Source organism: Aythya marila (assembly GCF_965140915.1).
Source record: "Aythya marila genome assembly, chromosome: 3".
NCBI classification, from domain to species: Eukaryota; Metazoa; Chordata; class Aves; order Anseriformes; family Anatidae; genus Aythya; species Aythya marila.
Genome location: NC_139044.1, coordinates 14279470 through 14351558, shown reverse-complemented (window position 1 = coordinate 14351558; position 72089 = coordinate 14279470).

Sequence of the window (72089 nt, the reverse complement as noted above, 5' to 3'; positions counted from 1 at the left end):
TCCCACACATACTGGATACATCAGATACCACATAATACTCATGAAACAAAGAAAATTCAAAGATCATAAAATACAGTTCTTGAGTTTGCAAGATAGCTGTGTTTATACAACCAAAGTACTGAGATTCAGCAGTATGATGTGAAAACGTAGCAAGATCCAGCTATTAGAGTATCACAAGTTCACTTCCTTAGCCAAAACGATAATACCAATGTGACCCACAACAGGAAGCATGCTGCTAGCAGAAGGAATATACTATGGCTTCTATATATAGAAGTCTTTGCAGTAAGTTCTTCTTGCTATTATGAAACAGAGGCTTATAGCTACTGAAATATGATGATACCTCTATGTTCACCATTGAGAAATGGGAGATAGTCAAATTCTTTGAGTAAGCACAGAATTATTTTGGTTGGCATAGAAGTTACTTCAGACCTTATGCTCTTGCAAGGAGTAGCTTACTGTCAAAAGTCAACAGCAGCCCAGCAATGACAGCAGCTCTCTACATTATGAGTCAATCATCTTTAATTCATTCACTGCAACCTCTGATCCCTGTATAACAGGGTTCTAGCTAACAGTCACCATATATACCTGCACCTGTAGGTAATATATCACACAAACACAGCAGTTTATCAGCTGATCCTTTGAAAGCCTTGTTTGTCAACACCAGAGTATTTCTGTTCATCCAGCACTACATACCTACTAAAGAAACCTAAATGAATTGCATGCTATCATTTCCACCTTCTAAACAGTTTGTCTTCCTTCAGTAATAGCAATAGAAATTAAAAGGCATTTTCTTATCATTCTCAATGCATTAATTTTGCAATGTTTTTGAAGACAGCAGCCAAACCTGACTGTCTGAGCAAGAAAAGATCATTTGCCTAAAGTATACTGCAAAGACTGAAAAATAGAAAAGGAATGATGTGACTTGACTGCCAATTAATTGTAAAGCTTCTGAAGAGTTAACGAATCTGAAGTACAACAAAAGTAATCAAACTAAGTACAGATGAGTGCTGCACACCTCAGTGGAGACCAACAGCTGGTGTTCTAGCACACAGTCAGATATTCTATAAAACTGTCCTCACATGAATAAGTGTGTGCAATGGCTGTCTTTCACGCAGAGAAAGCACCGTCTGGGGATTGGGCAATTAACCGCAGCGGGAAGCCATGAAATCCTAGAATACCACATTTACAAAATATAAACACAGGAGCTCAGGGTCTTTCAGGAATAAACTCCACTTGCCTTGCTGTTTGTACACATCTTCACTGGGGGTCATTATGGTCGTCAGCTTTTTTTCCTTTAAATAATCAGCATTGCTGTTCTTGGTCTATACTATACTGGAGTCTCAGGGAGAAATAAGAGTGATTTGGATTCGGGTTCAATTCTGCCTGCATGTTTTGGCAAGTCTGGCCATGAATATGAGTCAAAGTTATCAAAATGCTTTGTTCAAGGGTCAAGGATGTGACTGGATAATTTAATCACAAGTTCTTATAAGAAAACAAACACCTCTTCCTATCACAGAGGCAGCATGTTGAAGCATGAACATGAACAATCCTTGTCTTCTAAAAAGGCCATGAGTTTCCCTGAACTGGAGGAATAACCTAGCAACAACACACTCATCACATAAATAATTTTAAGGTAGTTGAAGATTTTTAATCAGAGCTGCATTCCAAAAATAACTTTTTTTCCCCTCCATTTCTAGACCTTCCTGCCCCCCACACTTTTCCTGCTAGCACTACTCTTTTCCCACTGTTGTTGTTGCTATTTATAATTAAACACTGTAAACCAAAATCTTTTCACACTTGTAAGTGTTGCTACATTGAGTTTTGGGATTTAAAGTTAAGCAGTTGTCTCTTGATTTTATTTCCTGAGGTTATAAACCCACTTCCATATGCGGCAGTCCATGGTGATCAGGTACTCCCTGAAGATGTTAGAGTAAGTCAGCATAAGGGGAGACAGGAGAAATTTTTGGCTAATAGTTGTCATTTCCTCTGAGAAACAGTACATGTGGGTATCAAATGTTCAGAATAGGGTTTCCAAAATATTATTCAGTTTCATATTTCTCAACATTGATAATCCAAGACAGTTTACACCCCAGCTTAAATGCTTTTGCCCAGATTATTAGAGGTGAGTCAGCTTTGCAACTTCAGAATACTGGGAAATTATTTTCACTGGCTATTATCACGTAATACTACATGTTTAAAGGAAGTTAATTGCATACCATAGGCTTCCATAGATCTCAGTTAGCAGTTTTCTCCTTTCTCCTCAGACAGTACTTCACCCAGTCAAAATTAAAGCAGAGGTACAAAAGAAAGGATATATCCTAAAATTTTATGCATGAGTGGTGAAAGATAAAGACAAAAAAGGTCTCTAGGAGTGTTCATAGCTCCAGACAGTAAAAGGCACACACATTGGTATTGCATGATTCTGATACAAAGAAAGGTGGCATCAAAGTAGACAAAGTCTTTCACTCCAAACTGACCAGCTTACAGAAAATGAACTTTCTTTTGTAGAGAAGTAGTAAACCACAAAACCAGTGAACATTTTTCTAATGTGTACCCATGAATAGCAACATTTTGGTTTATCTCAGCAAAACAGCATTTGTAATTTACAGCAACAACTGTACTCTGGATAAAATCCTTACAACTTGAACAGGATTTTGCCAAAGACTTCAGAAGCTGGCTGCTAGTGCCATGAATATACCACCTTTTTATCGCAATCAGCCTGAAGTTATGCCACATATAGGTGACCACAGAGGTGCAAGGAAAACATTCCTGAAAACTAATAGCTCAGAAATGTAGATTTGTGAACTCTTTTTTACAGAAAGAAATCATATATATTACATACACACACATATATATAAAGCATCAGAAAAGTCATAAACACTATGAAAGTTAACAACATGGCTTTTGCAAAAACACTTTCTCTAGTTGGAGCATAATGATGGCTGGAATGCTTTGTATGTGCTTAGAGTAAAACCTACGCACAGACACTGACACACAGAACCTAAAACAATGTCATTAGAGTGTGTTTTATAAGCATTTAGCATTATTGCATTATTTAAAAAAAAATTTTAAAAACATATTTATAAAAGCCTCCACTGAACTAACTAGAAAAAAAAACAGCCAATGATTTCTAGAGGAAAAATTAACAATGTCAACTTTCAAGCATATCAACAATGGTCTGCAGTGCCTGGAGATGGCTCTGTATGTGTTCCACTCACCTCTCCTGCTGCATGAGCATGGATTTATTACTTTTCCATCCTTTGCACATATCTGAAAAGTGTTTGGAGGAAGAAGCAGCAGAGAGGAACTCTTATGGGCTGACTGCAACACCTGCTCCCCATCTCCTGTGCCACATGGAAGGGAGGAGGCAGTAGAGGAAGCAAAGGAGGGAAAGCAAGCCAAGAAAGATGGGAGAATTAGGGAAAGGTGGGTTTAGTTGTGTTTTTATTTCTCACCATCCTACTCTATTTTCAATTAGTAAAAGCTAATTAATCCTAACCAAGTCAAGTCTGTTTTGCCTTTGGTGATAATTGGTAATTCATCTCCCTGTCCTTATCTACACCCAGAAATTTCTCTTAGTTTCTCCCCTTGTTCTGTTGAGAAGGGGAACAAGAGAGAAGCTGACTGAATCAGGCAGCCAGACAAGGTCACACCAACACAAAAATGAAAAGATTGTCCACGACACTTCAAAATCTTTACTAACTAAAGATTGGAAGCAGATTTTATCTTGAAGTTATAACTGCTATTATTCTCCGTATGCATAATCATTTTCTAATACTGCCACATAACTTAAGAGTAGAAATATGATTACACAGACTACCCTTACACATTGCAGACTGATAGAGTCAAAAGAAATCATCATGAAGAGGTTGCAGAGATTATTTCTTCAGGCATAAAATACTTTCTGGTTGTGATTTAGGCTGTGAGACAGATCATCAGATGGGTGACTACTTCCTGCTCACATGAATATAAACTCTCAAAGTGAATTGCTGGAGTGAAAACTGAATGCAGGTTCTGAACATTTAATTTATGTCAGTTATGGCAAGTAATTTAGCTTGAAAAAGTCATAAAAAGGAAATACTACATAAAGTAAATACTACGGCTGCAGATATATATATCCGTGTATGAACCATTAACTCTGTACACATAGATTTAAATCATATCTAAAGACTACAAGAATCCAGCAGTTGTGTGTACAAAGAAGTCTTAAACCAGCTTGTTCTTAATCAATTTGAAGTCTGGCTCAGGTAAAACCTCATCTTTGGGACAAAACCCATACCTTGAGGGATAGATGATTCTTATGGATTTCACAGGCTATGGTAATGAAGCACTCAGACTCGAAACACACATAACAACAACAATGGATCCCTACCAGCTCCTTCTCAGATATTAAAGAAAAAAGAAAAAAAAAATCCACTAAGCTTATCTTCTCTCAAAACATGATTCATAAACAGAACAAAAGAAGTGGTGGGTATGTGACAGATTCAAAAACTGAGGCCAACCAAATTGTAAAAGCATTGTTAAAAGGAATTATAGGAGCAAATTATGATCAGGCAGCTTTAGAGAATCAGGTTTCATCCTGATCTAACCAGGATGGAGGAGCTGCAACAGTAGAGCTCCCAACTAAGTACTCATTTTCAAGGAAAACACAGCATTTGAGTGGAGGCTCCAAATGTAAAATAATTAAATTATAGACAACTGAGAGTATTATATAAAATTCTTCTGAGATTAAATAGCAAACCAAGAAACAAAAAACAACCTTAAGGCATAATACTGAATTTTCTTTCTGACATCAGATACCAGGGCAGAATTCCAACAGCCTCTTTAGTCAGTTATTGCAATGAGCAAAATTAGTTTCCACTATCTTCCCTTCTAGAGCGGCTCTCAATTCAGTTACTTAAATTACACAAAACAATTGACTATATACTGTGTATATACAGTTTTACGTACTTCATATTGTATCTATGTAAGAGATTCTGCCCCTACAGGATGGTTACTGTGCTTGCTATTTTTTGGACAACTTTTCATTTTTATAAGAAATGAGAATATATTCATCTAAGAGAACAATTAACATTTTCATTACATGCAGAACAGGTGACAGATCAGGGCTTCATGCATTTACTTACTGAGTGAAGAGCCTTTGAGAAATGCTCCTTCACTGGAACGCTGGCTGCTAAACCACTACATGAAGTATTGGCCCTCTAAATATAGTCCTGTTGACAGTTGTCAAATGTGTAGTACTTTAGCAAAGTCAAGATAATCTCAAATGTTGCAGTCCCTGCTGAAAAGAAGATGAAGCACTTTAAAATGTGCACAGTACAAGCAACTAGTGTTTTATCAAAAAAAAAAAAAAAAAGTTTGACTTACTTTAAATCTACTTCCTTAACATTCTAACTGCCATATAATTGCATTTTCTCCATTAAATTAAATTCAACCTTTGTGCATACCTCAGAGAAAGAATGAAGTGAGGAAAACTTGCATTCCGTCACCAGCCAAATAATGAACAACTACATTAGAAATATGACTACCAAGATCACGGGTATAGTCTGAATCTATATTCATATTAAAAAAAAAAAAAAAGGCGTTTTAATTTTCCTCATAATAACTGAAGTAATTTAGTGCATTTTAATTCTATTTGAAATCCAAATACCTGTGAAAGCTTTTGTAATATCATTTAAAGGATTGTATAACCTACATTTTCTTTTCTTCTCTTTATTCTCTCCTCCTTTTCACCCTTTTGTGTTGTCTGCCTGCTTAAGTCATTCATAGTAACTGGAGCCCTACAGTCTACTATGTTTTTATTTTTTTTTGTCTTAAAAGAATCCTCTTTCATTTCTCCCACACATTTTCCTTTCTAATTTTGCTTTCCATTTTTGACTTTTTAATAACATGTCTTGGTTATTAGCAAATACATATCTCACGCTGAGGTGACCATTTCCTGTGCTGGCTCGGAGCAAGGGATCGCGGTCTAGTGTTCTTTTCTCACCACACTGGGGAAACCCTGGGGCAGCAAAGACCCACCACGAACTGGCAGCTCTCTTGAGGAGGCATGGGAGCCAGGAGCAGCAGTGGCCATCCCGACACCTCTGGAAGGCAGCCTTAGGGAGCATGGTGGGCATCACCCCTTCTGAGGGGAACAGAGGGCCTAGTATGCCAACCAGACCTGCCTCACAGGGAGGTCTGCTGCCTCCCTGGGGAGAGGTTAAAGATATTGCTAGAAAACTCACTAGACTTGTATGGCCCTCAGACTATTCATGTTTTTTCATGTAGGAGGCAATGAAGTTGCAAAGAAAGTCCAAGAGCAATCCAAAAGGTCTTCCAGGCCTTGAGACTATTGGTTAAAGGAGCAGGCACACAGGTAGTTTTCTTCTACCCTTCCAGTAACAGGGAACGATATTGGTAGAAACAGGCAGACCCAGCTTATCAATGTGTGGCTCTGAGGCTGGTGTCACTGGCAAAATTTTCTTTTTCTTTGATCATGGGGTGGTCTACACGATACCAGGCCTGCTGGCACCTGACGGGATACACCTTTCTCAGAGATGGAAAGGGTTGGTGGACCAAGGGAAACCAGCTGATGTGATTTTTTTGGACTTCAGCAAGGCTTTTGACACGGTTTCCCATAGGATCCTACTGGACAAAATGTCCACCATACAGCTAAATAAAAACATCATACGATGGGTGAGCAATTGGCTAACGGGCAGGGCCCAAAGGGTTATGGTAAATGGAGCTGTGTCAGGCTGGCGGGCGGTCACCAGTGGGGTCCCTCAAGGCTCCATTTTAGGGCCGGTACTTTTCAATATTTTTATAAACGATCTGGATGTAGGAATAGAAGGTATTTTGAGCAAGTTTGCTGATGACACCAAACTTGGAGGAGTTGTGGACTCCAATGAGGGTGGAAAGGCCTTGCAGAGGGATCTGGATAGGTTGGAGAGCTGGGCGATCACCAACCGCATGAAGTTCAATAAGAGCAAGTGCCAGGTCCTGCACCTGGGATGGGGAAACCCTGGCTGCACGTACAGACTGGGCGATGAGACGCTGGAGAGCAGCCCAGAAGAGAGGGATCTGGGGGTCGTGGTAGACAGCAAATTGAATATGAGCCAGCAGTGTGCCCTGGCAGCCAGGAGGGCCAACCGTGTCCTGGGGTGCATCAAGCACGGCATCGCTAGTAGGTCAAGGGAGGTGATTGTCCCGCTCTACTCTGCGCTGGTGCGGCCTCACCTCGAGTACTGTGTGCAGTTCTGGGCACCACAGTATAAAAAGGACATGAAACTGTTGGAGAGTGTCCAGAGGAGGGCTACGAAGATGGTGAAAGGCCTGGAGGGGAAGATGTACGAAGAACGGCTGAGGTCACTGGGCCTGTTCAGCCTGGAGAAGAGGAGGCTGAGGGGAGACCTCATCACAGTCTACAACTTCCTCGTAAGGGGGTGTCGAGAGGCAGGAGATCTTTTCTCCATTAACACCAGTGACAGAACCCGCGGGAATGGGGTTAAGCTGAGGCAGGGGAAATTTAGGTTTGACATCAGGAGGGGGTTCTTCACAGAGAGGGTGGTTGCACACTGGAACAGGCTCCCCAGGGAAGTGGTCACTGCACCGAGCCTGTCTGAATTTAAGAAGAGATTGGACTGTGCACTTAGTCACATGGTCTGAACTTTTGGGTAGACCTGTGCGGTGTCAAGAGTTGGACTTGATGATCCTTAAGGGTCCCTTCCAACTCAGGATATTCTATCATTCTATGATTTTTGTTCACAAGTTAGAAGGACTGATTGAAAGAGCATTGAACTAGATTTGGAGGGGAAAGGGATAAAATCAGTCTCACCGCTGATAAGCTACGGCTAAGTTTGAGGGACTGCGTGCTAGTGAGGTCCTTCAGTCTTCTCCATGAGATGCTGAGTCCACTGGAGCACATGTGAAATGTTTCTATACTGATGCACGAAGCAAGAGGAATAAGCAAGAGAAGCTTTGGTTCAGTCCTAGACCTATGACATCATTGGTATAATCAAAACTTGGTGGGAAGAGTCCTGTGACATGTGTACTGTGGTGATGATGGTGTATTTCACCAATGAGTTATTCTTCAAGGATCTGAGAAAGATCTCTAGATCTATCCTTGTCCTTCTGGACTTCAACTTACCAGATGCTAACTGGGAATACCACACAGCTGAAACAGAGGTCTGGGAGATTCTTTACTCCCTAGACCCTGAGTTGGAGGACCATGACTGCGAGAACAACAAACTCCCAGCCAGCTCTGAATTTGTGTGAGATTTACTGCTTCAGCCAGATGCACGTAAATCTATAGGGCCTGATGGAATTAATCCCAGGGTATTCAAAGAGCTGGTGGATGTTTTTCCAGGTTACGGGAAGCTGAAAAATGTTGCCCCAGTTTTCACTAAGGTTAAGAAAGAAGACCCTAGTAATTAGAGGTCTGTCAATCTCACTTCAGTGCCTGGTAAAATTATGAAGAAAATTATTCTGGAAGTTACTGAAAATCATCTGAAAGACAACAGACACATTGGTGATTGTCAGCACAAGTTCTCAAAGGGAAAGTCCTCTTTAACGTATTTAATTTCCTTGTATGACAAGATTACCCATCTAGTTGACCAAGGAAAGACATGGGATGTGACCTTTTTGGATTTCAGCAAAGTTTTCAATACTGTTTCTCACAGTATCCTCCTAAACAGAATGTCCAGCTTACAGCTAGACAAATAAGATGATGTGTGAACAACTGGCTGACAGGTCAGGCTGTAAGGGTTATGTAGTAAGTGGGTTTACATCAGGCTGGTGGCCAGTCACTGGTGGGGATCCCCAGGCCTCCATTTTACGGACAGTTTTCTTTCATGTTTTTATAAACGATCTGGATGCAGGACTCAAATGTATACTAAGTAAGTTTGCAGATAATACTAAATTATGAGGAGCTGTTGACCCTCTCTGCTGAATCCTTGCTCATCTTTTCATTCCCTCTCATTCATTTTCTCCACTGGTCAAGTGCACCACCAACTACCATCAGTCTAAGTAGACAAGAGGGTCCTGGAGGAGACAGTTGTTAGGGACGCTTTAGCCTGCACAACTGTTCAGTGTTTGATATCAGGTTTAAAGGGCATGAGACCAGCTGTCTCTACAGACAGCACTAGTACAAGGGCTACAAGGGACAGCTGTTGCATTATGCAGGGAATCGGTACTGTTTAGGACACTGGAATATTAATAAAGGTCCAAGTGAGTTTAAGAAATGCAGATGAACTCAGTTCAACTCTCAGGTAGATGTGTCTTGAAAGAACAAGCCAAGAAAATTCTTAATTTATTTCTAAAACATGCTGAATCAAGGACACTAGTCAATCTGGTCGGACCTCTTACAGTCTCCACATTTGTAAACAGTACTGCCATCACATTGCTGGACCACAAGATTTGTCATTTTCCACAGAGACCCCTATGCAACATGCATCTGAGAGCTATTTGTTTGAATCATGTTCTCTTCAGGCTTCCTAGGCGAAATATCACTTAAGAATTCAAGTGGTTCTTCAGAAGCCACAAAGAAAAACAGTATTTTTAATTTCAAAAAAATCATCTGGGTGTCTATGACAGGTGACACAAACGTGGGATGAGAAGAGAAAATGAGAAGAATAGTCTTCTTGGATTTCTTACTCTAAATTAATATTTTTTTTTCTGCTTTATTTCTTCTTCAAAAGAGCTGTCCAGGTTAGATGGCAATGGTTCTCACAAAAACTAGTGAACAAACCACCATTAATCTCATTACTTCTCATTTGTTATTAAAATGATGCTGAAGTTACTGAAAATGGCATATTATGTCATAGTGTAAGCTGGACAGTTTGCCTATGAAAGTCCTGAGCACATTGGTATCACAATTGTGCTGGCTTTTTGTGTGTGTGTTGTGTTGTGTTTTTTTTTTTTTAACCTAATTCGGGTTGAAAATAAAGTTTATGAATATTTTCTTCTGAGTCATAAGCCTGTGAAATGGTTAGAAGGAGGAACAAGTATTTACCTAGCATTCACAAGCCTACAGTTTGTCAGAAACGGTGCTGGTCTTTATTACAAAACTCTTCTTTGTAGCAAAGAAAAATGTTAGATGTCTATATATTTATAGTTATCAGATTTCTATCTTAAGAGCCTTATAGGAAATAGACTAGCTTCCATGTAGTTTGTGCTATCACATTGTATTAACATGCATAGGGAAAAATGTAGTCCGAAACCTGACCAAGGGTGCTCTGCTGTCACATTTGCTTCACTTTTGTGTGTGTGTGTATGTTCCTTAAAAAGCTTTCCTGCTTTACTTAAAAGCAAATGGAAAAATAAAACCCAAGATGAGCAGCGGTCTTGAAATCCAGATGTTCAAGGAATTGCTTCAGTAGATCATCAATAGGCAATGCATTAAAAAAAAAAAAAAAAAAATCAAACTCAGCACAATAGGCAAGGAACCGGACAGTTCGAAGAGAAAATGGAATAAATGAACATCTAAACTTCCTCAGTGGCAGGGACTGATCCCAGCAACTCAACAAATTCTCAAGGCATCAACCATTTACTGTGCCAAAGGACACTGGTCATTAACTCAGGGGTGCATTCAGACTCCTACAGACAGACAACAGGCAGCTTTAACAGATGGACAACAAGCTACAGTCTGTGACTGGAGAGCAATGAAATGTTCATTCACTGCATTAATCACATATATGTGAGAATCACAGAAAGACTGAGGTTAGAACGGATCTCTGGAGATCATCTAGTCCACCCCTGCCCCCAGCTCAAGCAGGGTCACATAGAGCACATTGTACAAGATCATGTCTGGGTGGGTTTTGAATATATTTAGAGAAGGAAATTCTACAACCTCTTTGGGCAACCTGTTCCACTGCTCTGTCACCCTTACAATAAAGTTTTTCCTCATATTCAGATGGAACCTCATGTTCATTTCATTTTGTTCCCATTGCTTCTTATTCTTTTGCTGGGCATCACTGAAGAATCTGGCCCCATCACCTTGACATCCTTCCTTAAAATATTGATAAACATTGATCAGATGCCCTCTCAGCCTTTTCTAATCCAAGTTAAATAGGCCTCTCTCCTCAACTTTCCTTCATAAGTGAAGTCCCCTAATCATCTTCATAGCCCTCTGCTGGACAGGGGAGACCAGAACTGGACACAGTGCTCCAGAGGTGGCCTCACCAGTGCTGAGTAGAGAGGTGGGATCACCTCCCTCGACCTGCTGGCAACACTATTCCTAATGCACACCAGGATACCACTGGCCTTCTTGGCCACAAAGGCACATTGCTGGTTCATGGGGCTCATGTCCTTTAACTGTGCACATGCATATACCAAATAACTCACTTGCTCTTCAAAGCTGCTCTGTGTCTTATTTCTCCTGTTCTACAAATCATGAATATACACAGGATAGAAAGATAGTGATTGCTGCCAGTACAGAAGTAATGTCAAATCTGGGGTCTAAACACACGTTGAAGCTCTTCTAAACTACTAGAGTATTATAGCTGAGCATTTGGAAATGTTTTCAATTGTCTTTGAGCAAAATCTTTTCAATGCCACAGGGCTAATCTGGGAATGAAAGCCCAGCTCTAAGCCATCTGTAACAGCCCACTTTTACCACATTCTTTATTTAACAGTTCATTGTTCCAAAAGTTTGCAAGTAATTGGCTTGTTACGTTAGCAATTACCTTCTTGGGTGTAAGTGGGTATTCCTTCCTATGTAATTAAAACTGCTGAGCTGAGGAAATGAATCTAAGCCATTATAAAATAATGTAAGATCAGAACCTCTTCAACTTTCATTTAACCTGGTTTTGTAGACTCTCAGATTTCCAGTCAGATCTTAATTTCTGACTCTGTTTGGACTTTATCTTTAATCTAAAGTGTCAGTAGTTAAATACATTTCACTTGAGAAAAGATGTATGAACAAAGCCTCTTTCATTGCTTGAGATACTTCACTGAAGATACAAGAGGAAGTCTCCCTAAAATGCAACTGTGGGGAAAGGAGAGGAGGAGATTTCAAAAGACAGTAGGTTGATGTCATGGCACAAAACCATACAGACAATGATTCAGACATATGGAAACAGTTCCTTTGCTGATTTTCTTCTGAGAGTGTCATAAAAACAAGATCTTGATTATGAAATACTGCCTGTGCAAGAAATAATCAAAAGGCTAAGCACTAGATTTTTTTTTATGCTTGCATAATGAAATCCAAACTTGCATGGTGCCATAAGATCTGTGATCTCTGTCTCCATTTATCTCACAAATCATGAGCAGTGTATCAAATTTGTAGCAATTAGGTAATTGTGCATGAGGTAGATATGGAATCCATCTAATTAGCCACTTACTGCATTTTCTGTAAGCCAAATCACTGACCCCAGCAAGAAGATGCTTTGCACTAGTTGACATATATGAGGGAAGCAGAAGTACAATTTGAAAGTTCATTCTCAAAATTCCTCTGAGGGCCTTCAGCCTGTACAAGAAGATCTATCTCTTCTGTCTCTTTTCATGCTCCCTCTTCCATTCTTCAGGATGTTCAAATCATCCAGATATCTGCACAGAGAGCATGAACTATTTGATTTCCCCTAGAATAGCCTGTGTGTTGAAATTCTACTTGACTCCTCAATGGGATCAATACATGATCCCACACTGCAACACAACCAAAAACTTGTAACTAATTATTAATTAGTTACAAAGACACCCTCATTCAGGTTAATTGCATTAAATAACCTCTCAAGGAAACAAGAACTAGCAAAGGAGTGTCCTATAGGAAGTTGATATTAAAAGCTGATTTTTAATATTTAAAAACATGGTAACTTCATTGCCCTATTTTTAAAGCCAAATTTACATGCCTCTGTAATAAAACAAGGAAAATCCTAATATGTCTAACCTTGCTTTTGAAGGGCTGGCTATAACCCAGTACTTACAGAACTGATACAAGCTGCCAGCCCCACTGATGTCAGTGGATCTCTGCCAGTTGATATCAGCAAGGATTAACCCCATTATCATTCTTCTTGCTCTAACCTTGCATCCTTTTTTTTTTTTCTTTTTTTTTTTCCTCCATTTACCTGCATAGTGGCCTGACAGAGGCAATCATTGAGCAAATATCTTTGAGACTAAATCCTTTCCCATACTCCCTAACTTTTATTCCTACCTCATTTAATATTCTCTATTTTGCCAGTACCCAGTCTTAATGTTACAAATGTGGTTGCATTTTCATCTTCCATCCACCTAAAAGAAAATCAGATCACTCTCTCTACTGTGTAAGAAATGCCTATTTCTTGATAGCTATTGTTCCCAGGTGTTTTAGCACAATCAAATGTCCCTGGTTGTTGATTCAGATCATACCTGCACAAAACAACCCTCTCCAGCAATCTAAGAAGCAGCTTTAGTTGGCAAACTAACAGTTCTGAATTATTTATCACATTCATATACTGGGATTCAGATTACAGACAATGGGGATTATTACACAGAGTGGAGTAGCAATGCTACATATATTGTAGTAATTCTTAAGTGCTTTTTGAGGGAAAAAAAAAAAAAAAAAAAAAAAAAGAAAAGAAAAGAAAAAACGTTAGCATTTGAATCTACTTGTTAAAACGGACCCAAAAAAAAAAACCATACAATTATTTTATCCACATCTGATGACAATTGACAATTTGTCATGTCATCTATTCAAAATGTCTTAAAGGTAGGCCTCAACTGAACAAAGCATTTCAATAATCCCTGGAAGTGTTCAATGCCAGGTTGGATGGGGCTTCGAGCAACTTGATCTAGTGGAAGCTGTTCCTGCCAATGGCTGGGGGATTGGACTAGACAATCTTTCAAGGCCCCTTTCAATTCCTAACATTCTGTGATTCTATGAATCCTGTTTATCTTTAGAGGTCTTTTCACACACAAAGATATTCAGGGGCATTTTGAAGACCAATTTCGTCTTTAGAAAACAGACTACCTAAACCCAAAACCCACCATGGAAATACAATTACTAAAACATTTGCTGGGATAGGCCCATTATTTTGCATGTAATTTTTTTCCTCGCTTCTCCCCCAAAATAACAACTCTTTTGATTTATTACATCTCAGAATAAAAAATAAAATAAAATAAAATAAAATAAAATAAAATAAAATAAAATAAAATAAAATAAAATAAAATAAAATAAAATAAAATAAAATAAAATAAAATAAATAAAATAATTAGAAAAACTTCATCTTTTTTGATGAAGACAGTCATTTTGGAAATTTCAAAAATTTGGTAGGCCAACAAATCCATTTTCTTACTGGCATTACTCTTTGTAGTTAATCACAGATTCACATTCCATAATACTTTTGAAAATCAGATCTGTATGTGGTCAGTAATATTGTAATGATTTTTAATATATCCTCAAAGAGATAAGAGTATCTTCTCAAAATTGATCTATCATGGAAGCAATATTTTCTAAAGAGGCTAGCATATAGCAGTGACACTTCAGCATCCTGCGTCTGGGTACCCAGCTCCAGTACATGTTGCATAAAGAAGTATCTTCTCTTGTTTTGAATATGTGACCATTTAATACCACTTAGTTCTTATACTGGGAGAAGAACAAGCAACCGCAACCTTTCTTTTCCCTGGCTATCCTGATCTTTATATACTGCTGTGACTTCTGCTTCAGTTCTCTCTTGTACAAGCAACAGTCCTAACCTACTTAACCATTCCTTGTTCAGAAATGTTTCCACAGCTTGGATCATCTTCACTCTCCCTCCCAAAAATTCTCAAAATCAGTTCACCAATATACTGTATTGTATACTGCCTTTGCCTATTGAGCTGCCTTTCACTATCACTTGTCTGTTGATTCCTCCTTTCCTTCTCAGGTTATTTTTCTCCAGTACTCAAATGAACCAATGGAAGACAAACATATTACTGAGTATTCTACAACAATTTGACAGAGCAATTTTCAGCTTTGTATAGCTCCTAGATAATGTTACATACTATCAGCTTCTGGAAAAAAACAATCTATTTCCAAGTATAATTACAAAAAAAAAAAAAAAAAAAAAAAAAGGGGGGGGGGAGCAATCAAGGCCAAAGCCAATCAACCTAAATAGTTCAATCTCATAAACTCTTGAGAAAAATAAGTGGGTTTGTGCACATTGTGACATCCTAGCTCTCTGATTCTGTGCATGAGCATTCCTGGAATCAAACAATTCATGTCATCTCAAGTTGTGCCAGAGGACGTTCAAAATTGGATCTCAGGAAGACAGTCTTCATAGAGCGGGTGGTCAAGCATTGGAATGGGCTGCCTGAGGAAGTGTTAGAGTTCCCATGCCTGGAGGTATTTATGAGATGTGTGGACATGACACAAAGGGACATGGTTTAGTGATGGCACTCAGTAGGTCAGGTTGATGGTTGGACTTGATGATTTTGAAGGTCTTTTCCAACATATATGGTTCTATGATTTTTTTTTTATTATTATTTTTTACAGAGTGTGTTAAGAAAATAAAAATCTACATTTTATGAATTTGGAAAGCTGCTTTGGGACATGCAGCCTTCACATAGCCAACCATTTTCTCTTTGGCTATCCAAAGTAAATTTTTGCTGTGCTTGCTTCACAAAAAGGCAGAAAGCAAAGACTACTAAAAGAAATCGACCTTCTTTAAAATGCTTTGTTTTCAAATTCACTTTATAGTTGATCAGATATTACTTCAATCTTCTGTAAACACACTGGCAGAAATAAGTTTTTATTCACATTACCATTAGACCCATAAAAAATGATCCAAATTCTTGAAGTGCAGAAGAATAGTTTTACTAAGGCTTAAAGTAAATTTAAATACCATCTTAATTAATCTTTACATTGTCAACTTACTGTTTCAGTACAATGTCTTACTTATTAGACATATATATATTTTAATGTTACTTTATATGTTTGGTTTTTAACATAAAAACCATCAAGTCTTTAGTTATGTATACTCTGACTACTCGATTTCAAATTCTGGTCAATTAGACAGAGTTGTATTTTCTCTGATAAAATACATATACATATATTAACATTCTTTCAGACCTACCTATTGCTCTATTTTTAAAACCAGCTCTATTTCTGTATTTACTTCCAAATCATTACTGAATTCCAATGAGAAATCCCTAGGGCATTTCACATTTACTCGAAGTCAGCTCTCCTGAAGGCAAAATTCATTCTTGTGCTGTTCCTCAAAAATGTGCTTGCATGACAATGTCGAATATAATGACATCTGAAGCTGAAAACCCTAGACGGCGACAGTTCTGGCACTGTCTGTCACAGTAGGCTCATTTACTTAGGTTAGGGCCAAAACAGATCATGTCACTCTCTAGCACATTGCATATAAAAGACATCTCTGTGTTTCAAAAAATAAAAATAAAGAAAAAGAAGATCCTTTCCAAAGTTTTACACCACTCTCAAAGTCAATAGCTGTGCAGTTAAAACCTCTAAGCAGTTCAAAGCCTTTCTTGCAAGCCTTACCAATAACCCAAATTCCTGATCTATCTTCTATACCTGTTCTAGAACAGCAGGAAAGCACTGCCAAGTAACCCCAGCTATTGTCTCCACTGTGCCTTTGCTGCAGAAGGCAAAACATTTTAAATTTTTATTCACTTGATATTTCCTTTCTCTAAACACTTTATTCCCCCAGTATTGATTCTAATGTGGCAAGGGTTTGCTAGAAGGGGGGCTGCAGGGTATCTCTGTGAACAGAGCCCATTAGCTGCCCCATGTCAGATCAGAGCCAGCTCCAGCAGGATCCAAAAGGGACCCACCACTGGCCAGAGCCGAGCCACTGAATGATGTTGGATGGGCCTCTGGGAGAGCAGATTTAATAAAGGGGGGAGCGGGGGGAGAACTGCTGCACAACAGCAGCTGAGAAACAGTCCTGCACACCCCAAGGACAGTGCAGAAGGAGGGCAGGAGGTGCTCCAGGCACACAGCAGCAGTTCCCCTGTGGCTCATGGAGAAGCCCACAGGCCTGCCCAAAGGCCCGTGTAGAGGTGGAGCAGGCTGTCCCCCTGCAGCCCATGGGTCCCACATGGAGCAGATCTCCATGCTGCAGCCCTTGGAGGAGCCCCTGGTGGAGCAGGTGGATGTGGCCTGGAGGAGGCTGTGGCCCATGGAGAACCCCTACAGGATCAGGCCCTGGGCCAGAGCTGCAGCCTGTGGAGAGGAGCCCACACAGGAGCAGGGGGTCTGGGGGGAGCTGCCACCTGTGGGGGACCAGTGCTTGAGCAGCTTGCTCCTGGGGGATGGACCCCGTGGTACGGAGCCATGTGGGAGCAGTTCTGGAAGAGCTGCTGGCTGTGGGGAAACCCACGCAGGATCTGCTCCTCGGGAGCAGGGGCAGAGACAAAGCGTTAGGGTCTGACTACAGCCCCCACTCCAAGTTCCCCTGCACCGCTCAGGGGGAGGAGGTAGAAGAGAGTGGATGGAGGGAAGGTGTTTTTTGTTTGCTTTGAGTTTCTCACTGCTCTAGTCCATTACAAATAGGCAATAAATAATATTAATTTCCCTATGTCGAGTCTGTTTTGCCTGTAACAGTTATTATTAGTTATCTGTCATCATCTGAATCCTTGAGCCCTTTTTCCATCATGTTTTCTCCTTTTCTTTTGAGGAGGGGGAGTGAGAGAATAGCTATGACAGAATTCAATTGCCCAGCAGGGTAAAACAACCACACCCCCTTGAGCTGGAATATTTGTTTAACAAATCCTATAGCTTGCTAGTTTTAGATCTGCCTGGTTTGAGTTTCTTTTTTTTTTTTTTTTTTTTTTTTCCCCTAAAGGCATTGGAATTATTTCAAAATTGGATACCTTGGAGAAGTATTTTTTCATTATCATTATTTCTATGCTATCTTATATGCAAGTGCATAAAACATTCTTTCTTAATCTTCTTCTTGTGTACTGTTTATTAGAATTTCTCCCCTTTTTGTTCTTTCACCACTTCAGGAATGTGCCTGAAATCCTAAATCACTTTTATCTATACTGTTGTTGGATGACCAGAATCACAAAAATCATAGAATCATAGAATGATAGAATATCCTGAGTTGGAAGGGACCCTTAAGGATCATCAAGTCCAACTCTTGACACCGCACAGGTCTACCCAAAAGTTCAGACCATGTGACTAAGTGCACAGTCCAATCTCTTCTTAAATTCAGACAGGCTCGGTGCAGTGACCACTTCCCTGGGGAGCCTGTTCCAGTGTGCAACCACCCTCTCTGTGAAGAACCCCCTCCTGATGTCAAACCTAAATTTCCCCTGCCTCAGCTTAACCCCATTCCCGCGGGTTCTGTCACTGGTGTTAATGGAGAAAAGGTCTCCTGCCTCTCGACACCCCCTTACGAGGAAGTTGTAGACTGAGAATCAGAACTCACTTGTATGACAGAAGATGAACTGCATTTATTGGACCATGAAACACTCACACTTAGCACTTTATACTCCATTTAGAAGGCTTCTGCTGTGCACTTGTATTCAGATGACCATAAGCAGAAATAGCAACATAGCTGGCTTACAATTTCACATCCAAACTTCCATGAAATAGCAACATAGCTGGCTTACAATTTCACATCCAAACTTCCATGAAATTCTGAGGAGTTCTTAATTCTTAAGATTTAATTCAGGACTACTCTAGTTTCTATTCATGACCATATATTTCTATCAGATATTAATATTTTAAAAAATAATAATAATAATATTAAAAGCTTAAGGTACTTATTTGGTTTTTGAATATGTTTACAATAGACACAGGAATTAAGTTCCAAGTAGTAGACACCTTTTTTTCTTTTTTTCTTGCACAGGTTTACTTTCACACATGAAAGAAAAATACATTACTAAATAGGAAAAAGGGGAGCCTTTTCATAATTGTCGTTTTTTTTTTGTTTTTTTTTTTTTTTTTTTTTTTTTTTTAAGTCCGCAAAACAGTATCAAATTCTGTCATGTAAAGTGACACTAAAATGTAAATGTCTTTCACGGATCATTATCAACAAGCAATCATTCTTAGCTTATTGAAAAAAAAGAAATTATTTGGGCACCAAATATGTTGCTTTAAATTTTCAGCAACTGTAGCATCTATTTCACTATGAAAATCGTATTTGATTAACTTAGCCTCTGCCTTATATACACACAGCAACACGTAAAGATCTCTCAATTTTCAGAACGTTCATGACAATCTTCAATTATAATCCAAATGTATTATCTGAGGACTAAGCCCCTAATATATACTAAGCAAATTTCATTGATTAACTGTGAGAGAAGTGGAGAAACCAAGCTTAAATATTTTTGTTTCATGTTTGCCTATATGCAGAAACATTGGAGAGGAGAGGAGGGGAGAAGAAAGGGAGAGGCCACACCAACACTAACTATAGCAGGAGGATCACCTCTTTTGACTATGTCTATGCTGTGTTTAATGCACACCAAAGGCAAAGTCTTTTCAGGAAACTTACTGGCTGGAGATGTTGAAATATATTCCTAGTGAGCACTTATGCTGGTGAAGAATAGCTGACAAAAAGCAAATATGAAACAGAAGCATATTTCTCATACTTGAAGAACTGCAGACATACCCATATAATCATAATGAACTAAGAGTATTGGCAACATTCACCATTTTTTAAGATACAGTGGTTAGATAAATAAGCTCCATTTATGTTCTATTTTCTATTTATTATTTAAACAATTTAAAAACAGATTTTTTAAGACACTGTAAAAATATTCAATGAAATCATTCATGCAATATATTTTTTGTTTCCACTTTTCCCCAGAGGTATACAAGCAGTAAATTCATTTGTTCTGATTTTTTCTTTCAGGTAAAGAAAATTTATTTTAGAAATAATAGTGATATCATCCACAGCACTGCTGTGGAACATTTCCATTGTATAAACATTGAAGCTTTCCTGCTCTAGGAAAAAAAAAATAATCTGTGAACTGGATGATAGTCTGAAAGCAAAAGAGATCATGTTTGATGTAGGGAAAAAAGTAAAAATAAAAATAAAAATACTTTAAACCAAGTCTGTTGAAAAGTGTCAGTACAGTTCAAACTGAAGTCCATAGAAGTATGCTGATATTCACCAGCTGAGGCTCCAGTTTTCTGTTTGTGAACTGGTAAGGACATGTTTGAAATAAGATTGATAATGGAATGCTAGTACCTGTAACTTCCATTCTCTTTCACATTTATTCTAAAAAACATGTTTTAATTCAAGTGTTTGGTCTGAAGGAATCAAAAGGCAGATACAAATATAAACCTTTCTAGTTTTCGGTCCAACAATATGGCCTTTTAGTATGAAAACATATCTCTGCTTTCAAAGCACAGCCCCTTTATAGACATTTTCATTACGCTAACTTCCTATGCACCCTGTAGAGGAGAGAGATCAGATGGCAGTTGTATGAATATGCAAACTTTAAGTTCTTATTTCTCATTTATCAAGAACTACCAACACAACTGCAAACAGTAAGTGAACTGTATCCAAACAAACAAGTCCCAGTATTGTGACATGCAAATTGCATAGCTTGCTACTGCATTATTGCAAGTTGCACAAGTTTGTCTAATGGCCATTGTTTGAGCTGGCAAACTGTGAGGAAGAAATGGGGGAAGTTTTCAGAGCTTTTAGCCTTTTTTTTTTTTTATCATTTATGAATTACCCAAGAACTCTTTTTTTTTTTTTTTTTCTTTTTAAATTCTTTCCTTCCCTAAGTCATTTGAAGATGTTTTCCGTACACAAAAACTCACCCCATGCTTGATACGTGGCTAAGCACTGCCCAGGATCTACCTTCCATGTGGATAAACAAAAGATCGATATTTGCAGCGGGAAGGCTTCTTTCCTTTGTGCTTCCCATCAGTCCCGACTTTGGGGTTGGCATCTATGTTGTGGCACAGTGTGTGGCATGGGAGCAATGCAAACTGGTTCCTCCATGATTCACTCACTTCTAGTGCCGATGTCAAATCTGCTTTGTACTGATCTAAGCGGCTGCATCCAGGGAAAGTAGGACAGCCACTCACCAGAGAGGGGGGAACAGTCCAAGAGGAGGGACTGATCCAGACTTTATGTTCTGTGCTCCTGCTGTGCATCTCTGTTTGAGTACCCACAACTATTTCTTTTCCTCTTGGAGGCTTACATCTCTATAGAAATGATGACCTATTAGATAAATAACTACACTACACTCTAATAATTGAAGTGTAATTTTTCCCTCTTGGACTTTTCCCTTGAAGGCTTTTATTCCAGCAAATATGGCAATTCTGGCAAGGAAATGTATGCAGCCTGACTGACCTCTCAAAGTGGAAGCTTTTCTCAGCTCGTAATCCCACGTGAAGTTGAGGAGCACTTACCACTGTCATTCTTTTGAATCTCTTTAACTGTAAAAACTACTAAGAAAGCAGTTATGCTAAGCAGTACCACTGAAGCAGTCATTATAGTATGCAAGGAGCCACAACAAGGAAAATAAATACTGTAGCAGAGCTAGTATCTCTTCTATATCTTTTCTTTTGTAATTTTAATTAAGATGCTCCAAATAAGCTTTGCCTGGTAACTGGTATAGAACAGTCTGCCTCTAAAAGCCAGGCTAGAAATGCCAAGCATTTTAGATGAGTCTCAAGTCATTGGACTGAGGACATGAGGAGTGATCGTTACAAAGTGCCCAAATTTAATCTCAAGATAAAAACCTTTTCTTCTGCAGGTTCGTGTTTTCAGATCATTTTCTGGCATCCCTTAAAAGTGACAGTTTGCCACAACAAAAAGCCTTCATGTGAGATATTGTTCCTTAAGCTAGAAGGCCAGGCCAGCAAAGGCATTGCCCCCTTTCAGATAGCCAAACCAAACTGTTTTCAGACATTTGGAGCCACTGCTGCTACAGATGGAGAAGCTAATCCACTGTGAGCACACCTCTGCAACAAAGAAAATAAAGAAACCAGCCACAGCCAAAAATACTTCACTGACCTATCTGTAGTAGATTGCCTTCCCCATAGTGGCCCCTCACACATGCTTAAATTCAGACACAGATAAAAAGTAACCCCTGTGGTAGCTGAAACACTACTGAAATAAGAACACCTCCAAAATGAAGTTTAGAACTTTCTGTAATTCACCATCTATTACAGTGGGGCTAATTAAAATAATAATAATAATTAATAATAATAATAATAATAATAATAATAATAATAATAATAATAATAATAATAATAATAATAATAATAAAATACAATACAATAAAATAAAATAAAATAAAATAAAATAAAATAAAATAAAATAAAATAAAATAAAATAAAATAAAATAAAATAAATAAAATAAAAGCAGGTTTGATTTCAAGTTCAAAGTCTTTCCTGGGTCTTTCAAAATACATTTCAGAGCCTTCCAACAACCCGAAAAAAAAAAAAAAATCCAAAATTTAAAAAGAGGAAAAAAAAAATAAAGCATTTCAGACAGGCTGGGACTTTTTAATGCAAGTTTGACTCAAAGTCTGCATCAACATCCCCACAAGAACAAAATTACCCATGTGATCCAAAAAAATAGTAGAAGGGAAAATATATCTTCTGGGTAGCACAGAATTTAATTTCTATTATACACTGTAGACCATAAGGATATAGTTGTTGAAATGAAAATGAAAGTGAGAACTTCTCAGGAAGGAGTCTTCTAAATGATGCAGACTAAAAAGCATTGTTTGTTTCCATTTAATAACAAACCTGTGATCCAACTCAAAGGAAGGGAGTAGCAGAACAAATGTTCTATAGTATTAAATGCAGAAGTGGGTAAAAGCACGTGATATATCTTTTGAAATAGTATCACATCTGATATCTAATATTATTGGCTCATTATATGCATGCTTTGCTTTCAAACAATAAGTCTCATTTCACATTCAGCCTTATGAGGACATCCGGAAAATGTAGCACATTTTCTGCTACTCCGAGCAGTCTCTCAGGGAGCCTTAATGGCAGTGTCTGTGTAGTCTCTGGCACAGACTGCATCTGGGAAACTGTAATGGCACTGAATCACTGTTTTGCTTGCTGGTGGTGCTGCTGTAAATGAGGAAAACAAGTTTAATAGGATTAAATTACATATATTAGGCCCAAAAAGTTGGTGACTTATTTGCTGCAAACTATGTTTCCTGACAAAATTATATTGCAAAATGCCCTAGTTATGAAAGCCTGCAGCCCAGAGCTGCCACACAATTATAGTTAAGACTACAGGATGCTTTTTGACACAGTCCTACAAAATATTTCTGCTTCCTCTATGAACACTTTCTTACAGACCTTTCTGATTGCTCTCAAAGGGAACATCAGGGTTTTGAAACTCTGACTGGTTCACAGCCATGCCAATGTGTGGAGGCCTTAAGTAATATGGTCCTTCAGCCATCTAAACCATAGGGAAAGCTATTTTCCCTGTTCAAATGCCCTTAGAGATGAAAAGTATAAATCAGGATTACAATCAATCTAAACCAGACTTAAAACTGCCTCTCCCACATTCCTCAGCATTTCCACACTGCGAGTCATATTCTGGCTTGGGGTTACAAGCATGTTCCCATTAAATTTTGGTTCCACTTAGGTGCTAGTCCAAAAAAGTTTATATTTTGGAGAAGCTTTGAACAAGCACTAGAGGCTCTAGTTGTAGATCCTTTATGTTATCAGTCACAAGTACTTAGAATTTTACCCTCCAGCCCAGGTTCAGACCCAGTTCAAACCCTTATCTGAGCAGAGTCCATCTCTTCACATCTCTAGTTGTGCAATGCAACGTAACTACTTTGAATACATTTAAAATTAAACTGGAAAATGATGGCATTCCCACAATTTTCCTTCCAGGATGATTCCCCTATTAAAGTTTTAGTTGCATTGGGTAAACATATGGTGCTTGCCAGACCGAATACTCACTAACTGCTCCCAGCACATTAGCCTCATCAGAGTATGAGCTGTATTTTAACACCAAATTGTTCTCCAGTCTGAATAGATTGATAATTCTGTTTTATTTATATGGAATTTTTCTTCAGTTCATACAGCACCATCTTTACTAAAAACTCAACACATTTAAAAAAAAAAAAAAAAAAAAAGTCATTTTCCCCCCTCCCCATGACACTGAGATACAGATATAGCAGGTGATACCAGTTTCAGTTCATATCCTCAGCTGAATCCTCTCTATTGTATATGCAAAGCAACTAAATCCATGTGTGAGTTTTCAGACATAGCAGTCCCAGGCTTACTCCAGCATAAGAAACATGGTCTGGATGTTCCTGCTCACAAATGATCCTTCTGCAATGGGAATGACATTGTGAGGTTGTGATTTCATACTTTAGTCCAGTGTGCAGTACATTGGTGACCCCACATGGATACGTCTTTTGGGGGAATAAAGCTTTACAGAACAATTCTACTCATGGGCTTCACTGAAAATCCTGATTATAAGAAGATTAATATTCATCATATCAAATGTCAAGTTTTTGCTTTCACTTCCAAAGTAACATTTCTAATCAGACAACTCTATGCTTTCCTCAAAACCAGGTGGCATCGCTGGAATAAAGTTTTAAAATCTGTTTCTGACTTGTGATTTACTTGTTAAACTTATTACAATCTTTCCTCTTGTATAATCAAGAATGGGAAAATGTCATTAAATAGAAGCTCATTTTCCTCTAATGACAGAAAGGGAACCAAGAATGAGTATCATAAGCTCCAAATGAATATGTATCTTCATTACTGACAGAAATATTCATGCACTTGGGGGACACTGTTCCACTTGAACAGAAAGACTTAACCTAAAATAACACACGTGCACAGCTGACTTATATCAACATCCTAGTGGACATATTTTCATATTCTCAGGATTTTCCATCTCAGAAGTGCAGAGGAGTAGGGCTGCCTGCATCAACCCATGTATTCATTTAACAATGCACAAATACCAAGAAGCAGATAGGATTGATACCATTTAGGCATGGGTAAACAAGTGCAGCAAGATCAGCTTGAAGCTCTACATCTTGCTACAGTGGATCCTGTCTACCTGACGGTTGCCTTCCTCCATGGATGGCTTTTTATTTTTTACAGTAGGAAACTACTTTTGAAGAAAGACCGAGAAAAAAAAATTGGTAATTTATGGATCAATACCTACTGTCTCCCCAGGAAATTTATGTCATGATAAAATATAGCTGGTGCCCATTGTCAAAAAAAAAAAAAAAAAAAAAAAAAGAAAAAAGAGAGAGAGAGAGAAACAGATGTTATTCTCCCCAGTGTAAGCAAATGTAGATTTTCCAGACTGTTGCCCAAAGAAATTTTTTAACAACCTCTATATCAATCATAAACATTGACATATCCTGTCACTGCCACTGGAGATGACAATTAAGAGCTAACCACAAGGAAGCATCCCATTCTTTATTTACTACATAATTTAAAACATTACAACTAAGATCATCGTTATCTAATTTTTAAACAAGAAGACTCACTCAAGCTGACTGGTTTTGTTTAGAAAATTAGCCTGAGGTTTATCTTTGTCACCACAGTCCTCACAAGATAGCTACAGTAGTTATCGCCTGCCAGCAAATATTATGTGAGAAAATGGGGCGACAACTCTTTAAGCTGACATTTGCACTATTTCCACTGCAGAAGGACCCTCACCAGAACAGCTGCCCTGGAGATGAAATAAAATGGGAGAGAAGTGGTGCAGTTTAGGATGAAGGGATATTATATTCTAAATGTTCACCATATATTTGGGATATTTCACCTAACTGTAAGTCACAGCACTGCAAGGAACACAGAAAGACAGTAGTTTTGTACTATTTAAAAACTGGCAGCACAAGAGATACACACAGAAAAGAGTTATGAGCAATTTATAAAACCAGCTCTTTCTGTACTTAGAAACAGATATGAAAATACAAAGGGAAGGTCTGAAATTCAAAATTTCAGTATCTGCAAAAGTACGAAGTGCATAATAACTAACCTGTACAACCTTTCCACACCAGGGTGATACAGTATTCCCATGTTTCATTTATGCCTATATTAAAAAACAACCTCAGAAGAAGGATCCAGTCAGAAAGGCCTTTTTATTCTTGCTTTGAGAAAAGGGCCAGTGTAAGAAAACCAAAGAAGCTATTTCTGTCTCTAGGTCAATTATAAATGCCTGAAGGGCTATTGCCCTAATTCTACCCATATTTCAGAAGCCCGTGTGCACCTATGCCACAGTACAGCTTGAATATACATAAAGATCTGCTTCAAACCTTACTCTTATCCCCAAAAAGAGCTCACCCACTAAGGTACACAGTCCCTCCTTAGCTGCTCCACCAGCCTCCACCCAAGCTGGCACTCTCTGCAACCTAACACAGCAACAAGTAGAGCAGGATCTGTTCCTCACACCCCAACAGATCCATTGCACTCATCTGCCTGTTGAAAAGAGTAGAGAGTAGGCATGTAGACCAATGATATGCTGATACTGAATGTTGTTATATTAAAATGTTCCCCTTTTATACCAATATTGGTCTTTTGCAAATAAATGACCATCACATCTCAGCACTTGAAAGGCAGTAACTCATATTTCCAAAATTTTATTATTTGAAAGTCACTGGAATTTTATTGAAGGGCCTTCCAGTCTGCCCATAGGGGCCAAAAGAGCTGCAGAAAGTTTGACCTATGTGAAATTACCTCAATAAAACACTTTCCTCAAGAATTCAACAACTATCTTACGTGTTTATCTCATACAATCATCAATTACTGTCGTTGTTATTTCATGAACTGAAGAAGAAAATAAATCCACAGGTATAATCCCTCTAGATCAAGTTCTTCCCTATATGTTAAGAAGGACGAGAGCAGAAGAGTGAATAATTCCAGCTATTGCTGCCATATTCAATAGGAGATACTCATCTTTTACCGTATATATTAAGAAATGCTGCACTGCTGTATTAGCATTGGAAAAGAAATGTTACCTTTCCATGTAGGCTGTTTTTAACCCTAAGAATTTGCTCTTCTGCTTTAGTAAAGCTAATATGTCTGTACAGAGTAGTAGGACTCGACAAGCTGAATTGGAATGGAAATATTTACAAATTGAAGCTTTTAAAAAAAAAAAAAAAAGTTATTTTTTTCAATAAAATCTATTTTGGTTTTAGTTCAGAGGGAGTGCCTACTCTTCATACAGGTAGATGCCTTTCATTTCAGAAGTTCCTCCTGTGACCAGCTGTATCCTCTGCAACAGTAATGATCAGATCCGATTGGGTGATCTTGTCTACATCTAGTGTAACCCTAAGGCAAAGGTACTGATGACACCTACATATTCCCAAATCTTAGCAAGAAAAAACAAGCACAACTTTGCCATGAATGTACCACATGATATTTTGATTTTAAAACAGGCCACACAACTCTTTTTACAAGTGAAGTTTACTTGGCCTGGGGCTTTAAACTGCATACATTCATGGGACTTCACTTGGATCACATAGATTTCACTTATGCAGTGCTAAGACAACTGGATCTCAGAACTAGATTTAAAATGCTCACTAGCAGTTAAGTCTAGATGTCACTTGATAGCTCACCACTAAAGTCCTGCATCCACCTCCATAACCCGTCCTCAGATCAGTGCTCCTAACTATGGCTGAAGTACATTAAGCCCAAGTCAAGAGTCATCAGCACATACTGGACAAACAGACCTCACTTTGCTCAGCAAATATTCATCAGTAAGTTTGGTATAAGTTGGCATTAGGGTTGTCATATATTTCATATCACAAATGCACTTAATCAATAATAGTACTGCTCACACAGATGGAGCTTTCATATTAGCAATGTTCTGATAATACTTCTCAAACTCCATTTGTGCATTTGATAGGCTACATTAAAGTGAAGCAAAACTGAACTCTTGAAATAAATTCTAGTCTAAGTCAGCTTTCTTATCTAGCTGCCACTTTGGAAATAAATTAGTCCCTGCAGGGATCACCAGCAGCATAAGCACCAGGCATCCACCCACACAGCACATTCAGCTGTTATACTTTTAATTCATTAGTGTCTTCAGCTAGGTTAGAGGTTATTACAACCTTTCCAGGAAAAAAAGAAAGCTTAGATGCCCTCCTAACCTATTTTAAAACCTATAACAAGGTTTTAAAAAATACAACAGCTTAACAATGAGGATTAGAGATGATTTTTATACTAAAATAACATTCAAACCAGACCTAACAAGGTCTTGAAAAGCTCTTCAAACAGCAGCAGTAGTGCATGCTAAATCTCAGAACTGCAAACTATTTTGATCATTAGATTCTTTTAAATTATCCTTAAAAAAAATAGTTACAATAACGATTGTTAAAAAAAAAAAAAAAAAGTAAATTAAAGTCCTGAAAATGTCTTAATGTCTGAAATGTCTTAATCTTGAGTTATTCCCACTTCCATGTGATGTTCCAACTGACATGATATTAATTATTGTGTATTCCTTAACTAGTCTCTCAGTAAAAGAGCACTCCTTAATAAGTGTTTTCTATACCTACCATTGTCTGCTTCAAATATCTTCCAGTGAAGGAAAATATTCCCACAGATCATGTTTTACTGAAAATAATGCAATGCAAAACTTCAAATATTGCAAATATCTAAATTGTAAGAATGACCATGTTACGTTAGACCCCAAATCCATCTATTCAGCTCAGTATCTACCCCTAGCCATTTCTGGAGAAAGAAACACATTAGAAAAGCATACAAATCAGAAGCAGGACTAAACTATCCTTCCTTCCCAACAAGTTATTAATCCATGAGAAAGCCTCCCACATGACAGCTTAATTTCTTTAATAGCTTCCAGTGTATTCTGTAACATTTTTCTAAATCTAGCTCATCACTTGATTGACAGGCTTCTTTTTTCCCTTCCAGAGAAATCCAAGCCATTTGCGAGGCATTATGTCCCTTTGGAAAAGCCACAGTGACACTTTCCCAACGCATCCCATTCACTTCACTCACTTGTTATCTACTAATTTTATCCTTTGTGAAAGTTTTGTTGACACCTTATGTACAGAGATCACACTGACCATTCCCAAGCTGCTGGGTCCCTCAGGAGCCCTTCCCACAGTCCCTCGAGCTCCTTGGCCAATTAAAGCCACAGATTACCCTCCACAGTAATCTTCATAAAGCAGATGCAGAGGGAGGCATACAGTGTTCTTTTCTTTTCTTTTCTTTCTGGAAACTACCTGTATCATGCAGCACAGCACAGGGATGCTGGCAGCCCCCAGTGGGCTGCTACTGCCCTTCCTGCAGCTGGGAGCTCAGTCTTACTTTAATAACTGCCTGCTCAGAGATGCACAAATCTGGCAAAAATTCCTTTGGGGAAAGGTTTGAAGAAAGACACAGAGCTGCATGCAGAGGGAGGCAGAAGCCCGATCATGCTTGCTGTCATGTCTCTCTCTTCCTGGCCTCACAACAGACAAAGTGGACAAACAGGTGTCACAGGTCAGCTAAGCATCAACTCCGCTTGCATCTACCCAATAGAGAAGTCACAACCACTGAAGCACCACATACAGTAGGAGGAATATATGTATTTCCCTCCAGGAAACTAGAGAGCAGGCTATAGACTTGCTGACTTCTTCTGTCTGTCACTGAAGCAGCACAATGATGTCTTTGAATTTTCCCACAGCCCACTTAATCACTTGATTCCTACACTGATGGTTTCACTTCTCACACCAGCAGCATCCTTCTGGGGGGCACTGCAGGGAGGGTGAATGAGGTCAGAAGGAAGGAGAAGGATTGTAGTAAAGTGCCAAGGACTTGATTCAGCAGCTAGTAGGGTGAGATTCTCTGCTTACTGCCTTTCAAACAAAGCCCATTTTAATCACAACCTCTGGATCCAGAATCTGGACCCAGGATCTCAAGTACTTTGCCTTTAAAGCACTCTGACATCACACTAAGATAATAAAAGCTGAAAACTGTTCAGTGAAGGCAATAGAACTGCATGAAACCAGGCCACTTATAATCTAACACTTTTCAACCCTAATACCAAGATTTACTGAAAAACAGAGCATTTTTTTTCAGTGTCGGTTTCTTACCATTGGACCATGCAGCTTCGCTTGAAACCTGTCCTCATTGAATAAAGATCAGCCACAGAAAAAGATAAATCTGACAGCGATTGTCTGATCCTCAGAAAGGAATTTGACTGTGAGAAGTAAAACTGGACAGAGAAATCAAATGTTACAACAACACAAGAAAGGAAAAAGAAATAAACAGGGAGCCCATGCAGTAAATTCAGAAAATGGGATCTTTCCAAAGCATAAACTATCCAATTGCTTTTAGCTTTTGGCAGTGTGTTGGCATTAATGCCTTTCCTGCTCAGATTTGAGACCTAACCAATCTTCTTTGTCTGCAGGACCTGTCCCATATGGTAGAACCAAACAATGCGCTGAAAGCTTATTGCTCTCGCTGTAAACAAAGCTGAAGTGGAGGTCAATAGAAATCTCAATGGGAAACCAATGTTCTAATGATGAGACAGTTGCTGCTGGATCATATCTTGCTGCCAGTGACAAAGAGAAGGTAAATGCAGAAAAAGTGAATTGAGATGGAACGCATGTCTTATCTTCAGCTACGGGGGAGTCTCTGAAAAATGTATTTTGAAGCATGTCAAAGCAGGAAAAATTCAATTTGCCACTAATAGATGAATTAGCTCTGAAAAGTAAGCTTAATGAAGTCAAACTGCATGTTAGAAAATCAACCCTCATCTGCCATCACTTAGAACATGACTAGAGCAATACAAGAAATGATAAGCTGTCTCAGTAGGGCTAAATGTGCTCGTCTCATTAATAAACAGAAAATATGTACCAACTCAGAATCATTCCATGCTTGTACACATATCTGCATACACAAGTAAACATAGAACCAGTTTCTGTCAAAGTTACCTATATATGCCAAATTGTAAAGGTTATGGATCTGGCTAGTTCTACAGTTGGTCTGATACTAGTTCAGCTAAGGACAAAATAGTAAAACTGGTTTACACCACTTTCAGTCGGGCTTTCAGAATGCTTTCCATAGCCTACACAGTGCTGCAAAGGCAGAGAGCCCAACAGACACTGGACAAAGATCATTAGATGTTTCACGTCATGTATCAGCTTTGTAGTGCTGAAAAGTATGTTGAACTCAGCTGTGTTCTGCTACCAACATCAGTGAAAATGTATTGTAATTAACTTTTTTATCAGTCTCTGCTGCCTCTTTACATTGCTTTCTCCATCACTCATATATCAAGCAGCCAACTACATGCACAACTAAATTCCATTTGTGAATGGAATATGGTTTATGATGTCGCTATCATTTGACTTGCACAAGAGGCAGAAACAATTTCGCACAATGGCAACTTGTGACTCCAAAAACTTCCAGAAACCACATTCAAAGTTACATGGCCTGAGACCGTAGTTTTAGTAGTGATTAGCATTTGACTGTGGGCTCAGCATCTGGATATAGAAATGATCCAGTTAAGAGATGCCCTTTAGATGTGTAACAGATGATAACAGCCAATGCTGGTATGATTCAATACTTGGGATTTGAGCAGGTCAAAATCCGAGCAGCAGTTATTTACATTGCCATATACCTGTTTAACTCTAGTTTGAGTGCTGCATTTCCAACCAATCAGAAAGCCTAAAAGGAGAAGCCTGAGCAACAAATTCATGCTCTGCATCAGCCACCTGTGGTCAGTGAGCATCAAAAATGGTTCAGGATCCTCAGGATAGTTCATGTAATAAATTCCCAGCCAATCTGTCATTGGCCTCAAATGTATGTGTATACAAACTCGACGCCTCAATTATGTGCCTGTATTGTACAAGTATTGGTGCTTGTGGTGTGCACGCACAAGCCCTCAAGCAATCCCTATGGGTTAGCAGAGTATGGGTACATGCATGCATTTGTAACAGGGAAGCACAAAGCGTCTATCTCTGCAGATCAGCAAGGAGTCCCCACACTGTTTCACATGGTCCACCTAAATAATTCTAACAGGATATACCATAAAATTTGTCTGTACATCATCTCACATAAACTGCCTGTTAATTATTTTAACTGAATAGTCAAGCTGAGTTATGATGAAGCAGATTTTGTCATTCTTAATTCTGCAGTGCTTTATTTCAGAGGTCAGACAGAGTAGCGAAGGAATGCATAAAGAGGATGTCAGAATCAGCCCCTGTATGTTTGCAATGTATTGAGACTGTAGACTACTTTATCTGATGCCTCACTGTTTTTTGTGTATGATATTGCACAGATGGAGACGGTAGCAGTGCAGGAAGGAAAGGAAGCACTAGAAACATAATAAATGTGACAAAAAGCAGTTACGTGTTTACTTGCAGAAGGGCAAAGAAGACAAAATCTGAAGGGAGCACAGCAGCAATGCAAGACATTTTCTTCCCACATACCCATTAAGCGTAACAGCCAAAATCAAACAAAATGAAAAAAAAAAAAAAAAAGCAAAAAAAACACTTGGGCCTTCCCAGCTGACAACACACAGGCTCAGTTTTCTGTAAGCTTCTCCATTCTAGACATAACATTTTTTTGACTTTCTATATATCCCAGCACGTCCTTATCTTGCATGTTCTCCTTACCACTTCACATTCAAAACTGAAATTAATACTCTTACGTGTGGGTTGCCCTGTACCATCTTTAAAAGGTCTACCTTTCTAAAAAGGGCTTCCTGTCTTCTCCGTTGACACGAGGGTTTCATTTTTAAGTTAAGCATCCAAAAACTGAGAAATACAAGATTACCACCACGTCACAACTGGCCAAAGTCACCCTTCTTGGATGGAATCAGATCTGGAGAAATGCTTATTTTTCCCCAGTTATAAAACATAGGCCTCAGAAATATTAGTGTGGGTGTAGATGCCTTTTAGCTACCTTAGGTAGAGCAAAGAATCCCAAACTTCAGAGCTGATGTAGCTCAATATTTATACATCAAAATCTCAATGAGTGTTGCTATGCAACACCAAACACTGGCTTTTAGAAACCTCATCCTGATAAATTTCATATGCAGTGATGCTGTCAGATTACTGAAAAAGATATTTTTTGCAGTCCTCATTCACATGATATTTTCTGATCTCTTCTATTTTCCAATACATTTCTAAGAGATTTTAAGTTCAGCTGAAAAGACATAAAAATTTACTATTTATTGGTCAGCGTTTTTTGATCAAGACCTTGATCAACCGATGTTGCATCTTCAGTATGCTGATTTATACATCAATCTGCATGCTACATATGCTGATACTCTTACTTCCAGTAGCTATACATTAATGAAACCAGGACTGAATTGTGTGATTTCATACATCTGTGATTCTTTCTGTTCACACATTTGAAATAATATGGCAAAAAATCCCAATGGATAAATTATGCTGTTTAATGTGAAGTTCTAAATCTTTTTTTTTTTTTTTTAATTTGGACAATTTAACTTGTATTAAAAAAAAAATGGAAAGCAGAAAGTGCTGACATGAGAAATAACAGAAACCAAGAGAAAGGGAAAACAAAATAATAAAAACCAGCATTAATGAAATACAATTAAATAGATAATGATCTGGAAGAAGAAGAAAAAAAAAAAAAAAAAGAAAAGAAAAAAGGATTCCAATACTAATTTTGAAAGACTGCTCTGGAGAAGAACACAGCTGGGATAAACAATTGTTTTTACTGATAAGTCTACACAGTCATGGCTATTTTCTTTATGATTTAATTAATTATTAGCACAATACCACTTGCAGATATTTGACATTTCAATCTAAGTGAGAAATAAAAATATGAAAGCCAGAGTCAAAGGGATCACACATTCTTCCCACACCAACTTTAATGACAAATATCAGTAATTAGCTGGGTGAGTATTAGGAACTCAAAGTCATGGAGTTAATTTTCTCTGAAACTTCTTTCGTTCCTCTCGTGGTAATCTGTCACCAGTTAATCAGAAAATAAACTACTTTTTACCATGCTACTAGAATGAAGAGAATGAAAGTCTGACATTAGCAAGTAAACATTTACAGCATGTTATACCTCAGTGGGGTTGAAAAAAAAAAATATATATATATATATAAAATATATATATATATATATATATATACATAAATATATATATATATATATATTCTGTCCTTCCAAAACTTTCTTAGGGTTTATTTTTCTGGGGAAAGCAGGTCAAGGAAGTTATACCAGAGGGGTCAGTAAAACAGAGACAAGGAGAGCAAGGGTATCTTGTTCATGAACTTGGAGGAAAAAGGGTAATACAGAAACAGGAACATGTTAGGAAAGTGGGAACAGAAAAAAATAAATAAATAAACGGTTCCAGAAAGAAGAAATCCAGGCAGATAACTCAGCAAAAAACATTGTAAGAGAATTTAGCGCTACTACATTCTCAACATCCAACTGACCCTACACAGCTGATTGTCCATACCAGGCTTCACTTTCCTCTCCTGTCCATCCCCTCAAGAGCACCTCTCTAACCTTTCTTTCTGAAAGGATAAGATCCATCCTGGTAAGGAGGACTAGCAGTGCTACTTTCATAGCTCAGTATTAGGACAGGGGGAAAAGTCAGGGGGAAATATAATATTTAAATGCTTTTAGAACTGATTTATCTAATTAGATAGGTGCTCGTGATTTATATTACAATTTGGTCTATACCAAAGTATAGATATATAATTTAAAAAGGCCAAGAGCATATTTTAAATATGAATGGCATATGTTTACCTGAATATATTATTCATATCTATAGGTAATATATAGAGAGATAATATATAGGTAATATATATAATAATGCTGTAAACCCAAGTGCTGGGTTTACAGAACCTGGAAGATTGTTTAAAAGGAAAAAAATCAAAATAATTCTGTAGAAATGATTCATAATTAGAGCTGTACTGTCACACACGACAGGATAGATATTTTGCTCTTCTGTATATCATGGAAACACCATCTCTGTTACTAAATGACTTTACTGTTTTACAGTGCTATAGTGAGAATGTTTTTTTTGATAACATCACAGCCAGCCTTTAGAGAAATGTATCATCTGCCATTGTTAAACTACATTCATGTTCACTCTCATTTCATGTGTTTTACACTTCACAATTATCCTATGTTTCACTGCAAAAGAGACTTGTATTTTACAAAAGAATTACATGTAGTACAACTATGTATTATAATAAAAATATTTTATTAAAAATAAGTGGATTATTTTGGCTGTTTCAGTTGTCTAAGCAAACATATATTTGAAAGGTTCTGTCCAAAATATTCTCAAAGATTTTAAGAGCCACACCAAGAAATGAAACACATCCCAAAGAAGGAAAACTGCCTTTTTTTTCTGTTAGTTACATGGTAACACTACAATGACATTTAGCCCAAGTAGTAGTATTGGTCCATTCAATTTGATACTTTGTCCCATGGTTTAAACAGATAATAATTCCGTTTATTGACCTGTACTTCTGGAAAACTAAGTACGAATGAATCTGAAAATATTTTTTTTGCTTTGCACATTAAAAGAAAACAAGCAAAAGATTTACTTCTGATGAAAATATGTGAAATATTGGATTTTTTATATAAGCAAATTTGGCAGCCTTTTTATATGCATTTGTGCCACAAGACACAAATCAAATTTAAGTTTCTGCACTCTGTTACATGAAAAGTACAAATTAGTGGATTGAGTCAGGATAAACTTATATCTGCTTTTATTTGGGATTATGTATGAAGTTCCACATTTCTCTCCAATAGATTTTATTTAATTAATTATTTATTTATTTAACTCCATTGTTCATTTCAGGATGTATGCATTTAGTCAGAGCTGACTGTAGTTTCTTTTAACTGATTTTCTTTCTTTTTTAATAGACCTTTATGCACAAGTTACTGGAAAAAATATTTTAAATTGTCACAGAATTTGTTTGGGAGAAAAACTGAGAACAAAATAATACTAGCTGTTGTTTAATACTTTGACAAATGCTTATTTTACTGCAACAGTTGAAAATTCACTCCTATCATTAAGCAGATGGCCAGGTGATCATCTCACCCACTTACTTCAGCCTTGCTGTTTGGACATGCAGTCCATTTGTGCTCACATGTCCCTCCTACTAAGAAGTAAGCTGCAGATGCATTCACAGACTGCCCACAAGTGACAGCTTTGCAGGTGAGCAACACGTTTTAGGACTGGAAGATGCTTAGAGGTATATATTCATAACTACACCACCAACTCAGATATCACCATCTCCTCTGCCACAAACACACCAACATCTTGCCTTTTTTTCTTTCTCAGTGAGAGAAAGATAGGTGTGTGTTGCCTCAGGGCAAAACAGGTCACAGTGAGTAGGAGGATCCAATCTGTCTTCCTTCTCTTCTGTAGTCTACACTAATGGAAATACCCCATGCCAAGCAGTTCACAGATGGAGGGTTGAGTGAACAAACAGTGTCCTTGGAAGTAGAAGATTTAAAAAAAAAAAAAAAAAAAGAAGCCATGTTTATTGGGTTTTCTTCCCTTTTCTAACTAATCTCTGTCACTGAAGCTTCATTCCAGAATCAGAAAAATGAATAGCCACTTTGCACCACTTTCCAGAAAAATGTAGAATCTTTTATCAGTAAAAAAGTAGTAGACTTCTAAGTTTATACTCTCCTGTGTTCACTCAAGTGAAGTTTGAAGACAGGTAAAAGGATCATTCTGCCAAGCCACAACATGCAACACTTTTTCTTAATCTTCATTTGTCTCTGTAATCTGTAATTATAACGTTTCCTGGAAAGACCAAGGTACTGGCTGTATCTGGAAAGTTTCTAGAAAACCACATATGCTAATTGAAACTAAGAGTCTTTCAAAAAACTTCTAAATGATACAGTCTCTCAGATGTTGAGAAGGGAAAGGAACTTAATTCATCATCTAGTTGTATATGCAGAAAAGATATATGTGATTTAAAAAAAAAAAAAAAAGAAAAAAAAAAGAGCATGTACACAAGATTTCCTCTGTGTTTACATCTTTACTTGGATGAAGACACAAATTAAAACTGAAGTTTTCCTTTTAAGGAAAGAGATAATTCAGACATCAGAACATGTTTATAAAATTATTTTATGTCTGGTCAACAATATGCCCCATCATTTCATGCTACTTGTTGCAACAGCAAGTCTTACAGATGCTGTACATCCAGAATTTCAGAACAGGCAGCTCTTAAAAAAGAAATATAAAAGGAACAGCTAAATAATTCACCAAAAAGCCAACTAAGGAATAGATTATGCCTTTTCCATTAACCCAGACTTTCAGTAAAGCCAAGGTGATGGTAAAATGATATTTATTCATTCATGATGATCTGATAAATAGTGCTACTGAAATATTGGGTTATTTATTTTACATTCAAAATGGAGCCAGTGAAAGTCTGTGCAAGTGTAAACCAGCTTCTTATCATTACTGATATCATAACGTTGCCCTACTGCCAAATAATCAGACTTTTTATATTTAAAGAGAAGGACACGTGCATAATCCTGCCTATTCATCTTGATTCTTTCACTAAGAAATAGATAAATATCAACTTCTGTATGTTTTAGAAGAAAAGACTGGTATTATTGAGCTAGCTCAGCCTGTCTGTCTTTGCACTGAAAGGGCTCAGTAGGGTAGGAGAATCAGCAGACCTTTTAGCTATGTTGTTGATGTTCCTCCACGCACCAGAAGTCTTAGGACTAAACCAATTCCCCCCTGCATTTCACATGGATCTGCATAGAAATATTAGAAATGCACAATTTCTGCTTTAATTACTACCCGTCCGTTTTTTCTTGTCCTGTATCTTCTGCTTGATGTAGGGAGCCCATCGTTGTTGCTATGATATGCTTCCACTACCAGATATTAAAAGCTTATGTTTTCTTTTTCATGAAGAAGAAATGCATGAGCATCACAACATACAAGACACCACCCCTCCAACCATGTCACCTGAGAATTCCTTAAAGCAGAGATGGGCATGTTTTTTTTTGTGATTATTTTTTTCTCATCATCATTAACTGAGAATCCAAGATGTGAGATGTAAACATACACGTTGCTGAAAATAAACAAATTTCATCAATGCCTAAAATGTGTGTGATTAGCAATGGCAATAATGCAAAATCCTTAAAAATCTTATTACCATGTCTGAACAGGCCTAAAATAAACAGACAACAAATAACTAAACAGTTGGAACGCCAAAGGTTAGAAATGTACCAATAAGGTATACATGTTTCAAGACTTTGAAAAGGAGAAGAAAATAACTTAATCCCCCAGCATCAACAAGTGGTGTTCCCAGCCACAGGAGTAAGATAAAGAGCAGATGAAGTGAAGCTTTTTATCTTGTGCTGAAGAGCAGCAGAACATCCAGTGAAACTTCTACATCTCTCTGCTAGGTACATTTCACAACAGAAGCAGGAAGGACATAGCTTTAATATTTTCTCAGGACACAACTGGCTTGCAAGCTATAGTGGTATCCTTAGAGGGTATAATATTAATGATTTTTTGTTTTGTTGTGTTTTGTTTTCTTTTTATATAACTTCAATACTGTAAATTTATGCTTTTAAGTAAGCATGTTCTTTCAATCATATCTCATGCAGTAGTTTCCACAGGACAAGAGCACAAAAGATGTGCCATTTCCATAGAAGCAGCAGTCTCAAACTATGGCACTACCAGCCCACCTGCTCTAGGCCAGTGCCTTACAATATATTTCATGGGTAACGCTAAGTCAAACAGAGCAAGCCTTTACTTTTACTTCCTATCTCATAGTTTTGGAGAAGAGGCACATGCTACTGTGCGAGTCAGGATGCAGACAGCACACACAAAACTGGCAATAGTGGAGGGGACAGTTTCTCCATGAAAGAGGTCTAGAAAAGGCTCAGTTCAGCTGAGTGCCAAAATGCAGGCCTACTACCAGTTTCTGAAGAAAGTTTCTCTCAATCTGTGCCTCTCACAGCTACCACTTGAAGGCAACTGTCCTCATACTCTGCTCACCTAAGAAGTGCAATAAAATAAATTCTGCAATATGCTTTACAGTTCCATAGCAATTCTTTAAAACTTTCTAAAGCTATTACATCCTTTTATTAGGATGTGTTAACAGTTTTTAGCAGAGTTTCTTTAGTGAGATTATTTTGGGGTGAGCAGTCATTTCACAGACTTAATACAAGTTCTACACTTGTAGTATATTAACTGAGCTGAATTGCTGCTGGGGAAGTTAAACATATTGCAGAAGATGCTTTCTAGAGTGAAACAGCAGTAAAAAAGAAGCTATTTCATTGAAAAGATGCATTTTATTTCATAGTCAGAAACATATTAAAGTATGTAGAGCATATAAAAATAAAGCATTGAGATTTCATCCAGGATAGTTCCAATTTCAGATAAAGAACCCAATTTCTTAGACCTCTTCTCAAATGAAGGGGGGGGAGGGGGGGGGCAGGCAACAAAATATAAAAGAAACAAGACCATTCTATAACCACAGTCTGACAGGCACAGAGATCCTTCCAACCAACAGCCTGCTCTACAGAAACACTGTCAGGTCATCATGATCTGTTTCAGTGAAGAAGCTCCTAGGAATACAGGAAATACAGAGCAGATTCTCAGAAGACATACGTGTTTATGTGTGTGTATATATAGAGAGAGAGATATACATGTATATACATATATGTATATTGAAACCATGGATCAATACTGGAGATCATCATCTGATGGAGTCTGATCTATAGTTTTCTAAAATGGTGACATCCCAAAGGACTCTGCTCTCCAAAAATGTCATATTTACTTGTTTATCATGGTGGTATCTTAGAAACAGCAGCCCTGAACACCCAGTGTCACACAGGTCATCTTTCAACACCACTGTGACTGTAAAACTCTCAGACGATACAAACACACAAAACAAAGTTGTTCTTCTCCATCTTCTCAGTATTGTGATACAGGTATTTCTGAACAGAACAGACACACCTAAATCTAACTTCAGTTCTACAGCTTTCAGAGTATCTGGTGTCTAAAGGGAAAGTTTTTAGCGAAAGGCTTTACATATCAGAGTCCACTAGTAAACCTACCAAAATATATAACTTTTCATGCTGATTTCCATGGTTAGATCATGCTGTAAGACAACACGTAATACACCAATTCACAAGTTGTTAATTTTGAGACAAGTAAAGTTTCTGTTGCACTATAAGAGACTGTGCCACTGAGCACAGTCCCCATTTCTTTGCAAAAGCAATTTTTTGAGTCATGCAGGTCAAGTGCATAAGCTTAACTTGGCACCCAACTAAGCTTAACATAAACTTGGATATTCCAAAATTTACCTGTTTAGGGCTTTAGAGTCCTCAAATTCCAACTCTAACATGCCTTAAATGAATTATAAAGAAGGATAATGTTGTGACAAGATCAGGAAAGATGTATTATATCATTGCCAAAGTTCTCTAATAGCAGTTACATGAAGTTACACTGTCATCTTATCTTAAAAATAAATAAAAATAATAAAAAAAAATAGAAACTGTAACAAAGAGGGTTTGTCAGTGTACTACATGGGCTGCTGGTATTCAACTTAACCTTCTAATAGGCTTATTTGCAATTCAGTAAAATCAGATGTTTACGAAGATAAAACACATCCAAAAAAATAAAAAATAAAAATTGATTTACTCCTTAACTGTGAAATTCTGTTTCTGACTTTAGGTAGCTAGAGACTGTTTTTATCTTGTCTTCTGCCAGTCAGGAGTAATGAAGGATCCTAGTGGTTATGTGACAAATTTCCTTATCCTGCAACTATTCTGCAGTTTCAGTTCGTTTGGAGAATTTTACCTCAAGGGTGCTGTCTCTAAGCTTCACAGTTTAACAGTCACTACACTTTACATCCATTTCCATTACGTATGTTCAGTGAGTTTCAAAAGTAGAGTTGTCATAGAGCAGAATGCCTGCTATCTGGTGGTGTAAAACCCATTAAGACAACTTGGGCTTAAGCTTGAGAGAGCACTAGTTTTCCAGAGGCAGTGAACTAATTCTTTTTTCCTCCCCCTCCCCCCCGAGAGCAGAAAGTGCCTTTCCCTAAAAGACATAATACAGTTAAAAGATGAGGTCTTCAGCAAGTAATTGAAAAGGGGGTGGAAAATACAGGGGGAAGGAGGGAAGACAAGGCAATACCTGCATCTAAATGATATTACTTAATCCATGTGTTTGGCTATTAACTAGTATCATAGGCACACATCTGCATATTTTTCTACAGTCTGAAATTTTCTGACATTTTTATTGTCCTTTTTAAAAACTGTTGCACAAGCAGTATGTGCATCTTGATTAGCTTATCTTTTGGCACCTTCATTTTACCATTCAGTTTGTGTTCCCCACATCCTCCCATAGAAAAGAAGCCATACTGGCAATCTCTTAGTAGTAAGTGTTATTCTATTAAGAGCTGGAAGCATCTTTTATGCATGTATGATGTTATTCCACATTGCTAGGATAAATTTGTATAAACAGCAGAATTTCCTCTTGGTGATCTAGGGACTACAATAACATCTGCAATAATGGAAGTGCAATTTAAGACAGGTCAGTGAGAAGTTTTATTAACTATAGTCATAGAAGAGAATAGCATAGAGGAATAGCATAAAATAGCATAGAATAGTTCAGTTGAAGGGGAAGGGGAAGGGGAATAAAGTTGAGGAAAAACAATCATTCCACCATTAGCAAGGCCTAGGAAGGATAGACTACTTAAGTAGCTTGTTAACTGCCACACTATGTAGAGATGGCTTTTGGTGGAGCCTATAAGCAGTGGCACACCAAGAACCATCCTATCTCAGAAGTGGGGAGATGGAAACAATCCAAGTTAGCTTTTAGTTGAAAGGCCCTAGTTCTTTTAGTTAGGATAAATTTCTTAGCCTGACCTCTCAATCTTAAATATTAATAATTTTACAACCACTTTCCCTTCTGCAAAAATTTTCCTAATGAATTTATTTTCTTAGGAAAGCAAAGGATGAAGGGAACTATTTGCAAGTCTTCCATATTCCAGGCCAGGAGCAATCCATGGAGTAAACAGCAAGGGAACTGAATATAGTGCTGTGCAGCTACACAGAGGTGTTGTCTTCTAAAATACAACCTCTTTTAGCTTTCTTAAATTCCTTTTTATAGCTACCAATAGTGCCATGTTGTACAGTGATATACAAACAGCCTCCCTAAGGAGGCTTTGACTGTATTTCACTAATATTGTGCTACAGTTCAAAACAGAGATTGCCAAGAGAGTGCGCTGGCACCAAGTAAACGACAAATCATACGCAGAACTTAGGAGCACAATAAATGAGGTAACACACATTCCATCCCAAACACAAAAAGTTTGACACTGAAGTACCAAACTTCCAAACCTGAGACAAGCTTCCTTTGTTATGCCATAAATTCCCAAAAACATGCCTGCAGCTTGTTTTCCACAGTATGTTAGATGCGTATTCAGCAAAGCATGCAAAACATGCTATATACAAAGGCACACTCTGAATCCTATATTCCACGCATAACCTCAGCTGCTAAACCCATGCACCATAAACTCCCAGCTATTAGGCACAACATGGTTCCAGTGTGGATGCAACATAAATTCCATAATGGGCATGCATAAGCTATCCAAATTATATGTCTGTTAATGCATGACCCTGGCTACAGACACATCACGCAATAAATAATTATCCCTCCTGAAGGACAAAATAGTTACATTTAGTAAGGAGAAATGGGTAGTGGGAGAAGCCACTACCTCACTCCCTACCCTAACTCTGGGGTGAAACCTGCTTCTGATCTATATCTCATCCCAATCTTGTAGCGACTGCAGTAGTTTATCTGCATTTCTGCAGCAGTCAAAACATATACTAGACCTAAACTCAGTATATGCAGACATAGCTCTATTCTTCTTTTCCACAGACACCTCTAATTCTATGTCTAAACAATACAAATAAACTGCTGCAAATAGACCTTTAATTAAAAACAGGTATACCCTGAACACTTATTTTGATATCAATTGGCACTTATTTCATTCTGCTTGCAGATTCTAGAAAACAAATCAAGTGTATTTTGCAGCTTATTACTGCACTAATAATTTAACCTACTGAAATAAAAATCATAGTAATGTTGATTTGACAATATTAATTTCAAAATACAATTTCCGGTATGATAACATATATTTACATTTCTTAGTAACACCAGTATTTACTGTATACAATTGAAAATTTCCAATTAATTGAGAATGCTATACTTCTATCTGCCAGTCTGTATGATGGCTCCGTCTGATAGTTTTCAACTGAAAAGCTATGTACAGTATTTTCCACTGATAAAGAAAAAAAAAAAAAGTTCTAAAGTTCTATTAATGAGTAGATTTTTGTTAATGGCTAACCACCTAGAGTACTGTGTTCAGCTCAGGGGCTCCCAGCATAACAAGGACATTGGCCTGTTGGAGTGCATCCAGAGGAGGGCCCCCAAGGATGATCAGAGGGCTGGAGCACCTCTCCTATGAAGACAGCCTGAGGGAGTTGGGGTTGCTCATCCTGGAGAAGAGAAGGCTCTGGGGAGACCTTATAGCAAGCTTTTTGTATCTAAAGGGGTCCTACAAGAAAGCTGGAGAGGGACTCTTTGTCAGGGAGTGTAGTGATAGGACAAGGGGTAAAATGGCTTTAAACAAAGAGAGGGTAGATTTAGATTAGATATAAGGAAGAAATTCCTTACTCAGAGGGTGATGAGGCACTGGAACAGGCTCCACCAAGAAACAGTAAATTCCCTTCCCTGTTCAAGGCCAGGTTGGATGAGGCTTTGAGCCACCTGGTCTGGTGGGAGGTGTCCCTGTCCATGGCAGGGGGATTGGAACCAGATTATCTTTAAGGTCCCTTCTGACTCAAAGAATTGTAGGATTCTATGACTTCACCTAAGATTGCAGAGAAAATCTTTAGCAAAACCTAGAGCCTCTAAATCCTGGATTTAACACTTAATGCCCTTAAGCACAGTGGTTTAAAAGATGCTGACTTTATTATTTGACTGTTCACATATGCTTTCTAGAATATGCTTTCCTAAATCTTGACGGTGGGAGTATGGGAAGAGAAACAACAAACATATTATTACTTTGACCTCTCAGTTACCTACGTGTAAAAATGTTTCTGCTGTAGGTTGTCACAGAAAATACAGCCTTGCAACTGTTGAGATAGTGTGTTAATATACTTCTTTTTACCAGCCATTCATGTCCTAATCCATATGTCTAATGACAATGGGCAAGTCATCATGGGACATTCAGGAGCGTAGGGCCATAATGTTATGAACAGGTGAAATAAAGCATACCACAAAGCAACACACCCTGTGAGAGCTCACAGAAAACATAATTCAAATCATCCTTAGAGAACACTGCCTTTTGGCAGGTCATGATTTAAACCATCCATGAGAATCAGGACTTCTTGCAAGCAACCTTGAACACCCCTGATTTCCTATTCCTTATCTTCTTCACTCACTACCAGAACATCAACAAAATACATGTATAATGACCTGTGAAAAGCTCTGTGAAGTCTGCTATGTTTATCCATTTGACAAGAAAGCAAAGAGCTGTGATACACAAGAGTCAACATTAAAGTTAAAATCTTTTCATGTTTTTAATAAATACCTAAGTGCTAAAAAGCCTGTATAAAGCAAAGTGATGATGGCAGCACCATTTGTTGTGTTTCCCTGGCTTGCTGTGTTCTACATAAACTATACTGTGGTGGCATGATGCTGTGCAGCAAAGCCACAGGCTGGACCCAGGTCTTGTCAAGATCCTTCCAGAAATTCAGACAGGGCTGCTCTGCTCCCCTGCAATGGCAGAGTACAACAAGCTTGTGTACTGCAACACATGCCAGGTAGAAAAGAGACACTGCCAAGCACAGAGCTTCCAGTGAAAATATGGATTTGTATACCTTGGAGAGAAGTAGGGCACATGCTTAGAGAGAAGCAAAGCCACAGAGGGGCCCAAAGGAGATGTCTATAAGGAGAGGTACCTGCAGCTCACTAGGGAAGCGTGGGGGATTATTCCAACCCACAAAGCTGGGCTTTTCTCAGCAGCTGTCAAAACCAAAATCAGAAAAAAAGGACCAACCTTTCAAGGCCCCATTGAGGATGGAAAAGATTTATATTAAAAAAAAAAAAAAAAAAACACTTTTGATTTAAATCTGCCTGACCCAACAGATCTGTGTGTTCTCTCTAAAACATTTCTCTGGTTCTAGCTTATTAGTTTGTGTTTGTTCTAGTGAAACAAGGACCAGAGCCTGGGAGACACTTTCAGCACTTTGGCATATCTGCTGTACAGGGAAGTAGTGGCCATTCTGCCTCGAGGCCCTGGCTGACTCCAGGTCCCGCACAAATGCCTTTTTAAACAACCATTTTCTTTTTCAGCACATGAAAATTGGAGGATCTAAATCAATAGCTGGAGCTCACAATGGATGCAGAGCAGCTGTGGCTTTTAACAACGCATGCATCCTCATGGGCTCCAAAATGAGCAGCTGCAGGGGGAGAAACAGCAGGGGAGGGGAAGCCCTGCCAAGGCAAACCATTAGGTCACAGTCTCTGCAGTGAAAATGCAAGAGGAAAGGAGAAATTTTAAGCAATGTGTTTTGTTTTGTTTTGTATTTTTTTCCCAGATCTTTGTTGTATGTAGTAGGAAGGAGTCCTGAAATCTTAACGTAATTCTCTTTAAGCACCTAAGCACCTACGTCTATGAGAGCAGTGTGTTCTGCCTGCATTACAAAGGACAAGAGGGGAGTGGGCAACAATGTGAAAATAGTACCAATTTCAGCAGAGAACTCATCAGGCAGGTATCAATGTCCACTTCCTGGCAGCTGTCCATTACATGGTTCCTAAGTACAATTTTGTACAACTGGATAGAATCTAGAAGTCACAACCTCTTATTTACTTACATTTGCAGTAAATAAAATAAAATAAAATAAAATAAAATAAAATAAAATAAAATAAAATAAAATAAAATAAAATAAAATAAAATAAAATAAAATAAAATAAAATAAAAATGCACTGAACTATTGGTTTAGCCTCAGCAACTACAAGGTGAGGCAGTTTATTTTCAGTACTACATTCTCTGCAGAGCCCCAGAGCATTCAAGTGGGAATAGGGAGTACAAAACAAAACAAAAACACACAAACAAAAGTTTTAACCAGTCATTTTCATGCCACTAGGTCAAGATCTACACCAAGCATTAAGCAGCATAGCCCTTCCATACAAAAACAGTCAAACAAGTGCTATTACAGTATGCTGAAGCACAGTATACTGTCCCACTTGCTCAAAACAGCTTGTGGTTGTATGACACAAACTCCAGGTCTCACTTGTCAAGGATCAGAGACAATCAGGTTAGCTTAAATTGGGAATGGGGCAAATGAAAACAACTTTGGTTCAATATATGTACTCTTCACAGTATTCTATGAAGCGTACAAGGAATCACAAGAGATTAGCTATCATACGTGACAGCAGGTGAGTTGCAATAATCTTTCGCTCCCTTTGGGCTAAAAGCTGACATTACAGTTCAATCTACTCTTCATTTTCCTCTCACCAATATTTGTTAGCTCCAGATTTTTAAGCCAATGTACCAATGCTCTTCTAAATAGCATCTCTGCACTCTGCCAACACACTAATTTTACTGCCAATAAACACACCAATTTAGAAAGGGGCTGATTATATAGTTTTATGTAGGACAGTATAATAATATATCTCAACAGGAATAATCATTATTATCTATACTTGACAAGTGCAACATCCAAACTTTAAAATGAACCACCTTCTTAAAGAACAAAGCTTTTGTCAACAGAGACATGCTCTCCAGAACTTAAATACCAGCTAGAAGGAAAGCAGAACACCTGCTGAGATATATCAGCTAAAGAGCATTTCTTCATCCTCCATTAATACCTGGTCCAAGGCAGACTGAAGTCAATCAGAATTTAATAATCTACTTCAGTGGGGTTAGAAATATGCCCTTATACTGTATTAAGTTTCTTTCCTCTACATACTGTTCAAGAAATACTTCTCTTCGCTTCTGAACACTTAGTAAAGATAATACTTATTAAATATACATGTATTCATTTTGTTTTGGTTTCAGATCTAAGATATAATACAAATATAAGATATAATTTGCAGGTATGCAACTGAAGACAGATTCGAACTTTCTCCCTGTAGGAGAAAGGAGATCAGCCCTGCGAACACCTGCCTCCATTGGCAAACTTGACTACCTGGGAAATGCCATAGCTCTGGTGGCAACCACAGCACATGAGTTATCTCAGTATCAGCAGTTCTGGTAGCCCTCGTGAGCTGAGCTGAGACAAAGTGCAGTGGTAACATAGCAGTATACCGTGTAGTCCTATTTACAAGTTTTCCCTTCTAAAATGTCTTTTCTCTCTCTCTCTCTCTCTTTTTTTTTTTTTTTTTTTTTTTTTAATTATTAATTTACTTCTGACTACATGTGACAGTTTATGGATGCCTGTAATCCCTACTGGTTTTATGGGTAATATAGATCCTTAAGCTGTTACCTGTGCTTTTCAGGCTGCAGATGTCTGTATTTAACCAGGAGCACACTGAAGGGCACATCTGCTCTTCTATCATTCTGCACTAAAGGTAAGTCATTATGTCCAATTTGACACATCACAATCTCTTCCAAGACAGGCTGGGTAGCCAGAGGGGTAGAAATACCAGTGACATATTTGTTTATAACTGTGATTATTAGATATATGTTCCTTAATCACACAAACCATACATAGCTTGTACATACAGTACTTCGGACAATTGCAGGTGTCTTTGTGCTGCTCCTCATTGCCAGCAATGTCCACCATGTACTGACAAGGTCTGAGCACCACCAGGAACATTCCCATATTCCACTTATTCCCAGTAATATCCATTCATCTAGAAACCATGAAAATTCCTATGGGTTGAAAACAGTTTTGTAAAGCTAACCATCTGGTGACTACTAACTCAAAGAGGGTGAGCCACTCTTGTCTCCGTAGTGGTACCACCAAATATCAGGTCCTATCCACAATTTATATATTAATTAAAAGTAAAAGTTAACTAGAAAGCAACATCAAAAAATGTGCTCCTGCTAATGAAGAAAGATTAAGAAAACTTATATTCTTCTGCCATTTTATTTGTGATTATCAACTAGAGAATTCAGTCAGTTCAATCTGTTTTGGTTTCCATTAAATAAATATTAAAATGTTTGTGGTGTTTTTTGTTGTTGTTTGCTTTGTTATTTTTCTTAATAGAACCTCATCTATAATACTTCCTGCTTACACTTCCACTCTTTGTGCATCCACATCTTATTTTCTCCACTATCTGTTCCTACTATGATTCTTTGTACCAAGCTGAATAGCAACCACTTCTGTTTTTTTAATAAGAAGTTACGTACAGTAAATTTTAAACAAACTTCCAGATAAATGAAGTACTTCTTACCCCATTGTATTAAGTCTACAATAACTTAAACAAGGTTTTCTCTGAAACAAGGCTTGTTGGAGCTGTGCCAGGGGGGACAATGGCAAGGCCTGGGGATAAGGCAATGGCCCAGCTGAAGTGCATCTACACCAATGCATGCAGCATGGGTAACAAACAGGAGGAGCTGGAAGCCATCATGCGGCAGGCAGGCTACGACTTGGTTGCCATCACGGAGACGTGGTGGGACCAGTCTCATGACTGGAGTGCTGCAATGACTGGCTATAGGCTCTTCAGAAGGGACAGGCAGCACAGAAGGGGTGGTGGCGTGGCTCTCTATATTAGAGAATCTTTCGATGTTGTGGAACTCGAGGCTGGGAATGACAAGGTTGAGTCCCTTTGGGTTAGGATCAGCGGGAAGGCCAACAAGGCTAGTGTCCTGGTCGGGGTCTGTTATAGACCGCCGAACCAGGATGAGGAGACGGATGAGGAGTTCTACAGGCAGCTGACAGAAGTTGCGAAATCATCGGCGCTTGTTCTCATGGGGGACTTCAACTTCCCTGACATATCCTGGAAGCACAACACAGCCCAGAGAAAGCAGTCTAGGAGGTTTCTGGAGAGCATGGAAGATAGCTTCCTGACGCAGCTGGTCAGTGAGCCTACCAGGGGTGGTGCCCCGCTAGACCTTCTCTTCACAAACAGAGAAGGACTGGTGGGAGATGTGGTGGTCGGAAGATGCCTTGGGCAGAGTGACCATGAAATGGTGGAGTTCTCTATTCTTGGTGAGGCCAGGAAGGGGACTAGTAAAACTGCTGTATTGGACTTTCGGAGGGCTGACTTTGAGCTGCTCAGGACACTGGTTGGTAGAGTCCCTTGGGAGGCGGTTCTGAAGGGCAGAGGAGTCCAGGAAGACTGGGCACTCTTCAAGAAGGAAATCTTAATGGCGCAGGAGCTGTCTGTCCCCACGTGCCCAAAGACGAGCCGGCGTGGAAGAAGACCAGCCTGGCTCAACAGGGAGTTGCAGCTTGAGCTTAGGAGAAAAAAGAGGGTTTATAATCTTTGGAAAAAAGGGCAGGCCACTGAGGAGGATTATAAGGATGTTATGAGTCTGTACAGGGACAAAATTAGAAAGGCCAAAGCTCATCTGGAGCTCAATCTGGCTACTGCTGTTAAAGACAACAAAAAATCTTTTTAGAAATACATCAACGCAAAACGGAGGACTAAGGAAAATCTCCATCCTTTACTGGAGGCGAGGGGAAACCCTGTTACAAAAGATGAGGAAAAGGCGGAGGTGCTTAATGCCTTCTTTGCCTCAGTCTTTAGTGGCAATACTGGTTGTTCTCTGGATACCCAGTACCCTGAGCCGGTGGAAGGGGATGGGGAGCAGAACGTGGCCCTCACGATCCATGAAGAAATGGTTGGCGACCTGCTATGGCACTTGGATGTGCGCAAGTTGATGGGGCCAGATGGGATCCACCCGAGGGTACTGAGAGAACTGGAGGAGGAGCTGGCCAAGCCGCTTTCCATCATTTAACAGCAGTCCTGGCTATCAGGGAGGTCCCAGTTGACTGACAGCTAGAAAACGTGACACCCATCTACAAGAAGGGCCAGAGGGCAGACCCGGGAAACTATAGGCCTGTCAGTTTGACCTCAGTGCCAGGGAAGCTCATGGAGCAGATTATCTTGAGAGTCCTTACGCAGCACTTGCAGGGCAACCACGCAATCAGGCCCAGTCAGCATTGGTTTATGAAAGGCAGGTCCTGCTTGACGAACCTGATCTCCTTCTATGACAAAGTGACACGCTTGGTGGATGAGGGAAAGGCTGTGGATGTTGTCTACCTTGACTTCAGCAAGGCTTTTGACACCGTTTCCCACAGCATTCTCCTCAAGAAACTGGCTGCTCTTGGCTTGGACTGGCATACACTTCGTTGGGTTAGAAACTGGCTGGATAGCCGGGCCCAAAGAGTTGTGGTGAATGGAGTCAAGTCCAGTTGGAGGCCAGTCACTAGTGGCGTCCCCCAGGGCTTGGTGCTGGGGCCGGTCCTTTTTAATATCTTCATCGATGATCTGGACGAGGGCATTGAGTGCACCCTCAGTAAGTTTGCAGATGACACCAAGCTAGGTGCGTGTGTCGATCTGCTTGAGGGTAGGAAGGCTCTGCAGGAGGATCTGGATAGGCTGCACCGATGGGCTGAGGTCAACTGCATGAAGTTCAACAAGGCCAAGTGCCGGGTCCTGCACCTGGGGCGCAATAACCCCAAGCAGAGCTACAGGCTGGGAGAGGAATGGTTGGAGAGCTGCCAGGCAGAGAAGGACCTGGGAGTGATGGTGGATAGTCAGCTGAATATGAGCCAGCAGTGTGCTCAGGTGGCCAAGAAGGCCAACGGCATCCTGGCTTGTATTAGAAGCAGTGTGGCCAGCAAGGCTAGGGAAGTGATTGTCCCCCTGTACTCAGCTCTGGTGAGGCCACACCTCGAGTAGTGTGTTCAGTTTTGGGCCCCTCGCTACAAGAAGGACATTGAGGTGCTTGAGCAAGCCCAGAGAAGAGCGACGAAGCTGGTGAGGGGCCTGGAGAACAAGTCCTACGAGGAGCGGCTGAGGGAGCTGGGCTTGTTCAGCCTGGAGAAGAGGAGGCTCAGGGGCGACCTTATTGCTCTCTACGGGTACCTTAAAGGAGGCTGTAGCGAGGTGGGGGTTAGTCTGTTCTCCCACGTGCCTGGTGACAGGACAAGGGGGAATGGGCTAAAGTTGCGCCAGGGGAGGTTTAGGTTGGATGTTAGGAAGGACTTCTTTACTGAAAGGGTTGTTAGACATTGGAACAGGCTGCCCAGGGAAGTGGTGGAGTCACCATCCGTGGAGGTCTTTAAAAGACGTTTAGGTGTAGAGCTTAGGGGTATGGTTTAGTGGAGGACTGTTAGCGTTAGGTCAGAGGTTGGACTCAATGATCTTGAGGTCTCTTCCAACCTAGAAATTCTGTGATTAAACAGCTATAGACTCACTTTTACACCTTAAAGATAACGCTGAAAAGCACTGAGTTCATCTAACTTAAACGGAAGAAAGAGGATAAGAAGGAAAATTCAAAATGTTTTATTTACTCTTTTGATTGGCATCTGGAAAAAAAGGCATCAACCTCAGCAATCACAGAATCAGAGATGCAGAAGGTTTTCTGCAGGTAAGGTGTTTCACACACATCAGCCTCTGTGTGTGGAGCAATTGCTTGAAAAGCCCTATTGATATCATGATTCACACCTCTAACATATGCGGTGTTAATTATTCTGGAAAAACTTCCCTTGCAACTGGTTAAAACCAAAATTCAAGGTTACCTGGCCTTCTACTCACTGTCTAGTGAGATTTTATTCTTTCATTTCCTTCCAGAGTCTGCAGACAACCCAGGATCACGGTATGTCCCAGAACTCTGCAATTCAGTCTGTTTGGGCTATTGCTTCTAGTAGGCATCAGATTGAAAAGAGCATCAATTCTCACAGCAGTTTACTGAAAATAATGTTTTTTATCACAAAGATTACTCATTTACAACACTATGAAAATAATCATAAGTCCTAAAATATATACTAATTCCAGGAGACGCTGACATGGTATTATCTGTCTCATAAACCCTGAGTACATGCAGTGGTACAGTTCAGTAAAACACCTAAGAACCCTAGCATGAAGTACCCAGCCAGTCAGCCATTCAACAATTAACAAAAAAATCACAATTGGTATAAAATCCAGCTGCTCTTTTAGCATTGCTAATCATGGGTAATGACCCTATTCTTCTTGCCAGGCAATTAGAGAATTACAACCACATCACCACTTGGAATGGGGATGTAGGCCTGAGGGTTTAAACTCTGAAGGCAGAATAGAACATCAAGGAAGAAAGCTGATGATGAAAACACCCATTTTAAATGAAGAGTTCCACATGTTGCCTGCAGTCTTTGTGCCCGCTCCCAGATTGCCTTTTATTGTCAAGAGCAGGATTTTGCAGCCTGCAGGTCAAGGAACCACATTTATTCTGCTAAAGTAGAAACCACAGGGAAGAGTTGAGAAATTATTGAAAAAAGTTTTGAAATCTTGCCTTGATTTGCAAGAACCACTTGCAGGTGGATGCAGAGCTCACAGTCATTAATCAATTCAAGCACTAGGCAAAACAGGATTTTTCACTGGCTGGAATGGAAAGCTTCACTTGGGTTGCCCTACCCAAACCATACTCCAGCATGAATTTCAAATTGCTACTTTAGTAATTGTTTAGGGTACAGTACTCAGTCCCACCCCAAGGCTCAAATTTGAAAGAGTAGGATTTTAACCTCAACACAGGATAATATTAATACTTTACATACACAAGGTCCTTCTATGAGGCAGTCTGAGTGTAAATAAACCTCTGTATAATCATCTCGTAAGCGTCAGCAGAGGATAATTTGGGAAATGGCATTTAAACACAGTAATTTCATGAATCACAACTTTACATGTTGAAAGTTGGGTTCCCTACCATAAAATTGAAAACTTAATTTCCTCTACATTTTCAGTGGTCTCTGACATGATCTCAGTGACATAATATGCTAGTGAACTCCATACCTTGAAGACTAAATGAAAAGAAAATACTAATTTTCCTCTGTTTTGTGTGTGTGTGTGTGTGTGTGGTGTGTGTGTGTTTTGTTTTGTTTTGGTTGTTTTGTTGGTTGCTTTGTTTTGTTTGTTTGTTTGGGGGGTGGGGGAGGGAGGGGTGGGAGGAGGTGGATTAGAAGATGAGGAAAAAAATGAGAGTATATTTCCTAATACTACCTTAGCCCAAAAGATTGTGTCATCTTTTCTATAAAACATGAAACAATTAAAAGCAACCCAAACCAGGGCATACTTTCTACTCCAGATGGCTCTTAGGGATTTATGTTTTAAAGAAACCTGAAAATAAATAGCTAGTTTTCATATAGAGGTATACACCAAAAATTTTTTTGCATGCCTCTAGGAAAGAAACCTTCAAATAGCATTTGACTTGATTTTTGTTTTGAAATCTGTATGTACAGAGATATAGTTTTATACAAATATACATTCAATGAATGCACTGTATACATGTATGTAATATACACACACAAATACAGAATTCACTTGAAAACAAATCGATATACCTTACTTCCAGGAACAATTTTTCAAACACGCTGAAAATCTAATGCTATAATTTAGCTGCCCCCCTTTTCTGGACGCCATCCACTCTGTTGTAATATTCACACAATGAGAAAGAAACATCTTACTAGAAAGTTGTTCAAAGACTCTGCAACAAATGCCCACTAATGATCACCGCAAGCCTCTACACCTCATGATCTTTATGGAGAGGTTCTGTCTTTAAAGTACTTCTGCCAATTTAAATGCAACACAACCACAAAAATATAATTAACTAACTTCAAATTAGTTCTATAACAAAAATAGCGACACTGGATATCTGTTGCATGAATTTCTTATTTCTTAATGTGCTCATCTTAGGTAGTATTGTTTAACATGAACTACATATGAGGCTTTTTTTTTTTTTTTTTTTTTTTTTAAATATAGAAGGTGCTAGACATGTATGGACAACTCAGGAGATATTTGCTCCTTTTGTCAGCACCCACAATAAAGTTTCCACAAAAAAAAAAAAAAAAAAAAAATCATATCTCAAAACTTCCTACCACTATTGATTCAACAACAAAAAATATCTCTTTTGGTTACAGGCCATGGAAAGCAGATAGATTGTACCTACAAATGACCAACAGACTCGGGGAATTGGAAAGCCACAGATTTTTATTTTTTGTTTTTAATCAAGAGTCAAATCAAATTCAAGGCAAAAAAGTCCACAGAGAGCATAGCATTTTTAGAGTCAAAATGAAAACAAATTTCAGCCTGTGGCCAATAAATTGTATCCTGAAGAACACTGAAAATTATCATCAATGACTCTTCATCGAAGCTGCCAACACAGTGAATTCATTCATGCAGCTGAGGCCTTCTGGCCTTCTGTTCATGAGCTCCTGAACAGCGTTTATACTTACTCCTATTGAACATTCTGCTCCCTAGAGTCTTAAGGAGACGCTTAGGGGAAGAAAAAAAAAAAAAAAAAAAAAAAAAAAAAAAGTAAACCTTGCTTAAGTACATTTCTTTTTCTATAAAAACACTTTTCTTTCAAGCTCTCTCTGAAGTGAAAATCCTCTTGTGAAGAGATGCTAGTGAAGGACCAAGCTTAACCAAAGCAACTCTATAAACAATGCTAAAATCTTGTAAATATACCTTTAAATAACCAACAGTAACTAACATAAATCACACCAACTAAAAAAAAAAAAAAAAAGTGCAAAAGGAAAATGTGTCTAGTGCTTTCCTGTTTTATTCACCTTTGTGGATTAAGAGGAAAAAAAAAAAAAAGTTGGTAAAATTTACCATTTTCCTGCTCTTATTTAAAGTGCTTTGCTTATCCTTATTTTTGAGTGAGCTATAAAGGGACACACACAGAGAGAAAAGCTCTCAAGGTATGATCCTGCTTTTCCAGTATGATTTTATTAAATTCATAGAGCATGGCTGATAGGAACTCATTGTCAACAGCTGATTGGGTTTTAAAGCAGTGGATAATCAGTTGGGTAAATTACCATTTATTGTCTTTAGGACTTATGTACTCTGGGAACACAAGCCCACCAGTGACTGACTGGGGTATTATGCTCCTGTTTAACTGCCTCAACAAAGAGGCTCTCCCTGGTGTTGTATGGGTCCAGAGCTATGGACCCTGAAGAATGTAAATGAATATCAACTGGAAGCACTAGAGATGACATGTCTTGGGAGTATCCCTGATGTTAGCAGAAGACAAACTGAGAAGTAATGACAGCAGAAGCATGCTGCGAATAAAAAGTAGCTGTAAACTGGCATAAGAGATTTGAAAATACTGCAGAGTATTTTCATATATTTTCTGAGTATTCCAGAAGTATGTTTTATTGTAGACTATAATACCTTCTTACAAAACTAAGAAGAAAAACATTAGGCTTCTAATAATATTTTAACTACTTATTACCATTATTTTCAAATGTTTTTAGCTTTCTCAGTCTACCTTTTTCACTTCTCCATGACAAGTGGACCTTTGGTTAGTTCACAGCCATATTTGTGATTTGATCACTAGACTAATCCTCAACTACTATCCTCAATCACTAGATTAATCCTCAACTGATGCAAGCTGAACACAGGTCTGTTAACATCAACATTTAAATACAGGAGCAAGGTCTTTACATTAATTTTCTGTTTTGTAGATTGAATATTTTTGCTGGATGTTCCTCCAGAATCAGGAGAGCATCTACATTATGTGGGAATAAAGTCCAGAAATACATTAGAGAACTGACAAGGCGGAAACCTTGAAGACTTCATTCCCTAGAGTCCAGTGGACAGAAACACAGAGAAACACAACAGACCTTCCCCAGGATGCTATAGTATTTAGTTCTCTTTCCCTCGCTCTTTTGCTGCTGTTCTTTCTTTCAACTTGCAGATTCAAAACAGGAAAATGAGGAAGGAAAGAAAAAGAGTTTGTTTTATTTCCCTCTCTCTGTTTGAGGGGGAAAAAAAAAAAAAAAAAAAAAAAAAGAATCAAACAAAAATCAATAGTAACTAGTTAACATCTGAATGATGTCAAAGGTGTTTTGAGCCTGGTTATATTACATCAAGAGGATGGTAAAGTGGAGAAAAACATTTTATTTGACAGATAATTGTTTTATTTTCTTTGGTTTACTTTGTCACATTTTGTTACTTCATTAAAAGTGCATATTAACATAAAATAGTTACAACTATATTTATTTGCCAATTAAGTCATTATTCCTATAAAGAGCAAATGTAACATGTAATTTTAAAGGGAACATTGGGAATTGGAGATTAGAAAACTGAATCTACAAAGATGCAATGATTAAGGAAGCAATGTGTTACGCATCTAAAAGATCACACAATATTGCAGAAGGGGATCAATTTGTCAAGAACAATTTCCATCAATCCAGTTTAAATTCCTTCTCTGGCAGTGCTATAGAAAGTGGGGAAAAAAAAATAAAATAGAAACCAGATGCACTATCTGTTGCTTTGAATGCATTTTTTAAAGAGCAAAAATCACATTATATAGCCAAACTAGGTAAAAATGTATACAGATCTATATATAGGTCGATATTTTTTCATAGAATTATAGAATCATTTTTGCTGGAAAAGACTTTAAGATAGTCAAGTCCAACCATCTACCTAACACTACAAATTCTTTGTCTTTTCAACCTTTTTTGTTTTTTTGGATCTATATCCATTGTGCCAAAGAGGTATGAGCACCTTGTAAACTTTACATATTTAAGATTACTGATTTACATTGCCTTTTGCAAGCCCTGTAGAAGCAATGGATACTGTCCCCCCAACAATTCCACAGACCAGTTATGTGATGACATTAGAGTTTTCTGTGCAGCCAACGCTTCATGTCTGAGTATCAACAATTTTTGTGTCAAATCAAGAGGCTGTTTAAACCTGGGAATGTTTTTTCAGGTTTATTTCTGTTCAAAATGTCCATTAATAACCCAGGTGGCAAAACAAAGAGACTGTGCACATCACCTGCAAACACTTCTATGATGGGTTCAAGTGATCTTGATATAGAAATAGCCTGAAATCAAAATCAATAAGACTTCTTATTAAAAAATAAATAAATTAAAACAATGATGATGGCACATGACAGATTAGAAACAAAAATGGAGAAAAACAACTTAGCTGAAGTACCAAATAGAACATGTTATTTAGAGTGGGCTGAAAAATGAGTACAAACCCGCAATGTGATGTTGTTCCAAGTAGGGTTAAGAAAAATTACCCTGAATTAAAAGTAGTAGGAGCATCAAAATTGTATCCACTTCTATTTTTAACTTTGCACTAGTATATAGTTTAAAAATCTATCCTTCTTCCATTTATTTATCTCCCATCTTCTGAAAGCTTTGACCCAGCACAGAACCATTCTTTCTGCTTTAGAACTTGGCCCAGAGTTTGGGTAAAAACAATACACTTTCCTCAGGTACCTCCAGGCTAGATTTTGCACCAGCTCTTTGTTTCTGTTTCACAGTGCTTGTTAACCATATTGTCAGTAATGAAATCAATACCATGTTTAATTTTTAATTTAGTGATCTCTCACTTTGGAAGCTAGGCCTGCAGGAGCAGTCCAGGGTAATGAGCTCATCCACTGTAAAAAAGCTTTTCATTACATGAACATATCTTAACCTCAGTTGACACTGCATATCAGTTTAAGAAATTGTAGGTAATCACTACTGATGTTATATATCATGATTTTAATGAAAACAAACTTATTCTGTGCTTACTTCTCAGGTGCCTTTTGTTATCTCTGTAGCTGGGTTTACACACAGTGATTACTGTGACATTAGTAATTACGATACCAGCAAAGTTGATATAACTTAAAAATAAACCATTAAGGAACTAAGTAATTAATTTACTCTATGATTCTTCAAACAGGATGCATGCATATTATCTGTCAGAAAATAACACAAAAGAATACTGACTTCTTGATAGCATTTGATTTAAAATAAATGGTCTATGTATAAGAACACAGGATGGTTTTCACAAATAGACCTTTTTCTGCAGTGTTTTATTATGACAAGAGAAATTACCTGCATCTTAGGTCTATACCACTGTTTACAGTGGGAGCTGCTAGGACAAAGAGGAATGAGAGATGCAGTGAAAATGGCTGAGGCCTTCCCCCCCCCCCCTACTCCCCTTGCCCTCCTCCTCTTTCATGCAATTGTGTTTGATGGAGCATCAGAATAGAAATACTTTCTATCTACGTCTTTTATACTTGTCCAGGTTGTCATCATTAAGAAGTGAGACTTCAATGCTATTGTTAAACCTTGGATAAAGCTCAGATGTAAATATTTCATGCTGTACATTTATATGTCATTGTCAGATGTGCTGTATATATAAATCACCTACCAATGTCACAGGAGAAGCAAAACTCTCATCATTTTCACAGGAGCATTTAAGATTTCCTGCATGTTCCTGCAAGACTGATTGAGAAACACCTGATGGCTACAAGACTAGTTTCTTCCCTTCCCTTTAAAAATCAAATCAAATCAGCTTCTACAACCAAAGAACCATCTTTTATTTGAATTATAGTATATACCCAGAAACTTATTTACACTTGGCTACCTGCCACATCTTTATTTAACCTTGAGTTTATCTTGATCAGAACGTTGCCATATTTTCATCCAAAGACCTTTCAAAGTGTCCCCCCCCCCGGAAAAAAAGAAATACTGTCTTTCTTAAAGTTCACTATGAATTCACATATCTGGATTATATGCATAGCAGGTTATCTGTATATATTTGCCACTTTTTGGATGATGACGATAATGTGATAATTGAACCTGAACAACTATGGGAGGACATAATCAAGAGGTTGGCAAGTTATCACCACGATCAGAGTGTTTGACAGTACCACATGCTGCCCAAAAAGCAATCTCTGTTAAACCAAAAGCTACAAAGTGTAACTGGTTTCCATCTTGAGAGCCAAAAGATAAAAGATCTGTTTATAACCCCATGTGTTCGAATGGTCCATGCAAGTGTTTAACTCTTGTTAAGCTGAAGAGAAATAGCATTGAGCAAAATCCAAACTAAGGTCATGTTGACATATTTAATTTGTTAACAAAAAAATTACCAGAAACAAATTGAACATCTCTGCCAGGCAAACAGACATTTATAATATTTCATATGATTTTTGTTATCAACTCTGTGCTGTCTACTTTTCCAAGGTCTCATAAAAACAGAATTAGCATAGTAGTTTGGTAACAGATAAGAATGATCATTTTCATTTTTCCCCAGTTGATGTTTAAATATATTTCTTTTTCTGAAATTAGTTCCTGCCCTTAATTTGCCCACTTTTGTGGGCAAATGATACCTTCAGCTGAGTAGGTATCAATACCACTCTGTTGAACTGATAGTACACTGATACAAGTCCTGGTGATTTAACATTTTATCTCACATGTTCCATGCAGTCTTAGAATTCTCCAGGAAACCACCAACACTTGGAATTATTCACAACGCTTAAGGATATGGTTAATAAAAAATGTTTAGTAGATGTTTATTAAAAAATTATACTGATTTGCTAGTTTTAATAACACAAGACATTATGTGACAATAGCAGCATTACAACTAGGAAAAATTTGGTTTCTTCTATTTAGCAACAGAATCAATAAGTACAGTTTGTTCTGCTGAAATATAACTCCAAAATACACAAAGACATTTACTTTGGCTCAGCGGATATCTTTTCTTTTGAAATAAACTTGAACTTCTCCAATATGACATTGGACTTTAAGATATAAACAAGAGTTTTCAGGAGAAGTTTTGTTTCAAACAGACAAGTAAGGAAGTTTTTTTTAAATGCAAGTACAGTATGCTTTGATTTTTTTAAAATCCTTATCAATATAATTTAACAAGAATTTAGTCACCAAATTCACCCAGACTGAGAAGTCATTTCAATGCTTCTGAACATTCATTTTTAGTCAATTTACTTGTCATGAAAAAAATGTCCATATCACTTGATGGTAACAATTACATTTGAAAACAGAGTTGTTTTATCCAGAAAATAAGGACTGAAATAGCATATTGTCAAAATAAAATACTTTTAGAAGAAAGCAATAATTCCATTCTTTTTTCTGTAATTCTATTTAAATATGTGTTTAATTTATGCAGAAATAACTCCTTTTCCATGGCAAAAGTTCAAAAGCCATTTTAATTTCACTTTTTCCCCTACTTAATTATTAAGCAGACAATTTCTATAGAGTACAAGCACTCTAGAAAAAAAAAGTTAATCTACTAATTTATTCAGATAAACACGTACGTATTTATCCTTCCTTCCTAAAACAAAACAGTCCCAACCCCCACAGAAATTAATTTTATGATCTCTATCTCCCTTTTATATCAGCACTGTTCTCTTAAATTCTCTTAAATATCTCTCTTCAAAGATATTCCTACTTGTCTGTTCTTCCCCACAGCAGCAGGGTTCTGCTATGTGTGTTCTACCCTCTAACACCCTAGAGAAGCTGGTAAAATTGGCAATAAGCATCCTTTGACAGAAATTCTGTAATTGATTTACTGTTCTGTGATAAGGCTGAGTCTTCACACCAAAATCTGGATAGTCCAGCCACTCCATGGACAGAGGTCTAATAAGTCTAACAGAAATCACTCTCTCTGGAATGAGGACCACCAATTGGTTTTGTTGACAAAGTCCTCATGCAAGCTCCACAAGCCATATTTCCAGAGCAAAACATAAAGTTTTATGCACCAATATAAGGGAAAGCATCACTACTCCTCAGTTTCTTAGTCCCACATTTTTATGGCATCTGCTTTAAGTCTTCAGTGAACCAACAGGTGAAAGGATTATCAGTCACTTCCACTACTGCTATTATTGTCACTATATCCCAAGATTATGGTGTGCAGATGTTAACACAGTTGAAAATAAAGACGAATAAGTGAAGCTGTGTATACAAACTACTCTGAGTTTATTTATCCATTTAAAAATATGGATTTTTTTTTCCACAATGGTGCACAGTAACTGAAAGATTTAATTTTGCAAACCATACAGCTATGTTGCTTTGGGTAACTGCAATAAGCATGGCTACACTCCATGAGAGCAAATGCACATCTATAGCTCAGCATAATCACTAGTGAATGTAAAACAACCTGCATGAGGATAAGGCAAACATTTAGTACTTTAACCCAAAATAGTCTTCTGGGTCCAGTATTAACATCTTATAAAAAGTCCCTTGGTGGATTTTTGTTTCTTTGCTTATAAGGTTTTATTTTTAGTTAGCTTTTTATCTCCCCAAAATCCCGTAGCAAGGTCCTGTAGCAAAGAGTTCTACAACCCAATTACATGCAGTGTGAGGAACCATCCATCTGTTAAATGACGTCCATCATTTCTTGTACAGGAACAACCAAGCAATCATTTGCTATTTACCCCCCTTTGTTCCCCTTATGATTCCTCGGTGCCTTTATTGTGTTATACTTCTCTCTACATCTCCTTCCCACTTCATTTATCTTCCTGTGGAAGCCTTTTTTTTTTTCCCCCCATCCTTCCAAATATTTTGACACTTTTTTTGAACCTTTTCAGACAGAAGAGTCAGAACTCCATGCAGTGTTTGAGGTGCAGTTGAACCACGGGTTTACAGAGTATCTTAATAACACACACTTTTTTGCCATCCATTCCTTTCCTAATAATTCTAAACCTGAAGCCACTTTTTCAGAATGAAGCAAAATGGTAAGTCAGTGCTGTCATTTAAGACAATGCCAACATCATGTTCTTGAGCAGAAACAGTCAGTTCAAAGCTCATCGTTTTATTTAAGATTTTTTGCCCCCAGGGTGTGTGGTCTAGATTGAATTCAATCTGCCATTTTATCTCCCAGTTAAGATCAATCCCAGTCAAGATCAATCTACTTCAGCTAAAAATGCTGAAGTAACCCTTATCTCATTCTGCTTTATAGACACTGGCAACAACATATTTATTCCCTGTCTGGCATTAAAGTTATCTTCCTGACTGAACCACCAAGTCACATGATGGGATCGACTGCAAGCTATACCAGATAATACTAGTTCAGAGTCCATAAAGGTGACTGGCAATGTGGCATCTGATGCACTGTTTTTTGTTTGGTTGGTTGGTTTTAAGATGTAAAAAGCAACAGTTAAATGTTTACTTGGTCTTTGCCAACATACTGCTGAACTTCCATTTTTATTTAGCCCAGTGCAAATTCAATATAGTATTCTGAAAGTAATGATTGCTTTATGCGGCAAGATGCAATAATAAAAGCAGTTCACTGATTCTCTCACAAGAGTTTTCTTCTTACACTTATTTTTACCCTACTCTAGCAGAATTGGTCAAGCACATTAGAGACAATTGCAGTCAGAGCACTTCAAAAAAGTGAACAGAATATTGTTTCCTGATTCCTCTGTTCTATAGCCTTAAGCAAATTATTTTAACAGCCTTGAATAACATTTTCAATATGAGATTTTTATTATATTTTTCAGAAACTGTAAAACTTACTTAATGCAGAGGCCCTTGATCAAAGAGTGCTTTATAAATATAAGGACTTTAATTTTACATTGATTTCTCTCTCATGAAATCCTATTGTAATCAGTAGGACTGCACCAGTGTTAAGGCCAATCAGAGTTTTTCCTAGGGCATTTTTTTTCATTATTATTATTATTATTTATTTTAAGCTGATAATAGTAAGGCTAGATACATTAGTCACCACAGATTTTTAAAAAAATCACATTTATGAGCAATACTACATATTGTTTACTATGAATACAATTAACTGAGGGAAAACAAAGCTAATACTTGAGCTCTTTTTCCACTAGGTTGCTTCTTCCAAGCTTCTGTTCGAAAACTCCTGCTCCATTTGTTAAATGAACAAGTCTCTCCTAATTACATTTATCTTATTACTTGATTCTTCACTCTCAAGAAAAGCTGTATTTGGGAAGAGCCACTGTACCACTCAGTTCTTTGGAGAAGTGAAATGAACACTGAGAGGAATCAGTAAATAATATATATATATATATATATATATATATATGTTTATGTATACTATTTATTTATTTATTTAAACTTAAGCTGAGTAGAGCTCTTGACAATACAAGTCATTTTCTAGCTGTTTCATGTGAATGCAGAAACAGTGAGACAGGAAAACTGTTTTCTCAAGTACTTTGTGCCTAGCTCTGGCCCTACTAATGTCAACAATATGCTCAGTGCCTTAAGGTAGCAAGTCATAGCCAGGAAGCACTTTTTACTTTAACACCCAGGTGTTTCAATTTCATGTGATTGCTCAGTCTTCTACCTCATTCCTGTGTTAACTTTTTCTCCTTCTGAAGTCAGAAATGTTTTCATTTCCCACAACTTCCAGAATTTGTCTCTGATACAACAGCCTGAAAAACTAACACCTACTAACCTGAGGTTTATTTGGCACGTTGTTTAAAATAGAGATAGACATGAGAAAACCTCGAGCAAAATGAACATTAATCAGAACATATGTTGAACTGTTCACTGTAAATAAAGTAGCTAGCAAGGCTGCAAATTTTGTTACCAGGAAACACCAGACATTAGATGATTTCCTCACAAAACTGGAGCCACCCCTTCTCAGCCAATTACCTGCTCTACTCGCCTTCCACATCCATGTTTCAAGACTCAAGAAGTCAATGCACAAATCTTTCCTTTGTAAATACAAAGTGCAAAAACAATTACTACTTTCATTTTGTTCCAGGCCTTGGTATGCTTTTTGGGGGGTCATTACACGCTTTCCTACAAACCCATTTTTAAATGCCACCACCACAGCTTCACACTACCTTTGTAAGACCTCTTTCAGAGATACCAAAGCAAGTATTAATGCTTAAACTTTGATCATGTTGCTAAAATCATATACCTCTCAATTTTTACATCTTCTGTACTCGAGTTTTTGTACCTGCATGCATTTGGAAGGATATCTCCTCCACACATGCCTTTACTTTTATTTTTATTTTTTACAAAATTTGAGGAACAAAAGGTAGGGGAAGAGCATGTTCACAGCACTCAGACCAAAACCAATTACAATGCAGTATTTATTAGTCTTTGAAATTAATACTACTCGTCACATGCCAGAATCTTTCTTTACTTTACACTTGAAAGTTTTCTCTGAAGGACAAAAGTGGCCTGAAAAACAAAAGCTAACAAAAAAAAAAAAAAAGTTAACTACAGTTCACCCCTTCAAGCAGTCTGGGTACATACTTGTTCCCAGGGCTGGATGAAATACATCCTATGCATTTTTCACAGTTTTTTATCCCAAGATTTAGAATTCACTTCATTAGTGTGCAATTTTTCACACAGGCCAGCACCTTTTCTGCTTTGCAACTGAATGGTGACAACTTAGAGGGGGGAGGGATTATAATAGCAAAACACAAGATTCAAGACATGTACGAATGCAGATATACACATTCTGTTACTGACATTTGCTAATCAGTGTATGAAAACAAAAGAAAACATTCATATCAATAGCTGCAAAAAGAAAATGGAAAAGGAATAAGGTTAATCATGCTAATCAGCAATCCAGAATGCAAATAAATGTTTAAAGACAGATTTTTTTTCTTTCATTGTTTTATTAAGGGATGTACTTTTTTGAATTACTACATTTCTATGGGGAAACAAAATTTGGTTGCAAGTTTATCACATTTATAAATCTTCTGGTTCATTCAGGAAGTGACATATTATTTGACATTTAGAACAGAGATTTTGATATTTTTCATTAAGTTCGCAGTCTACTTACTTTTATAGAAAGGCACTTAATCTAATGTACCTATGCCCCAGTAACTGCATGAAATTTTAGAACACAGGTATCCAGCAATTACTGATTTTTAGCGTAATATATTGAGTGATCTTTGGACCTTATTCTGGTGCACTGAAAAGTAAATCATTCCTATATGTATGAGCCTGATCATAAATTATACTTATGTACTGTTACCCAGAGTTGCTGGCCAAAAGTGTAAATGAACAGATATCTTTTAAAGCTTAATTTCAGGTGTTTGGGGTTTTGTTTCTTTCTTTCTTTCAGTTCACCTTTATCTGACTAAAATCTAGTTAGCCCTGATGAATTAGCCAATCTTTACACAATCAAGTTCAGTTCCCAGTAAGCAAAGCAAATAGTCAAAGCAAAAGTTATGAGACTTGAGACTTTTCTACAGAGAAACACGTGTGTATACATTTATGCTCCTATGAATATTATTTAAACCGATGGATTAATAGAAGCCATTTCTCACAGGAATAACTTGAAAGACAGTAAAGTCAACCTGTGGGCTAAACCATAAACATCTTTCCCCATATTTAATCTATAAATAATCACAACAATACAGCAGAGCTATCTGAACGAGCAGTAAATTAGTGCTAGCTTTTACAGGGCAAGCCTATACATTCACATTCAGGGATGGTGGTGCAATTGCAGACACAGTGCTCTAAAAACATGTCATGTGCTAAGTGACAGACCATATGCTTTGCCTTGAATAGGAACTTTGGCTTGCACAAAATACTTGAATTAATGCATCAAGTAGGTGACAAGCTTTTAAACTGATGTATACATCGAGTTTCTCATAACCAAGCTGTCATCCTCAGTTATGTTTCGTGAAAAAGTCCCCCAGACAAACATAACTTCGCTTATTAAGCCCTGTGTATTGGCTACAGCCTGCAGAAGAAGATTGCTTCTATTTTTTCAATGTATTTCCATAAAACACGCAACAAAGTAATTTGGATCAGTGTTACTAGCAATACCTGTAAAAACCTTGAGAAAAATACTTAATACTATATATGAAAACCTGCAGAAACTAAGTGACAGTACATCAGGAAAGCTTTCTTGGCATCAGACTTGAAGCAAACTGTTTACTAGATATTCAAATGCTGATTAAGAGACCATTTTTATGAGGTAGGGAAAGATTTTTTTCTTACTTATACTCTTAAGGTTGACACAAAAAGGAAGGTGAAAATAAAACTGAAGGGTAGCTGAACACACTCTGAAAAGCTCCATGAAAGAGAACACCAATGGTACAGACCAGAGGGCAAGGCAGAGCTAACAAACATGGAGAATGGTCTTTTCTCCCAGAAGTAGCACATATCTTCTGAGAAGACCTTGGATAGTAAGGAAAAAAGAAAAATGGAAACAAAAAAAAATGGAGTGGGGGGCGGGGGGTGCAGGAATCATCTAGAAATGCCTGTGCTATTCAGGTTGTAAGCGTGTAAGCGCTTCACTGAATTACAGACACAAGCTCATAGGCGTCATTTGTGACATGTACAGTGAAGATCCTGGTGCTAGTCAGAAGATAAAAACGTTAAGCTATATTTGCAAGAAAAACAAGCAATATTAGAGTACTGTCTAGCTAACTCAAAATTTCATTCTGATGTGGTTCTCAGAAGGCAATTTTTCTATCAAAAGGAAAGCATGTTCAGAAAAGGCCTTTATGTGGTCAAGTGCTCTGATTTTGCAGGTAAATGCTTGGAAACCGATGTTGTGCTAGGTATGAAATGTCACCATTATTCCTGAGCTTTTGTGTTGCAATGAGATGCAATTGCTGACCTTCTGAAGGTAATAAATAACTCTTGTGTGGAAGCTCTTTCTGTAGATGTGCACAATATACATCTTTAGTACATCCCAAAAACTGAGACTGACACTGAAGGCAGATCATTCTAAAAGACTATTAGCAGGTTCAGCTATTCCCTCTTTTTGTTTTAGCAACCTTATGAAAAAAAGACACACTGGATTTAATTAAGCTCTTCCTTGAGTGCTTGATTATCTATTTTTAATAAGACCATGCTTACCTATTAGATAGTATGTGAGAATTCGGTGTTCTTTCCTTACTCAGAAAGGGAGAAAGAAAAAAAGATAATGTTCCCATTGTCTGCCTGAATCTACAATCCCAAGGTCACGTTTCAAAGTGCATAATTAGAACACCTTCCCCCTCCCCCCCTTACAGAATAGGAACAGAAAATAGACATAAAATAGAAATAATATAAATCAAAATAGAAATAATGAACTGCTGCCAGCCTTCAGATGGTATTAGCATAGATTTTGTCTTAAAGTTTTTACGGAGCTTAGCAATTAGGCTCCATTATCATGATGATTAGAGCATTGAATTGTTGTAATGATCCACGTCTGTACAAATCACACGTTAATAGAAATAACAATTTATGGCTATCTCTGCTAGCTAAATGAAATACTACAAACTGCCAGCTACCAACGACAACTGTTACAAACTCCAACAGGACGATGAGATTCTTCAGCATCAAATGTGGAATATTCCAATCCACCTAAGGCATCTGGCTTCCTTGGTCTCAGCAGATGCGAACAAGGATTGCTAAACCCAAATCCTCCTCAAAAACTGGGGCTTCCACACAAACTGGTCAGGTACGCTTCTTTAACAAACTGGGATGAAGAGAATGTAAACCCTCTGCACACTGCTAGGGCTGGCACTTACTGCCTTGATGTGTCTTTTGGGATGGTGTGTCCCTACATTCAAGCTGATGTTTACCCAGGTGATACACTATGCAGTCTGAGTTATAAAGATGAATTGTGGCACGATGAACATAGGTCCTGCCATGTGGTAATAAATTTGCCATGTGAGCAATAACATTAACGAAAATTAGGACACACAGCAGATCATTTGGTTACACAGAACATTCCTAATAAGTTGTTTGCTGTGATTACACATGAAAAGAGCAGTTTTCAACAGAAATATGGCTATAGCCTTAGAGCATTAATAGTAATTTTCAGAGGCATGCCACATGAGCCTACACTACCATGAAAAAAAACATTCAGTTAGTTTTACCTAACTACTCTAAGAGCTGGAGTCCTCTGTTAGGCTAAGTCTTGAGCAAACTCTTTTCTTCCAAACAGGTGGCCTCCCAGCTCCTAAATACCTCTGTAGCCTCTCCTCTGGCCTTGTGAACCTGCACGCTGGCTGGGGACAACACTACAGTCTGTCTCAGACAACTCAGACTTTTTTACCAGATCAAAAAATTATAGTACTGCTCTGCAAATAGCAGTGCAGGTTCCGAGGTAAGGCAGTGTGAAGAGGGAGTCAACTCTGCGAAGTCCTATTAACTGAATACAGTTCACTTCACCTGCTGACCAGATCAGGTGCCATCTGACCTTGTCTGTTGCACATGAGCAGCTTCACATGACTGAATCATGGTGCTTGAGAACCAGCACAAAGCTGGTTCAGGCACCTCAAATAGATTTTCCTATGGTATGAGAGATCTCCTGGTGCATAGGTAACACTATAGCTTTGGTCAGCAAGAGATAGGGGGCATCGCTGATGAGAGTAACACAAACCTTTAGCAATCATTCTCATGGCCGAGGTCTGAGGAAAGCAAATTACCCACTCCGCATTAAAGGAAAGCTCAGATAACATCAAACATACAAGGTGCCCAAACCAGCTGAAAACTAGTGCAGCACAAAGACATCCCTGAAATGTGAGAAGAAAGATCATCATCTTTGTGTTCTCCTCAGCCTTGTGAAGAGGCCTTTTGGAGGGGACAGAAACCTTTTCTGGAATGTCAAAGTACCATCCTACTACCCCAGCAAACCATTTACCTAAATGTTCCCTAAATCTACTTTCGGTGGTGAGAACAAGCCATGCCAAGAAGAAAAAAAAAAAAAAAACTGTATCCAGTAAGGATTCACTTAAAAATTGATAACATTTTCCTATTTCACCATGTTTCTCACTCTTATAATAAATAAATAAACACAATTCTAAGCAGATAGTTCCCACACAAAATATGCATGACTTCTTCCCATTCAAAAAAAAAAAACAAAAACAAAAACAAAACAAAAAAAAAAGCTGAATTGAAAACCTCATTAAAAGTCAAAATATTTTCAAACACAAATCATGGCAAAACACAGAAAATCACGATCACCCTCAGAACATTTATTTTCTTAATTATCAACATTTCAGAGAACGAGAGAGGCTTATTGTCAATCCAATCAGAAATAGCGGTTTGTTTGTCTTTTTGCCAACCAAATGAAAAGCAACAAATAAGGTGATTTTTTACTCAATTCTACCTTCACTGCTGTTAATGAAGTGTCTTGAAATCCTGCAAGCTTTCTTTGTTACTAAATATTCATATTGTCCATGAAATGAAAGAACATATTATCAGAAATAATGGGTAGCGTACATGCCAGCTGTGGATGACTCAGAAATTACTTTGATTTGTAGCTCCCTGTAATAAATCTCCCCTCATATATTTCCCAATGTGAAAATCTCTCAAGTCTTGAAAACAGCCAAGTTTTAATATACCTTCTGCAGATTATATAAAGAAATTTTTCACTGATTTCGAGATAAACAGTTGTTTACTCTAATGTCTTGTTCACCTGCCTCTTCTGGTCTTCCTCAAATTAAAGTGACCATGTTTAAATCATGCTTACTGAGAAAACAATCTAATCCCAATGTAATCTTTATATTGACAGACTCTTGCTACTTGCTTCTTTATGTCAGACCCTCTCCCTCAAACATTTCCTTCTATCCTGTCCCCAGCATTTTCTTTCTTACTCCTCAAGCCACAACATGACGGCCTTCCTATGAATGAAGCATGAGTTTCAGTCCCTAAATCATTATGACACTGCATGGAAGCATAACATGATTACCCTGCCCTTCAAGAAACGATATATCAGAAAGTTTTTGTTTTTATTTGAGCAAGACAGGGACATGAGGATGAAGGAGAAACACAAAGGCACATTATCATAAGTGATAGTTAATGATTTTCTAATTAACGTTACAGGTCTCAATTTTCAGTTTTAATTGTGTCTGGCCCTAGTTGCAAGTTTACCCTCATGTTTTTGCAGTGAACCACCCTATCTTCAATAAATGTAACATACCAGTAGAAAAGTGGTTATGGAAAGTGGACCCTGTTGCCTATTAATTAGATAATTACTATCGTCTTTTTTGTTGTTGTTATTTTGAAAAATCTCTAAATGGATTAACACCCTTCCAGGAGTCAGAAACCTCTCATACCACTGAGGTTTCTGTTTCAGTCTTACTTGTTTAGTCACTAATTACATTTTAATCGCTAAACTTATATTGCAAATAAAAATATATCTTTACTCAGATAAACACTGATGTTCTGGAAAGCATATTCCTTTATAAATGCCCAATCTAGAACTTTACTGTGAAAGAAATATCTCTCAGATATTTACACAGATTATGACAGCCTGGAGAATATATATATATATTATATGAAAATGGTGTAAAAATTTTCCCTAGTCTTTTTGTCTTTGAGCAACTCATGTGTGCCAATAAAAATAATAATAATCAAATCATAATCATCCGTTTTAGAGTGAGTTTGCACTCTTCTTCCTTTGGGGAATACAGAATTGCAAAATGGTAGAAGGAGGAAAAGAAGAAGTTGAAGCACAGAAAACTGAGGCATTGTGCCACAGGGACTGTACTGCTTTCCCACAGGACAGTGCTAATGTCTGCACTGTACTGCTTTCCCACAGGACAGTGCTAATGTCTGCACAGACCCGTGCTCATGAAGCCCACTTTATAAGCTAATTTTTCCTTTATTACTGATTACATTCACTCGTAAATGTATTCAGGAACTTGCCTGGAAAGCCATTTTAACACTTCCAATAGGAAATTCAGAGTCATTTTAACAAGGATGTGAGGGAGCAAAGAAACTTCTGCTTTTTTGAAAACAGAGGAAGGAGTAAACAAAGAGATACCTCAAGTGGTTTTATAAAAACATCAGCTAACCTGTAACATTCTTAAGAGATCGTAGGCCCAGAGTGGCTGAAGGATGCGAGAATAATTCCTGAAAGTGCAAAATTTGTGAGAACTTCCATTAGAGGGACTTGGGCTGTATCCTAAGCAGGGATATTTTCATAGCTCCTAGTGAGCTTGACACAAACTTGGCTGTCCATAAGCAAATTATCTCGTTCACTGCAAAGTTAGAAACAGTCCATTGAGTGGCACTGAGTCAACATTTTGACCTGCATCATTTCTCTCCTCTGCTGAGGATACCTTCTTTATCGTTAAGATTGCTTTTTATCTACTGCCTTCCTAAAATGCGATGAAAATTAAGTTGAACAATAAAAAAAAAAAAAAAGAATGAAATGCACGCAGGAAAACTGCACATACTTCAGCATAGTCAGGTCATTCAGAAATGTAACGCAGCATTCATGCAGCTAGTGCAAATGCCACACATGAAATATTGAATTACTGTCGTGGTTCCGCTCGAGTGGGCAGCTGAGCTCCACCACAGCCGCTCTCTCACTCCCCCTCCTCAAAGAGGAATGGGGAGAAAATATGTGAAAAGGGCTCAAGGACTGAGATAAGGACGAGAAAATCACGCAATAATTATTGTAACGGGCAAAACAGACTCGGCATAAGGAGACAGTAAGATTTATTGCCTACAACTAACAAGCGAGAGAAGTGAGAAAACAAAGGAAAAAAAAAAAACAAAAGCACCTTCCCCCCCCATCCACCCTCTTCCACCTCCTCCCCCCGAGCGGTGCAGGGGAACGGGGGAATGGGGGTTATGGTCAGTCTACAGCACTTCTTCTCTGCCGCTCCTTCTCGGTCACTCTCGTCCCCTGTGCTGTGGGGTCCCACCCACGGGATGCAGTCCTTGATGAACTGATCCGGCGTGGGCTTCCCACAGGCAGCAGCTCTTCCAGAACTGCTCCAGATATGGGTCCGTACCACGGGGTCCATCCCTCAGGAGAAAACTGCTCCAACCTGGCTCCCCTACAGGCAGCAGCTCCTGCCAGATCACCTGCTCCTGCGTGGGCTCCTCTCCACGGGCTACAGGTCTGGCCCAGAATCTGCTCCGGCAGGGGTCTTCCACAGGCGGCAGCCTCCATCAGTGCAGGGCCACCTGCTCCACCGTGGTCTCCTCCACGGGCTGCAGCGTGGAACCCTGCTCCACCGTGGTACTCCATGGGCTGCAGGGGGACATCCTGCTTCACCATGGTCCTCACCACAGGCCACAGGGGACTTCTGCTCCGGCACCTGGAACACCTCTCCCCCTCCTTCTACACTGACCTTGGTGCAAGGCTGTTCTCTCACTCCCTTGACTCTCCCGGCTGCTGTGTGGCGCAGCGTTTTTTTTCGCTGTCTTAAATATGCTCTCACAGAGGCGCAAACAACATCGCTTATTGGCTCAGATCTGGAAAACAATGAGGCCCTTCCCAAACATGGGGCAGCTTCTAGATCTTTCTCACAGAAACCACCCCTATAGCCCCCTGCTACCAAAACCTTGCCACGTAAACCCACTACAATTACATATTGTACAGCGAAGCATAATTAACTGCCAAGTATAAGGCTGTACATGACTTAAGTATCTTTTCTTTTCCTTTTTTTTTTCTCTCCTTTATTTGTTTTTAATATGATCCCT